The 60,948-nt window shown below is 39.1% G+C and overlaps 3 protein-coding genes across 5 annotated transcripts in view; 2 read left to right on the top strand and 1 right to left on the bottom strand.

Moving 5' to 3' along the window:
• Nucleotides 1-318: 318 nt before the first annotated feature.
• On the bottom strand, nt 319-6,353 carry slc5a3b (solute carrier family 5 member 3b). Its single transcript, XM_041807742.1, has 2 exons — nt 6,111-6,353; nt 319-3,847 (listed from the first exon to the last, which is right to left on the bottom strand). The coding sequence occupies exon 2, from the start codon at nt 3,580-3,582 to the stop codon at nt 1,459-1,461; it is 2,124 nt and encodes a 707-aa protein (XP_041663676.1). The 5' UTR covers nt 3,583-3,847; nt 6,111-6,353; the 3' UTR covers nt 319-1,458.
• A 1,813-nt stretch (nt 6,354-8,166) lies between these two features.
• On the top strand, nt 8,167-45,517 carry dop1b (DOP1 leucine zipper like protein B). 3 transcript variants are annotated; one of them, XM_041807740.1, is made up of 40 exons: nt 8,167-8,215; nt 8,620-8,714; nt 10,353-10,462; nt 20,819-20,999; nt 21,549-21,730; nt 21,853-22,023; nt 22,712-22,901; nt 24,112-24,210; nt 25,117-25,240; nt 25,329-25,438; nt 27,454-27,556; nt 27,640-27,760; nt 27,854-27,973; nt 28,214-28,322; nt 29,929-30,165; nt 30,252-30,562; nt 30,653-31,047; nt 31,610-31,881; nt 31,965-32,117; nt 32,257-32,357; nt 33,337-33,527; nt 33,602-35,198; nt 36,971-37,070; nt 37,179-37,370; nt 37,494-37,616; nt 37,705-37,839; nt 37,932-37,987; nt 38,078-38,182; nt 38,261-38,327; nt 38,419-38,566; nt 39,965-40,047; nt 40,140-40,249; nt 40,340-40,489; nt 40,633-40,694; nt 40,884-41,012; nt 41,119-41,255; nt 41,350-41,405; nt 41,510-41,653; nt 41,735-41,870; nt 44,352-45,517. In XM_041807740.1, the coding sequence occupies exons 4-40, from the start codon at nt 20,862-20,864 to the stop codon at nt 44,607-44,609; spliced, it is 6,915 nt and encodes a 2,304-aa protein (XP_041663674.1). In that variant the 5' UTR covers nt 8,167-8,215; nt 8,620-8,714; nt 10,353-10,462; nt 20,819-20,861; the 3' UTR covers nt 44,610-45,517. The 3 variants fall into 3 exon arrangements, with proteins under 3 accessions (XP_041663674.1, XP_041663675.1, XP_041663673.1); XM_041807741.1 differs by lacking the exons at nt 8,167-8,215; nt 8,620-8,714; nt 10,353-10,462 and adding an exon at nt 15,407-15,469; XM_041807739.1 differs by lacking the exons at nt 8,167-8,215; nt 8,620-8,714; nt 10,353-10,462 and adding an exon at nt 15,408-15,600.
• A 1,997-nt stretch (nt 45,518-47,514) lies between these two features.
• The window catches only part of morc3a (MORC family CW-type zinc finger 3a), a 17,725-nt gene continuing 4,291 nt past the window's right edge, over nt 47,515-60,948 (top strand). Inside the window, exons 1-15 of the mRNA XM_041807808.1 lie at nt 47,515-47,553; nt 50,146-50,218; nt 53,163-53,295; nt 53,468-53,694; nt 53,829-53,985; nt 54,480-54,624; nt 55,423-55,551; nt 55,686-55,808; nt 56,208-56,308; nt 57,225-57,332; nt 57,431-57,559; nt 59,565-59,639; nt 59,953-59,995; nt 60,098-60,193; nt 60,289-60,346. Of these exons, the coding sequence (XP_041663742.1) occupies nt 47,515-47,553; nt 50,146-50,218; nt 53,163-53,295; nt 53,468-53,694; nt 53,829-53,985; nt 54,480-54,624; nt 55,423-55,551; nt 55,686-55,808; nt 56,208-56,308; nt 57,225-57,332; nt 57,431-57,559; nt 59,565-59,639; nt 59,953-59,995; nt 60,098-60,193; nt 60,289-60,346 (1,636 nt within the window). The remainder of the gene's footprint in view (nt 47,554-50,145; nt 50,219-53,162; nt 53,296-53,467; nt 53,695-53,828; nt 53,986-54,479; nt 54,625-55,422; nt 55,552-55,685; nt 55,809-56,207; nt 56,309-57,224; nt 57,333-57,430; nt 57,560-59,564; nt 59,640-59,952; nt 59,996-60,097; nt 60,194-60,288; nt 60,347-60,948) is intronic.

Raw genomic sequence — 60,948 nt, 5'->3', positions numbered from 1 at the left:
CCACATTAAACCCCTTTTTAGCACTTTTTTTACCTAATTTAGCTGCCCATTTTTGCCACTTTCAACCTGCTTTTGCAACTTTTTAACCGCTTTTCACTGTTTTTGCCAGACATTTTAGTCACATTTTTCCTTTCATAACCTATATTTGTTGCTTTTTTCAATTTTTTGTAACTTTCAACCCACTTTTGCCACTTAAAATCAATATTTTATTCACTTTTTAACCGCTTTTCCCCTTTTTTGCCAGACATTTTTGTCACATTTTTCCTTTCTTAACCCATTATTGTTGCTTTATCAAATTTTTGCAACTTTCAACCCACTTTTGCCACTCAAAATCAATTTTTTTCACTTTTTAACTGCTTTTCACCATTTTTGCCAGACATTTTTGAAACATTTTTCTTTTCTTGACCTATATTTGCTGCTTTATCAAATATTTGCAACTTTCAACCCTATTTTTGCTACTAAGTACGAATTCTGGCAACCTTTTAACTGTTTTCCACCACTTATTTCCACCACTTTTAACCCATTTTTATTGGCATCCACATTGTGCTATTGAACAAAAAGGAAACTTATTTTCAAAAAAGGGTTTACATGTTGAAACTGCTATATTGTAATACAGCATAAATATTCTTGCTTTGATAACAGTGGTTATTATTCATGTTAATGTAAATTATGATTATTGCAGATTAACATTACAATGGACCATGATTTTGCTTACCTCCATAGGCCCCCAGTTGGCTAGGCTTTTTAGCTTGGTAAGATGAATTTTGAGGTTATACCTTCAGTGATAAGAATAATAGCAGTTTCTAATAGATCATGTTTACAACTGTCATAATGGGCACTAAAATACCTAGAGCACAATGAAAATAAATGTAATTACATATTTGAAATTTTAATGATACAATAATGTTGTAATATAAAGTTCAGCGACAGAAACTTGCACAAAACGGTCATGATCTATCAACTAAAACAGTGTTTGAGTCACTACAGACACATGTATGCTACACAAGCAACAAAGTCTACAGTCTATGATATGAGTGGAGGAAAATCACAGGAATTTTTTTTTTTTCACCATACAAATAGAAGACAAGTGCAAAACTTGAGAAATAAGGCAAATGTTGAAATTCACTTTGAGTACAACAATTCTAAAAAATCCCAGTAGATATTCTGAATGCAGGATTAACAACAAGCGCTGTACAAAATGGACACGCCTGTGCCAATTAAGCTTCATAATCGTAAAGGAGTACAATTTTTTTTAATGTAGAGAGGCTTTCATCATTTAAAAAATGATTAGAATAAGCTTAGATCCCTGTTAGAGAGCTAAAAAATACAACTGTAAATATTACAGACAGAGCTTTCCAAACCTCTGAAAATTCAACTGTAACCCCAAACCATAAGCATCATTTCCACCCTTATAAAAGCTGTCACACTAGTCCCCTGTTAGTTCAGTGCAGGGTTCCACTAAAGTGAGAAATAAATAAACATGAAGATGCCCACAGAGCAGACACAAAGCAGACCCAAGTTGAGGAGAACTTTAACTCTGGGGGGCTCGTACAGCAACTCGGCAATGACTCTTGTGTCCTCCTGCACGACTTTCTGAGGATCACTCTGTCCTCCGTCTTTAAATCTACAAAACCATTCCAGTAAATGCAAACATCTGCCTTTATCCTTGGTAGCGCCACGTCCTTCCTCAGGCCTTTTTGTCTCCATCCTCAAATTAGTGAAGCGCTCTGCAGGGGTTGTTTCTGTGCTTGGGGTTGCTGGGTCATGGTCAGTGGATGGCATCAGAAGCTTGATATCCGCCCCATCCAAACACCCCTCCTTTCTAACGTCTGGGGGAATTTCCTTGCGAATTTTTCCATCGCCGTTGGAAAGACTTTTCTCAGTCAGGCGGTACATTTCATCACGGTTCTTAGGGGGAACTTTTTCAATGCTGCGGAGCCCCCAGACTGTGGTGGTTTGAACCTGCTCTTTATCTGGCGGAGAGGTGAGGAGGCTGACCACTACAGCCACCAACCCTGAAAACCAGAAAAGCCCTGCAGCAAAATACATATAGTGAATCTTTACAATGAAGGCGGGTCTGTCATCTGGCTGGTCGCAGCGAGGCTGGCGGTAAATGAAAGCTAGGATCAGGCGTAGGGTGCCGAGTGTGAAGCCAGTCATGCCTCCCCAAAATGCACCTTTCTCATTGCAGCGTTTCCAGAACACACCCAGTAGGAAGAGGGCTGCAATCGGTGGTGTAAGATAGCCAGCAACTTCTTGGATGTAGAGATATGTCTGTCCACCTTGCATTTCAATGATAACAGGGACCCAGGCGATGCTGATTGCCACCATGAAAACAACAAACATGCGACCCACAATCAGCAGCTCCCGCTGGGATGCCTTCCTTCGAAAAGTTTGGTAGATGTCCAGTGTAAAGATGGTGCTTGCACTGTTGAATATTGAGTCAAGATCGCTCATCAGGGCGGCAATCATGACTGCCATCATCAGACCTCTGAGTCCCACTGGCATCACAGCCATGACCAGGCGTGGGTAGGCGATGTTTGAGCAGCCGGCTTGAGAACCACACACAGCCATGCAGTGCTCTGGTGAAATGCATGCAATCTCATCTGCAAACAAAATGCGAGAGATCATCCCCGGGATGACTATCACAAACATGGGCAGGATCTTTAGGAATCCAGCCATGAGGGTGGAGCCCTTTGCGTGGGCGATGTTCTTCGCTGCAAGGACTCTCTGGACGATAACCTGGTCAGCACACCAGTACCAAATAGATGCAGGGGTCTGACCGAAAATGAAGCCTGGCCATGGGATGTCTTCATCCAGAGGACCTCGAAGGATACGTAGTGAATTTGGTTTGGGCTCAATGCGGCAGGAATTAGTGTAGGTGTAGTTTCCAGTGGCAACTATTGCAGAAACATTAGGAACTGCCTGCATGTACTTAGTTCTGACACCTTCAAGTCCACCAACCTTGATTAGGCTAATGATGGTTAAGGTCAGGGCTCCAGAGATCATCAAAACTGCCTGAAGTGCATCCGTATAGAGTACTGCAACCAGTCCACCAGTGACAGTGAGCAAGGCAGTCATGCTGATGAGAAGGAAGATAGAAAGATAAAGGTTCCACCCCAGGGACTCCTGAATAAAGAGAGCTCCTGCGTACAAATCCACTGAGAGCTTGGTAAAAATGTAGAGTAACACTGACAAGAAAGCAAAGTAAACTTTTAGCCTGTGGCCGCCGTAGCGTTTGGACAGGTACTCAGGCATGGTGTACACTCCTGAGTGGATATACACTGGGATGAACACCCAGCCCAGAAGCTGCAGAAGAAGAAGTGCATTAAACTCCCAAGCTCCGACAGCAAAGCCGCTTGCTGCTCCCGACCCAGCCAGGCCTATGAAATGTTCACTGCCAATGTTGCTGACGAAGAGTGATGCGCCAATCACTATCCACGTCATTGAGCGTCCAGCCAGGAAGTAGCCACTCACAGTGTTGCGATTGGCTTTCCACATGGCAAGAAACCCGATGACCAGCACCAGGACAAAATAAAGCGCTACCACAGCTATGTCCGCTGCCTCCATTCCAGGACCCATTTTTAATCTGAAAAACTTTACAGCCTTATGAATCCTTGCAAAAAAAAACAGGAAATAGTCAGGGAAAAGTTTTTGATCAGATAATTAAAAAAGGAGCAATGGAAATGCTCTGCTTTGGTTTGCTGTCTAGATGGAAGCTGTAGTATCCACAGGTCAAATTCACTAGGTGTGCTTCGGAGGGGGTTATCCACCGGCACTGGATCGTTCTAGTTTTAGAGGAGGATGCAGTAGGCCTCTGGTCTAGATAAGCCTAGAGTTAACATTCCTGCAAGACAGCAAAGACAAAGAAAAACACCTCATTAGAGCCTTAGTCTGAGGGGAAAAAAACGAACGTTTACAGACTTTACATCAGCCTCTCTGAAGACAAGACAGACAGAGGAAGTGAGATTTATTATAATGTAATCAAACTGAAGACAACCTGAATCACGGGCATAAAAAACACTGATGGAAAAAAAATTAAAGATTTTACATAACACCCCAAACAGCACATCAAAATAATTTATTTTTCCTTAATCTTTTCTAAACAGCTATCTTTTTCCAGCTCCAGTCTTTTGGTGTCCTGGCGTCTGACCTTGCTCTGTAATCTTTTAACACAAAGAACTTAAGCCATTCCTCTGTAAAAACTTCAAAGACAGCTTAATTACATTATGTAAGAAATCAAGAAGAGTCAAGAAGGATAAAGAACATGTAGCCAAGAATAATGCTGTGGAAACATTTCCTAATACTCAACCATCTCAATATGATAATGTTCTGCTTCATGGTGTGGACCAAAAATAAATGCAGTAAAAAATAAATGAGAGCGATTGGAAATGATTGAATCAAACAAATTCAGGACCAATTAAAAATAATTTATTTTATGTTTGCACAAATCAGCATACTTTACATAATGAGTCTGAAACTGAAAAAAGTTGCCACTGTAAACTTAACAGCTGTTGAAGAAGAAGGGGACTCATTTTGTCTAGTCCTCTATCGTATACAAATATACAGGATTACATGTCTAAATTGATCACATTAATTCAAAATAATGTGTTTTTTCAGTTATATTGTTTTTTCTAATCTTACTAGGTAGAAATCAAATTAGAACTGTAACTAATTGGTTCTTGCAAAACTCGTTCACAGTTAAATGAAAAGTCAGATCAGTAGTTTTTAATATTGCTGACAGAAAAATAGCACTAAATGTTACCTCCCAGGCAGGGCTGACACAACTGTAATAAAATTGAATCCCTATGCAACATCTGTTTTGCGTCCCCCCTACACACAAACACACACTTATACTTGGATCTTTAGCCTCTCTTGGGGTTAAGCCTTCTATGAGTAGTAGAAAATCACCCCACGCATGTGTCTTCACAAACAAGCTTTACACATGAGCATCCATCTCAATAAAAGAAGCCTTTGTTTTCATTTTACCATCTCATCATCAAGGGCTTCATTCCATGTGCTCACCATAAACAGGCCAAAAGAAATACTGCAATGTCACTCAGTAGAATGTATTTGCAAAGTTACATAAACTCAGGATTCAAAGATAATCACTTGCATCCCAGGATGCCAAGACCTACTTACAGGGCTCAAACTCAAGCAACTACAGAATAATAAAAAATTATAGCTCTGCCAGATCCACAGGGGCACTAACTTTAGCCAAAGAAACTGGGTTAAACAAAAACAACGAGTGTAATTTTACTGTACTTCTCCTTTTTGCAACTGACAAAAGCAAGCCAAGCTTCATGTTTGATAGTAAACTACATCTCTGCAATGGGAAAATTTAAAAACAGATTCAAAGTCAGGTACATAAGCTGAAAACTGGGCTGATATATCAGTCTGGGCATGACTAATGTCCAAAAAGTTTAACAAATAAAGCCTAAGTTATAGAAAAGTCCATACAACTGAATATCAAGTGCAACAATATGAGCCAAACCTGCTTCTTTTTAACAAACAACACATTATAAATGAATGGAATAAAAATGAGACCCTTAATGGCTCACCTTTGCATTCAACATTAAATTCACACATTACCAGCCACATGCTACAGGTCAGTCCCGGTAAATCCTCAAAAACATACCGGAGAAAGATTTTTTTAAATATCGAATGACAGTGTCAGACTGAATACAAAGGAGCGTGGACACTCGTCCACAGAGGCGTGAAGCGTACGCGTTCACCTACCTAGGAGGCGGAAGGAAATTTCTAGAACACACACTCATTCATTTACTGCAAACGCTGCGCATCTTCGAAGAGCTCTTACTCCTCATTACTAGCTCTCTCAGGTGTGCTGTCTGACTCATACTCGTATATTTAGCACGTACGGAAAGTCTGGCGCACAATATTACAGCATTGCTAAAAGCATTTGTGCTTGATTGACGTCACAAAATACAGTAAGGGCCTTGTGTCTTAACGGCTGACCAAGATAATCAATGATAGGTTAACTGGCATTACGGAAACTCAGCTTTCTGTGCCTAACATTCACATAAAACCACGTAGTTTAAAAGAGAACGAAAAACATGGGGTACGCAGATAGTCGCTAAACATAGACTCACCGGTTCCTCTGTAAAATAAAACATATGGATACTGAAGAAGTCTCTTGTTAGTTAGAGTTAGCAGAATCGCTAAAGATGCTAAGACGACACTGAACGCCTCAGAAGACAGATGTGAATGGAGAAGATGAAGCCTCCCTCCCGAGGACAAGTCCCCCTCAGGTCTGCTGCTTCTCCGTTGACTTGTCAATAAGTTGACGTTTGAGCTCGGCTGTCACCCCGTTGTCCTCCCCGTGTTTCAATGGAGCCGAGATGCCCGTCAGACAATGCTGCCTCTCCTCCTTATAGGCGAAGTGTTCAGATAGACGCCCCACCCACACGTGGAGCTCACCCGTGACGCGTTTTTAGTGCACGAACACCAACTAGAAATTGCTCCACATAATTATTTGGGACACTAAAACTGACCTGTAAATTTTTATAACCTTAAGATCACAATGGCAAGTGGAATGTAGTTGCCATTTAAACGGGAAGGCAGTGGACACTAAACACACCCACCTTGCACAGCTTATGTTAGTAGAGTGTGCACATTTATTATCTTCATTACTTCTAATAAAATAACACTTGCAAATTGTTTCAAAGTAATGGAAATTTTAAAAGGATAGCTCTCTAAAATAGCACTATACTTAAATGTAAATAAACGTGACATTAATGTAAAATTTACACAATTAGATGATTGTGTATCTAAAGGGAGTTGCCTAACTGTCTAACAACATACAGCACATAGGGTCCTACTGTAGCACAGCTTTGAAGCCTGCATAAATATGAAACTCAAGGTTCTTCTCAAGCCTGCAACCAAAAACAGCTATCAATGTCCCCAGGTGACCTGGAAAAAACATAGTTGCAGTCACTGTAATCTGCTACAAATCATAGAAATTACTGGAAGCACCACTGCTGACTGATTGTCCAAGTGTAACTTCTAATCAGATTTAAGAGTGAGGCTTGTAATCTGGAACAGTCGAGAAGCTTCCAACCCCTGCCTATTTAATAACAGCTAGAGTTGTCAAATAACACTTATTTGGGATCAGATTTTCTGTGCTGTTATTAAATTTTCCAAAATATTAACTCCACCCTTAGTTTCAGTATCAGTATGAGGTGTAATGTTATACATTCCTTTTGCAAGAACCCGTGTCTTTTTGTCAAAAGGTTAGATTGCATTGGAAAGAACTATTCATTGTAAAACGCCAGGCTTGTGATCAAGAGGAAATTGTTGTCATATTAGAGCAATAGGAGGAAACTGACCACTACCACCTCCATGACCTATAATACCAAAGCTATTGTTCCAGGCTGCAGCAGAATGCAGTTTCTGACCTTTTTGTAATTTTTGGCTCACTGTATATCAGCGTTGATGATAACACTGGAATCTATATTTTGGGCAAAAACATGTAATTCAAACTGGGCTCTTGAGGTAGCTATAGGACTACCGTTTGATGAATGAATTAGTAAATGTGTGGGTTTTTGACCTGATATTTATTCCCATACCATATTTCATTTACTAAATTTTTACACTTTTTTAAATATGGTGCTCACACAATTTTATGTGTAATTTATTTCATGGATTCAGTTTTAACGTTTTGCATTACATCTTAATTTGCATATCTTTATGCCTAAGATAGGCAGCAAGTTTTCCTCATGACAGGTTTGTATAATGACACAGATATATGGGTTATCTTATCACTATATCTTTGTAGTTACAGTTTCAACTAATGTCACTATAATGTGACTAGAAATGCTACTTATAATGTAATAATATTGATTATGTTTTCAGGTGGTTAAATCACCAAACAATATCACAGTGGTCCTGCAGTATCCTAATAAACAGGTTTTCACATTTGTATGCTACTAATGCTGCTGTCTGCAGCCTCAGCTGTCAGATGAGGGAAAGGTTAATGTGGCTGACTTCCAACAAAACATCTCACACGACCGATAAGACACTGCATATAACAGCGAGAAGGAAACAGAGTAAATTTCCACTCACTACACACATATCTTGGAAATTTCCATTTGAAGACGAACTACATTTCCCAACAAGCTCCGCGCGTCAGGTTGCGTAGATGTTTGGCGACAGACCGTTGATGGGAAACGCAGCGGCGAAACAGCTACAGCTGGAAGTATGCGTTCAGTCATGTACTATTTCAATGTAGGCCTTTCTCATCTTCAAACAATGTAATTTATACGCCAGAAAAGTTGTGTGGTGTCGTCTGACGAACATTTCTGTTGGACAATTACGTTTTACTACACAAATTTCAAAATCCCTCTTAGCTTTATCCTGTTTACAGCGCTCCTCGTGAGTCTGTTTACTACATGTCAAGACTCAAAAGTAGTTCTGTCACCATAAAGTTTACTTTCTCATTTAAGAGTTGAAATGTAACAACACTGTACCCTGCATGTCGTCTTACTATGTTTGCAGCATTAAGCCCAGAATTAGTGGCTTTCCTGTGGTTATTGGCGGTTTTTGTGTCAACATTAATGTTTACAGTCTACTGTGTTCCCACATCATTTTCTTCCCATTCAGGTTTGCTAGGTGGAGCGTCACAAAGCCCCGGTTCTCCTTTCTGCTGCAAGCAAACAGTGGAAGACCAAGTGGAAGAGAAGCTGACTAAAGTGGTGGTCAGTTATTTTCAACTGTCTATTTATCTGTTAACTTGCCAATCTAGCGATGATCAGCTTTTGGTTAAATGTAACTTAAGGTCTGTAATTTTTAAGCTGCAATACTTATCAATACATTATTAATTTCAATTCAACTTTTTTTTTCAACTTTTATTCAACCTGGTTAGTCCCATGGAGATCAGATATCTCTTTCCAAGGGAGACCTGGGTAAAAATGGCAGCAATACATTGCTTCAAAATTCAAACACACTCAGACTCCCACGGTTCACATTATACAGTAATGATAAAACATTCGCTAAAACAGTGCCATATATGAAAGTTTTCACTACAGATTTAAAAACATTCAGTCACAAGGTTTTTGTGGTCTAAAATCAGTCTGCAGATTGTTCCAAGCAAAAAGTGCAGAAACCTAAAAGCCTTTTTCCTAACTCAATTCAGACTAAGAAAGGTAGTCTGGAATTTTGCCTAAGTACCAAGATGACGTGTACTTAAAGCTGTCCAGCTGACTTCAGAGTGTAAAGTACAAAGGTGAGTTAGAAACCCTCAATTAGTGATACATCTCTGAGCTCCATGATATACACCGTCCAACATGTGAAGACTCTGAGCAGAGGCGTTCATGTTCAAAACAGCAACATAATCAAGAAAAGGCAAAATGGTAGAATCAATTAGTCTCTTTTTGATCATAAAAGAGAAACAGGACCTGTTTCTGTAGTTAAAGAACAAGTAAAACCTTTAACTCTTTAGCAACATACTGAATATGCTCCTTAAAAGACAAGTTTTCAACAAGCAAAAAGGGTAAATATGTAAAAGAAGAACTCAATTTATTCACTATCATTTGGAACAAGTTTCCCAGACAGTGTTCATAAGTTTAGTTTGGTCTGCATTTAGTACAGATCTTTCACTGAATCAAAGGCATGCTGAAGATTTGTAAAAGCTTGTGCAGTCGTAAGTGTACAGCACTTACGACTGCAATTAACCATGTCATCAGCATAAAAATGAAATGAGAAACTGGGACTATTTCATCCAAGACAATTTATAAAGGTGATAAATAACAGAGGGCCCTGTACCACCCTGTATCCATTGTTGTTAACTACTGTATGTCCATGTATCAAATTAAATGTCCGTTATAACTTTGAAGCTATATTTTTATCAAAAGATTTAATGAAGCCATCTAGCTTATGGTCATGAGAGCTGGGATGATTCACACTAAAGAAAGGAAAAATGGCTGGGAAACACTGACTTAAATAATGAATTTACCTAGATGATGTGATGATGTGCACTAGCTTTAGTTCTGAAATCTTTTACATGGCACAGTGATTGTTGAGAGAAACTTTGCTTTCTTTGAAAAATGTTTTACAACATCCATGACACCTGTCTGACTATTTTGTGAAGATGTCATAAAAGCAAATATTTTTAAAAAAAATTATTACTAATGGTGATTCAGATTGCTCTCTAGAAAAGTTCATGATCACTGTGGTGTTGCTCTGCTCTCCATTGTTGCACAAATCTGAAACATCAAAGGCAAAAGTAACAACAGGAAAAGGGGAGGGAAACATTTTGGTAATATAATCATTGCATCTTATTGTCTGTGAGGTATCTCTGTATCTTCAAAACAATTTTGTATGACCTCTTTCGGCAGAGCTGTGACGCCGACTACTCTTCAGAGTGAATCCCTGCAGAGCCTTTCACAGACAACACTTCAGGAGGACAAGGGCTTAAGTTAGGAAAGCACCTGCTGTCCTGTGTGATGTAGGTCAACTCTCTTTGTTATTAATGCAAACACTTCACACAAGAAACGTGAGACATGAGAAGGTACAAATTTTCCTTCCAGTCATAAGTATCTTTCCACAAAATATTATGTAAATCTGATCAGTTGTGTGTAAGGTTTCTGTTAATCTAACAGGGAAAACAATCCCAATTGGAAGGCCAACAAGTAACCTATTTTCCCCAACAGTGGCAGATGAGTAATACAAATATACAGATATACAGTATTTTATGTACAGAATCTTCACATGACTGTAGCCCCCATTATGTCCCATTAACTACAGCCAGCGCAACTGCTTTTTAAGCGTCTGTGTGTGAATATGTGCATATTACAAATAGCAATAATGTAAGAAATCATGAGGTGAAAAAAGTGTAGTAAAATGCCTGCAATAGATCTGGAAAATATGTCAACAATTACATAACCTGCATTTGCATGCATATGATTTTTTTGAAAAAATACCAATAAAGCCAACTAATGAGTGTATATTAGAGCTTTTCAAGAGGATGATAGTCATGAGCTGAATCAGACACTTAACCACTGTTTGTTTCATAACTCTACTTGTTGCCAAAATTCTAATACATTTTAAGAAAACACATCTGAGCTTTCCAGATGTTTTCATAACTGTTTTTTTCACAGTTGCACTGTGGGTAATTATGTTAAAAAAGGGATACTGTTTTGTGCCAGTTGGCCATGTCTCAGAGAATTTGGCTGATTTTTTTAGTGAATAAGTATTTTGTTAACACTGTTAAAAGGCAGATGGCCTGTGTGCAAGATTATCCAAGGAATAAAGTTACCATTTATGTTTTTGCTTTATAAAAAGGAGGTTGTTAGCTTAACCTAAAGTGCTAAATAATTGCCACACACTGACAATGCCTATACCTAAGGATCTCCTCTGGCCAATTGCCAGGATGCCATACATTTGACTGCAATCTTTAAACTTCAGTTGGTATAGTAACATTTTTCATAAAGCAGTCAGACTACTAGTCATAACTAGAAAGTGTGTAAAAACAAACAATACAACTCTTATCACCAAAAAGCAAGTAATATGAAAATAAACATTACTGTGTTTGTTTCCAAAGGTTTGAGATGTGCTAGTGCAGAAAACATCGACTGTCACTGTTTCAGAAACTGTGCTTTCCTCCTCAGTCTATTAAAAGCTTGTCTATTATTAGCCATACTCTATTGGTAAATACTGTAGTATGTCACTGAGTCTATAAAAAGATTTCCTTTTAGAGAAGTCAGCTGACCTCTGATGCTGCCAAGCCAGCGAATATTAAAAGACTCCAAAAAAGAGTGGCCTAACTGCTGTCCTGTGTTTGACAGAAGCCATATTTGTTTTCCTGAGACGTCTTAGGTCTGCTAAGCTCAAAATTTTGGATGTATAGGATTTGCAGTAGATGTTACAAGTATTTCTAACTAGTCTGTAATAACCCCCCAAGCTCTATTAGCAGGCTTTTTCTTCACTCTTGTCATTTAACAGAAGCCTGTGCTTTCAGCGTTGAATGGCATGCAACCTTTTAAACAAAGTACAAAGAAATGCTCTGATGTAAATCCATGAAAGATCATGTCTCATACCAAGGTTCTTATGAGAATATCTAAAATGGCTTATTTTTGGATTGCAGGGGAAAAAAAGCACTCTTCTGTGTAACTTTAGATATCATCAGACAGGAACTACTCAAAATGTAGGGCAAGCGACACAGCTTACATCTGACATTTGGTTGACTGCAGATTTGAGTCTGAACATTTTCCATGATTTACCACATGAATAAAGTACAGCTTATTTTTCATATCTTCCTCTGTTGTGCTGATACTAAGAGGCTATAATGGCTTGACTTGTGCAGTCAGTGACTAACAAAGAGGCTTGAAGGTGCACTCACCTGGCTGACCTGATTCTTAATAAGTACTCAATGACATCTCTGCAAAGTTGATTTCAGTCAGTTCTAAGTATTACATTTAACTTTGACATTGGGTGAAAGTATGTGCACAGGACTTGACTTGTAAATGGCAGAATCCCAAACCACTGTTGTAAATGGAACCACATCCTATGTGTTAGTCTAGGAGCAGAAACAGATGTTCATTGAATACATGTGCACTATAAGACCATGATGACATTATCAGAATCAATATTCACACAGGATGCTTTTGTTTAAATTTAGCTGCTTTCTTTTAAAGCTCCCAGTGATTACGTTTTGTTTTAAATTAATTATTAACTCACCAGGGCAAGGTTTAACATACACATACTGTTAAATTTTACAGTATTATTTGGCATGTTTTTGTCTGTGACCTTTCACAGGATCGGAGCTTTGGTATTCTTAACTAAGGCACACTCAAATAGTTTTGAACAGCCCGAGAGCTCCATCTAGGGATGAGAACTTGTACTCACCAGTGCTTTGATGCAGTGGTTCTCAACTGGTCCGGCCATAGGACCCACCACCTACTGTAATGTTAGGTAGAGACCCAAATTTCAGATTTTTTAAAAAATTAATTCAACATAAAAATTCTAAAATCTGGAGCTTTGAAGAAGCACAAAAAAGGCTGAACAAATAGACTGGCTGAAACTTTAGGAGGACATGCATAAAAAAAGTATTTCACCATGTTTTACCATTAGATCACATTTGGGTTTAGATCACATTTTTTTTGAAAGGTGACAAGACATTCACAAATTATCATATGAAAACTAACTTTCTTGAAAAGATTTCCATCCAAGATAACAGGAAAAATAAGTGAAGATCTCAAGAAAATAACAATAACCCTAAGGATTCAAATAGGGTCCTCGCACCCTCAGTGCTTGGGCCCTAAAAATCAGAATTGACCCATTTTCCTGCAAAATAAAGTATATGGATAGATGTCTGCCTAGGGCTTCAATATCAGAGATATTTTGGCCTTTTTTACCCCTGAAACCAATTCACAACCCACTGAAAACAGCCCCGTGACCACTTTTAGGTTCTGACCCCCCAGTTGAGAACCTCTGTTTTAATACACATTGGAGGTGAAAAAATTATGTCTGTTTTCATGGTGCAGGTTAAAAAAATGTAATCTATTTTATGTAAAATATATATATATATATATAAAAGGGGAAAAGTTTCAGTATGATAACTTGATGATACAATTATAGGTACTGCTTTATTCAAGATTCAAGAGGCTTTATTGTCATTCTACAGCATGTGACACATGACAAGATGATATGGTGGGAGGCCTTGGACCTGCACCTGACAGTGGGCATGCTCTCCATCACACAACTGTAGATTGATTTGAGGACTGAGGTTTGCAGATCAGCGTGCCTCAGTCTCCTCTAGGAAGTAGAGGCATTGATGGGCCTTCCTGATTATGCTGGCTGTGTTGTTGCTCCACACCAGGGTGTCTGCAATGCGCACCCCAAGGTATTTGATGGTAAAGACCACCTCTACAGCTGCTCCTCTAATGTAGAGGGGTGGAGCGTGTATTCTGTGCTTCCTGAAATCCAAAACTACTTCCTTAAAACTACGTATGAAAGACTAACAAGAAATGGCTAACATTTTTAAATTAGGGTCAGAATCACAATAATTGACATTAATGCCTTTATAATCTACAGAGAAAGAAAAAAAACTCATAAATAGTAATCCATGAGTAATTTAAAATTGTGAAATTATGGAGGTCATTATGATCCACAATGAACAGTATACTTAAAATATTTTTAGACTTGCAAACTTGATATGATTGATGACCAAAATACAATGTCTGAAAAACAGGCACGCTTAAAAGTAGTAGTGTTATCAGTATGATACAGGTATCTGCAAATATGAGCTTAAAGTGAAGTATTGGTATCGGCAGATATGAACATCTCTGCAAATATTTTGCACTGATTTGTCTGTAAAAATCTGCCCATATCATCTTTTAATGTTAGCTGTACCAACAGATAAGTTGGTGGAGTTTTAGGCTGGACCAATAGACCTACTTAGGCTGAAGTTATGCATGACCATTCCTTACGCTTGAAAGTGTATTTTTTGTATGGACTGAAACTAACTAATTTGTTGACCCTCTAACTTTGAAATGTGTGTTTTAAGGACTAGAGTTTTAGGCTTGAGCTATATTTAGATATTGGTGTATACATCTTAATCAGCTATAGTTGTTCTCTAAATATTGGCATATTGGATATCAGCAAAAATCCAATATTGTGCATACCTACTTAAAAGTGGAGAAACTCTTTCCAAGTATGAAAAATGTAGAAATATGGAGAAAATACTTAATATGCCTCGATTATGTTGGCTAATTATTTAAAAAGCAATATCTTGCGACCATTAATATCTTCAACAGGGATTGTAAGCCCTGGTCAAAAATATATTGGCATATATTGGCAAAATATATTTGCCATGCTTAGAGTGCCTTGTTACTTTCCTCTTTGCATGCAAAATAATAAATCATTGGGACATTTTTTGGTTTAAATCACATATCTCTGCTATCAAGAGTTTAAAGTTTTGTTTTGAAAGTCTGCGACAAGCCTGTGTCTATCTATTGTATTCTTTGGGGGTGTTATTGTGTGCAAATATATCCGTGTTATATGCTGAAAGCAAGAACTCGTCCTGGCTCAGGTTGTGTTTTAAGTTGCTGTCACATACTGTGGTTGCAGCGCTGTCAAGTATCTGGCAGTGAGGTGAGAGGCTTGTAAACACTGCACATCCTGGACGATACCAACGCCGGAGGGCAGTGAGCCTCACTAATGTCTACATTTCCACGTTGAAGCTCCGCGAGGAAAAACTGGTTTCTTTTCGCTCTTGGCGGAAATTAAGATAAACATTTTACCATGTACTTACATTTCAACGACGGTTTGAAGACAAACAAAATATTTACTGTACAAAATCTCCCCGCCCCACCCCTCCTCTGTGAGGAAGTGAACCGTCCGCTTGTGTTCAGCTCTGAATCAGCTGAGTTTGAGGATCCCGCCCCGTCAGGGCTATCTCTGCTGGTGCTCTGGGATGTTTGGAGGGACACGCATCCTCAGGAGAAAATAACAGGTTCGCTGCCCTCCTTTTTCGTGAAACGTAAACTAGAGAGATGTACAATGAAGACCGGACTGCCGTTGTTTTGACTCGGACTGTGGTGAAAAGAGTGAGCTCGAGCGCATCTTGAGCTTGTTTGGCAGTTGGTGAGTCATGAATGCACCTGATAGCTAGCTAATTCTGTTAACGGAGGGTTTTCTGCTGTAACGGGATGTCCTGTCTTCTAAAAGGAACTTTTTACTTGCTGTAACATTTAAAGATACAGCATTCGCTTTTAAAATTATATTAAGGTTTTGTTAAGGCTAGCTAGCTTCCTTTTTCCGTGTTTATTCCTTTAGGAATGGCGTAAAAATACCTAAGCTAGCGGTATAAATATGCATATATATGAATTCCTTAAGTGTTCTCGTTTGTTTCCCAGTCTTTGCGACTGTATTTTAATCACCCCGTCTGTAGTCGTGCAGTTACATAATATAACGTTGCACAGCATTAGGCTCCAGAGATGATACAATTTATTCACAGGCCATAAGCTGCACTAGTCTGATGTATTGGACCACCGTTTATGTTGGGCTCTCATCCTCCATCTCCCAGTTAAACACCGTCATATCAAAGTGCTGCTGGTGTTGGTGGTGTCAGTCAGGTGACACGGTCCATTGCGGGGCTTGTTGTCCGCCATAGTGTCCACCATCACTGCACACTCATCTGCATGTAGAAATACAGTTTTATCACACTTGCTATTTTGCTGATACATGTAATGAGGAAGTGAGAATGTACATGAAGTCCATGCCTGACCTGGACTATTTGATTATCAAGCTGTCACCTGTGATTAAGCTGCCTTTTTAGGTTCCTCATTTGCTTGAAATTTGCTCACAGTTCAGCTGTGTTTTTGTTGGGAGAATGACAGTTCATCTAAAGTGAAAAATGTGAATATTGTTTGTGTAGAATAGCACATAATTATGGGGTAAATTGGTGTAATGCGACTTTCTTTTTGCATGGTCTCCAGATTCTTATTTTGATACCAAAGTTAGCACTTAACAACGCTCTAGATAGGATCTTAATCATAACTGTCTGATGTAATCTGTGCAGTTTGCATGGATACAGTGGGTCAGTACCATACTGTTTGGATCCTTTCTATGGAAAAACAAAAAAGGATGGTTTTTGAGCTTTTAAAGGTCTGATGTCTCAAATCTGCATGGTTTGGGTAAAGGTAGCCAAACTCCTTGCTACATTTCAGCTGTGCATTTATTTCCCAGGGTTCCAGCAGATCTATGATAAGACTTTTAAGGCCTTAAAATGCACATTTAAAATTTAACGCCTTAAAAAGTTGGAGTTTTACCAGTGAGAGGTCTTGAATTTTAGACGGCACTTTGACTAAGACATTTTGTTATCCAATCATTTTTTTCTAGCCAAGCTTTCATCATTTTAAACATCTTCCTCTGCAAATTGTTGCATGATTATTCTTCAGACAATTCTTCAGTGTATTTAATGTTCCAAATTTCTTAGAGAGAGGACCCACCGACCCCTCTCTAATTTTATGTGGCTCACTGTGTTTAAATGCACTCTGTACTGCTGTGCTCTTTAACATATGGGCAATCAAGTTGCCCACTTAAAAATCCATGCAGCCAACCCTTATTTTAACAGGTTTTTCCTAACGCTATTCTTCTTTAAATAAAAATTGCACAAAAATTAATTGATGAAATGTTTAGAATTAGCTGATAAATATCAGTACACAGTGTACTGATAAAATAGAGGACTCAAATGTGCCAGAAATCATCAAAGTTTGCCATATACCATTTAACGTTTTCAAAAGCAACTCATTAAACCAGAAAATTCAGCCCTGTTGTGGTGTACTGCAAAACCTCTCAGGCCTTTATTTTTTACCTTTTATTGTGCAAAAGCAGTATTGAATCTCTGCAGTTCAGGTTTTACAAAGGTCTTTAAAAGTCTTACATTTTATTTTTAAAAGTGTGTAGGAACTCTTGATTTCCATACATCTTTTCAAGTTTAGTAAAGTGGTAGTGTAGGTGTAGGGTTCTTGAAGCATTTATTAATCAACCAGCTATCAAGTGGTGATAGGTGCTGAATGAAGACTCTGTCTTTGACTCACACATGTCAAATGCATGGTAAAATGTAGGCATAAAGATGTCATTCTTTCACTTATACACAAACCACAGTTTCACAGCCTTTCACCCAAACATGAAATAGAAATGTGGTTTTAAAAAGGCATACAGTTGTTAAAACTGATTTGGATTTTGTTTTTTTTTTCTTCTATACATTAAAATTCAGGGCCTTGAGAAAATGTAAGAACATTAAAGTCAAGAGTCTTGTTGATACTCTCATCTAGGTCAATGTTAGCTGCTGATTTATGAGGCTAATTTTGGCCTGTCTGAGATGGGAAAGTTGCATTACAAAAGTAGAAGTGAAGAAAACATTTACACTGGAGTCTTTTTTGATGGAAAGTGGAATGTTAAGATTCAGACTTGACCCAATACAGGTCATTTTCTGATAATAAGTAATCAAGTTTGCGATAAGCCTGAAATATGTTATCATTTTTGCCTTTAATTTTATGAGTCAAAGAGCTCTACAAAAAAATCATTTTCTGGAACAGAAAAGATTCTGATCAGCATTCGAAAATCATTTTATATTCCGTCCCAAATTGTTAAATATATCTTCTTTATATTTTTAAATCAGTAGTACATGTTTTTTAGTTTTAGTCACATCTTAGTCATTTCTACTCTTTTTAGTTTTAGTCTAGTTTTAGTAGATGAAAACTTTTGAAAATTTTTGTTTAGTTCTGTCCAAGCGTTTATTCTCTTGCCTTAATCTGGTACCAAATCATGGTAGTGTGTTCTATGCATCGTGTCAAATCTGTGGTCCCTGCTTTTTACAGCTAAGAGGCAAAAGAAATACAGAGGCATTGTGTTTTGACAGATTTACACACAGAGGAGAAATATCGTGGGTTTTTCCAAAATGAAATTACATTTTAGTCTAGTTCTAGCTAGTCGTCTTGACGAAAACTAAACTTACTTTTGTCAGTTTTAGTCATCTAAGATGTATTTTTGGTCAGTCTTAGTCTCATTTTTGTAATGAAAAAAAGGCTGTTGACGAACATTTTTAGTCAACGACACTAACACTATTATAAATCTGTCTTTTATGACACATCTACAACAATAGGTGAGCATATAATCCAATTAGAAGAACAGTTTTGCAGGTAACATGACCTACATTATGGACGAATAATTAAAATAGGGAACAATAATGCTAAAAGCATTTTTAGTGTATTCTAAACACATTTAAATATACTTGATATTCTGACAAGATCTTGTTATTTTCTTCTACTAAATCTCTACTGACTTAAACTTTTATCCGTAACCAAGTCATTTTTCCAATTTGTTTTTTCCAAACATCTTTTCTACATGTTGCTATTGCTATAATTTCTTTTTTCCCCACATTGTAGTGTAAAATTCTTTGGCTTTTTAATATTATAGAACTAACAGCCAAATTATTAAGCCAGTTGTTGATGCTCTAAAAGAACACATGTACTCGAAATATGCATGACAGTTTTATTTCTGAGGAAACAGCTGTATCTGGCAGTCTACACAGTTAACATTCTGACCAAGTTTTTAATGTTTTTCCTTGATATGAAACCCAGTCAGCATCCTCACAAAGCATGAGTACACGTACCTCGTTTTGTTATACACTTCCAATATAGATTGCCTTTGATCAACCCCATGTTTATTTATCTGTTAAGGATTTCTTTATTGTATGACTTTGCCTTTTGCTTCTCGATTCCCAACCTTAGACAGATTTTCCCCTGTGTTTTATCATCCAGTACATATTCAGAATCTTTCTTCCATATTACCTCTAGGTTTTTACCATTATTGATATTTAAACATGGACATAGCTCTTAATACTTAGATGCTTAAATAAACATTAGTAGTTTTTTTTAGCATGTTTTCAAACTTAAAAGTATTTCTACTGTATTTGGCTGGGTAGGTCTACGTATTTAGAAAAGGCCCACCCACTGATCATATATTCAAGTGATGTTTTACTTTTTGAAATCGAACAACTGTGTACAACACTTAAGAATCAAAAAATGATCTAGATAGATAACCATTTAATCTTTTTTGTGGTTTATTTAAACTTAAAACAAACATGCTGGATGATTTTATTTGATAAATACTCCCAGGGATGATTTGATAATGCATTTGTAATTGATTCAACTTGATATTTGAGTATTTTTGTCAGTAGTCTTCTGCTTTTGTTCTTAATACAGAGTTGCTCTGAGCACGTGTTGTTGAGTCTGTCCACGATGGTAAAGCCCCAGATCAGACACACACAGTCCAGATGTCGGTGCTCCTCTAATCCTGCTTTCCACTCCCCCACCCATCTCTCTATTTAGTGCTATTCAAATACACTTTACGAACATCACACACAAGCACACACACACCACTGCTTGCGCCATGTGCTTGAAAGCGAGAAAGCTGCTCCCTCCAAGTAACTCTGTCTTTATCATTTGGGTTCTTTGTTTCTAACTTTATCGTGTTTCGCTTTTCTTTTATGCCCAAAATAAATTCTTCATATATCAGTTCCTCCTTGAGACAATTTTAATGCTGCACTTATCAACGCTGTTAGAAACTAAGTATCAAATGATGACATTTATTGTGAAAGAAACAGCTGTTTCAGTATTTCCTGTCAGCTTTCCTAAGAATCTCCACATCTTCCAGTAATTTTTATTGCCTCAGGCTGTTTGTTTTAGTCACAGCTGTTTTCAGAGAAGCATATACTAGTATGCTCAACCTTCCAGCAGCAGACTGACTAGGTGTATACAGGATACTGAAATGCTTAAAAGCTCAGCATTTCCCTCAGGCTTTTGTGGAGTCCAAAACAAATTAGAAGACTTATATCACTACACCAGAAACAGCTCTTAATGGACGCTGATGTTGCTCCATCTCTGCTACATCAAGGATACTGTTTGCTATTGAATATTGCAGTGGCGGCATATATAAGGTAATCATACCCAAAAACCCATAAATGCTGCCTTAATGTAAAATTCTGAATGGACATTATACCTCTGTGTTTGCACCCACTCCATAAGTTGTTTTTCTCTGCGTGCTTGTAGGGCTGCACTGTCTGTCTTGGATTGACCCCTCTCTTTAGACAGAAATACAGGTCAATGAGACAAGCAAGTCATGAATGACAACAATTGTCTCCACATCTTCAGAGCTTGTGTTTATCAGCTAATAGGCTAATTTCATTCTGAGCCTCAGAGATAGATTAGCAGGCAGTAGACAGACTGATCCTGAGAGTTTGATAAACAGTGTCTCTCTTCTTTAAAAAGTCTTGTTTCTCTTGTTTTTTTTCCAGAAATATTTTTGCTGAAATGCTGCAATCAGATTGATGTACGATCATGGATCCTGAGGAATTAGAACTGCAGAACGACTACCGTTACCGCAACTATGCAGCGGTCATTGAGAAAGCGCTGCGAAACTTTGAGTCTTCCAGCGAGTGGGCTGACCTCATCTCCTCCCTTGGAAAGCTTAACAAGGTAGAGTCTGATGCACAGAATGGACTTAATGCTATAGTAGAAACTGATTTCCAAACCTGTGTGTGCTGCTTTTGCACATATGTCAATACAATGACAACATATCTTATATTGCCATTATATTGACATATGTGCTTTTGCACATATGTCAATATAATGGCAATATAAGATATGTTGTATAAGCAGGGTTTTTTTGCTATCAGAACATTGCCTGCCTTTTTCACAGCTGCATTGTGTGCGTGTTTCACTTCTCTATACTCATGAGGAAGTCAAGTTTCTTATTGAGACTTTATTACACTGTTGTACATTTTTATTGCCAGACTTTCTGCTTATATAGGGTAATAAATGTGCTTCCTTTGACTTAATTGCAGAGCAGTTATTTACTTTGTTGTGTCATTATGTGTGTGTTGATGAAAATTGGGCTTTTAGGTACACAGACTTTGTGAATTCATCTCTTTCACATGAAACAGCATACAGGGAATCTACTCCCTGGTGTCTGTTTGGATTTTTTTGTTGTTTATGGATGACACTTTTTTTCCGGTTTCTTGTCAGGCCCTGCAGAGTAACCTTCGCTACTCCCTCCTGCCCAAAAGGCTGATCATAGGGAAGCGTCTCGCCCAGTGTCTGCACCCAGCTCTCCCAAGCGGTGTCCACCTCAAAGCTCTGGAGACATATGAAGTCATTTTCAAAATCATTGGAACAAAATGGCTGGCGAAGGATTTGTTCATTTACAGGTGAAGAAATTGGCCTGGATTTTCAAGAGAGCTGACCTTTTAATTTGTGCAGCCTTTGATTGTTTTTTGTGTGTGTGTGTGTGTGTGTTTGTGCTTTTTTATGACGTGCTTCTGTATTTCAGCTCTGGTTTGTTCCCGCTGTTGGGCCATGCAGCCATGGCAGTGAAGCCTGTTCTGCTGACACTGTATGAGCGGTACTATCTCCCACTGCAGAGAGCTTTGCTGCCCAGTCTCCAGGCCTTCATTACAGGACTGCTGCCAGGCCTGGAAGAGGGACTGGAGGTGTACGACAGGTACAAAGTAAAATGCTTTTTTGTCAACAGGAAGATAAAGCTTCCCTGTCTGTGTTTATGTTTGTAACTTAAGGTAAAGGTTTTAAGGACAGATTTGTTGTCTTTGCATAGTCAGATTTGTTAACATTTGAGTTTCTCCACCATAAACAACCCCTTTTCGATATTTACCATCAGGATTTAGGTGGTAGTGTATGCAGATAGTATGATCACTCAAGCACTTCTTGCTCACATCATTGTTTGAGTTGTGTTCCACTACTTGTGTACTTTTCCATGAGTTGTTTCAGGCTGATGCACAAGGACAGGTATCAGGTACCATTTCATCCAGAACTAGGATTTGAAGGCTGCCATCTTACTTGTTGTGCTGATTGGCAACACATGTGGAAAATAAACCCCCTTAAAAATAACTAGATCTGAGAAAAGTGGCCAAAGCTTAGTATGAAAGACAATCTTAACTTTCTACCAAGGTATCAAAACTATATTTATAGTAGGTGCTTTTTTGGAGAGAGTTGACCTTGTTCCTTCACAGTGCTCCAGAGCAGGCCATTAGATAAAGAATTGATTGGTATGACAACACCACCACAAGGCCAGCATCCACTTTGGAAATATAGATTTAAAGTTGATTTTCTGTTGAACACATGGCACTGATTTCCTCCTGTTGTTTTCTCTATCTCTCTCTCTCCCCGTCCAGAACTGATGCGTTGATGGTGAAGTTGTCGTTGCTGGTGGGTCAGCAGGTCTTTTATGGTGCCCTGTGGGGCAGCGTGCTGGTCAGCCCAATGGTGCGTCTGCCCGCCACTATCTTTCTGGTCTCACATTTTGACCGCATGGAGTCTCTGCACCAGCAAACCCACATGCTGGGCTATGACCACAGGCTGGTGGTGAGTGTCTGCTCTTTTTAAACAAAGTGTGTTTGTTTAAAAACTTTATCCTCTCTTGAATCTCTGGTCCTGCTTATACTTTGCATTAATGTCCATCCAGTAGGATCCAGTGAATAATAACAGTATTGAAAAGTTGTCTGTGGCTTATATTCCTGGGAGACTTGTATACCAGACATGTAATGTCGTTACCACAAATTCATGCAGCTGCCACCATCACACACAGTACGAGACCTTACGTTAGTGAAAATTCATTCCTATTCCTTTTGTGTTGCAAGCAGCAGTTGGTACCGGCAGGCCTTGGCAGATAATTCAGCCTTTTTGGGATTGATTTACTTTTCTGTGTCCGTGGTGTCGTTGTAGGTCTGTGACCCTCTGCCCTCCCGATGACCTTTTGCTCATGCTTCAAAATGAGATGTAATGTTGATATAGTGATGATTTATGATCAGGAGTTTGTGCATTGTGTTGAATTTTGAAGTTGACCATGTTTTTCTGGCTGTTTGAATCAGTCTACTCTATGTAGATTGACGCAGTTTGGCAGTGGCCAGCGTATCTCAAATGAAGCAGACGGATTGGTGTGGGCAGTGCTCTGATTGACCAGAGACGGAGTGATTTGCTCCAGAGTGCAATTTGCCAGCAGATCATGGCACAGCCACTGTGTGTGAGAATTGGAGGTGAAGTGACACAGCTGCAGAGAAATTGCAAGTTTTGGAGTTTAACAAACTAAATGTAAATCCCCACCCAAAAGGATGGTTTAAACCTTTTACCCCTTAATCTATAATCCAGGTCTTTTGGTTAGTACAGGTATGCACACTTTAAATTGACAATGGATATCCATTGAGTACTTAAGATCACGATCCCCTTTTCTACCTCATGTAAAAATAAGCACCTGCCATCTTGAGAAGACTTAAATCATCATCTCTGAAACCCCACAGGAGACGGCTTTGTTCTGCCACTTGAGTGAATGAACTTTAAGGATCAGAGAACATTTCCACTACCAAACCAGTGTGGAATAAGGCATCACAGACCACCTCTTTATGTGGTCCAGGATATCAGACCTCAATCCATCCTCAGGGTGCGTTTACACAGAGAAATAAGGCCTCCCACTTGTTATCTGATTGCCCAGGATGGATGTTAACACAAGGTATAAACAGGGTCTTTGAGTGTTTCGCTGTTCATCTTTTTTGTTTATTTTGTTCTGTTTTTGTGTCAGATCAAGTCGGTGTGCCTTTCTCTCCAAGATTCAAATGTTCTGGTGCAGAGGAACATGCTTGAAATTGTGCTCTACTTCTTCCCATTGGCTACATGCCTGGTAAGTACACCAAACACTGACTACCTGTTTTATAATCCCTTAGGTTCTAAGACAGCCTTCACACTGCAAGTAGAGGTAAAAAAAAATTTTTCTCATATTAAATCAGATTTTTAAAATGAAAGTTTGAACTGCTCAAGTCACATGGAACCTGATAGTTTCAGTTCAGACTTGGGTCATATGATTTGGATCATATTTGGCCCTTGATTATATACAGATCAGATTTTGCAAAGAGATGGCTCATAATGCAGCCACGTTGATGTTACTTTCGAGTGATTCATGTCGCAGTTCTGCGCTGGTAGGACAGGCAGGAGCAGGAGTCACTTACATGTAATGAAAACAAACATGGAAGACAGCTGCAATGGAGGTGTTCAGTGGAGTGGAAGTGATAGATTTACAAAACTGCATACTGCAGTGACTGTCATGTTCACACCTGTAAACACCTTGCTGCATGAGTGCATGGGAGGTTGTTCTTTTCCTTATGAGGATCAGTTTAAGACTGAGACCAGTTTGCAAGGGATTCTAATACAACACAGACAACATTAGAAGAAGTATCTTGAATAGCCAAACAAAAAATGTGATCTTAGCAGTAAATCTAATTTGAGTATAAAGGTTCGTAGTGTTCTCCATTTCTGTCCCACAAATCCTTCGTCAAAAAACATAAATAAGTCTGTTGTTTTTAAAGTCATGGCTCTCTCTCTGTTACTGTCATCTAACAGACTTTCTTTGTTTGAAGTATTTGCTAAGTCTGTTGCTGCTGCCTGAGAATGTGCCTTAGGTTTTATAACTATTTCTCATCCTACCTCTCTGCCTATTTTACATTGAGTATGGGCTCCTGCTCTGTCACTTTACTCCCATTCTTTCCTCTTGTTTCTCTGTTACCTCTTACCTTGTGTTTTGTTGTTCTAGGAACCTACAGAGGCCAGTATCGCTGTGAGTCCTGAGGACATGATCACAATGTTGTCTGCTGCCTCTCTTACGCTGCTCCGCAGAGACATGTCCCTCAACAGACGCCTCTACGGCTGGCTCCTCGGTACTGGTTATTAAAATACTGTTCAGTGATGTGTTACTTAATCAGTGACCCATTTAACTCAGTATTGTTTGTTTAATGTTTGTTTAAGGGACGGACATAAAAGGCGGAATGGTGACACCCCACCCCACCTTTTCCACCACGGCAGAGGAACACACTACCTTCTACTTCAACTCTTACTCTAGAGATTTTCTTGTGCAGGTAACTAAAATGAACAAGTTAGTTTTTAACTATAATTTGAATTTGACTAACTTTTAACTAACTTTTTTTTCCACAAAAGCACTCCAAAAAAGAAGGAATCGCATGGATAATTTTTGAGACCTGATACTACTTTCAGTTTCACTTTCAGTTACTACTGCTGAAAGACATAACTGAGTGTTTACATGGATTTGAGTTTCCCAGCTATAAGCCTTATCCAGGTTTTGATCACATCCAGGATGTGCTGTTTACATGTGCACAGAGAAACCAGCTTATTTGTATCTCTATATACAAGATAAATAGAATCCAAGTTTCTGATTACTGCGTCTTATTAGCACAGGTGCCTGAGGCGTTTGCTTTTTGAACCCATTTAAACTGGATTCAAGTTTGTGTGCATACACTTTAAGACCAGATGCGAGACTGGTGTGCTTCTACCTTTAAGACCTGACAAGATGTTTGCAAGATTTAGATGATTTTAGTGTCCTTAAGACATGTGCTGTAACCAAAGAAAAACAATGTGATTGGTCAAAATACACGCTATAAGGTAAAATTTTGGTTTCAGCCTTTCTTGCCTGCATGATTAAGCCTCCAATTTGATGGATGACATTTTTTAAAGTTGAGCAGTGATACAAGGGATGGCTGACAACTTGATTAAAGGGAGCAACATAGAGGCCAACTACAGTAATATTTATTAGATGAAGAACACGTTTGAAGAAAAGGATGTTGATGCTTTTGATTGGAATGGTTAAAGATTTAAAAACATTGAAACAGACTTTAGGACACGGTGAGGGGCTGAAGCTTTCATAGGCTTCTCATTTCATGCCTCTATCTGCTAACGAGACTGAGAAATAAAGATGTTATTAAACGTTTAAATTCTGTGCAGTTTTTTATCAATACAGCCTAGTAAAAATAGTAATATTACTCAGTCTTATTTTTTTGACAGAAAGGAAGGCAAAGGATGAGAGGGTGATACATAAAACCCAGTGTTATACATTATAATTATTCTAATAACTTCTGTGAGGCTTTAATTGCTATTAATTATGAACGTTTAGCAGGGACCTTTTAAGAGCTTAGCAAACTTACAAGTAACTTAATTCTCTCAATAACTTTCCTGAAAAAAAATCAAACTTATACTTTGAAAATACTGCCAGAAAAGCTTTTGTATCTGTATTTTGTGCCTTGGAAGTTCAACAGATGTAGCAAGATGCTTACCGAGTGATGTTAATCCAACTTTGGCACACAGAGCTCCAAACTCCTGGTAACTTGGACAGTGAGCTGTCATTCTCTCTCTTACTACACCAATGTTCCATGCATAAATCCAAATGAAGTACCTCAGTTAACTATTCACCTAAATATAAGTGCTTTTAGATATGGCACTTTCATTAGCTCACACAGACAGCTCCACTGCAAACACAGCAGCCTGATTGTCACTTCCTTGCTCTGAGCAGAAGCAGACCAGTTGCATCTCCAACACAAATCCAAAATATTTGAAAGTATATGAAGTGAGATTGACAGTAAAATCAAAGTCGTGCATGCACAGGTAGTCTGCAGCTGCCCAAATGGGATAAGGAGTGCACATGCCACAGTAGCCCCTTTTTCTTTTGTAGTTTTCCAAAACCGGGATGAAGGCATATCCTAGTCTCTGAAAAGGTATACATGCACAAACAGAAACTAGGATACTTGAAATCCCAATAGAAACTGGGATACTCAAGTTTAAGTAAACAGTCTTTGTAAAACAGAAAGTTTTGGTTGTACTAAGGTTTATTTTTGAGACTTCTGACTTGAAATGTTTTGATAGCTAAGTGCAACGTAAACAGAAAATCTCCTGCACTAAACAAAAGTGAATTATCCCTAGTCTCACAAGAATGGTTCTTTAAAAATTTCAAGTAGAAAGAAAATTCCAGTAAATGAGAAGGGAGTCTTATTTACATCTTACATCTCAGTCAGGTGTTTGGTTTGAACTGTGTTTTTCACCAGTATCTCCAAGTTTCATGTGTTTGTTTTTTTTACATCCTCAGGCTCTGATTAGCATCCTCAAACAGAAAAGCGACCCTGAAAATGTGACAGGATGCCTCAGGCCCTTTCGCATCATCATGAGTCTGCTGGATAAACCGGAGATAGGTACGAAGCAAGGAGCAGAGCGTGACACTAAAAACTCAAAGTGCTGATATTTCCCAGGAGATACTGATACTGTTTCTTCACAGGTCCAGTGGTCTTAAGCAGCGTGTTGTTGGAAGTTGTTCGAGCTTTTTACATTTACTGTCGGGAGATGGTGGGGGAGGAAACCATCACTAGCTCAGGGCTTTCAGGCAACCAGTTAGCCAGGTGAGAGCTGAGGATGTTTACTGACACACATTTGATGAAACTTTTACTGTTGTATGAAACAGAAACAGATTGAGTTTCTCTGATGTTTTACAGCAAAATAAAAGAGAACAAGAATGCTTCAGAGGTTATTAAAACAATGAACATGCTTGTGAGCTCCATGAACAGTGAATACCTGTGGGAGTACATGACCCGGCGCTTCTGCACTGCTCTCAGGTATGGATGAAATGATGGTGACATTGAATCTGTTATCATAAAAGAGTATTCTGTGTATTTACTTTCCAAACTTGAATCGCTAAGATATGGACTGCACACTTAGTTTAGGGAAGTGTTTACATTGAAACTACACATTATTGCAGTGGTGTTAAAAAAAAATAACACATATTGCGGATATTGTGGACTGTTCTTGTTTACCCTCAGCTGAATATGACTCTTTTCTTCCTGTTTTTACTGTAGTTACAAAGACGACCCCCCAATGCCTCCTCAGCAGGATCGCAGTCACCCTGCTCCGACTGTTGCAGAGATGTCGAATCTCATCATTTTCCTGCTCGACGTTCTTCCTCTGGTAAACAACATTGGAACACCAGTTTGTTTCCTTTCTTGCAAAAAGCAGGGATGGAAAGAGTACAGAATAAAGTAAAAGTATAGTTGCTTCAATTAAGATTTGGTTCAGATCTTATCTTCATAAGAGATGCTTTGTTTTGTCCATGGCCAGGACTGTTTCCTCAAAAACAAAGCTACCCCATGGGGCCCCCCAGGGTTCAGTCTTAGCACTGACCTTATTTTCTATTTACATGATCCCTCTTATCATTATTATTCATAAATATGACATCCACTTGAATTTCCCTCAGGATTAATTAACTATCTTATCTATTTATCCATTTTCACTGCCAATGATACACAACTTTACATCCCCATCACAGCTGGTGACCGGTCAAACAAAGATAAATTAAGCAATTGTTTATCTAATCCTTGGTGTCAGACAACTTTCTATGAAATAGACTGTCAAATAAAATAAAATCACCTTGTTGCTAGGTAACTTAAGTCCTTTGTTAAGACCTCTCCGGAAATCATGGAGTAATTTTTAAGATAAGATAAATCTTTTTGTCCAAGAGGGGCAATTTGGTTTGCAACAGAAGTTCACACATTCCATACACAACTTCAAAATACATAAATACTAGGGCTGGGCAAGTAATCGAATTTTAGATTAAATCGCAATATTACACACTGCAATTTTCAAATCGCAGAAGTTGCAATATTTCTTTGACCTGAAATGTATGTAAAAATACCATTTGAATAAATGTTTTGCAGCAGAGATGCTACAGTAGTTAAGCATGCCTTCTGAGTTCCCTTCCTCCATCCTAAATAAATAGTGTAAATAAATAGTTATTCCTGTCAACGATGACTCAAAATGATCACAATTAAATTGTTTAGTCTTTCTATATTCTACCAAACATTGTGTTATTGTAAAACAAAATGATTTATTTCTTGTATGTTTACAAATGCACAAGACGAGGAACTTAAAAAATAATCGTGCTTTAAATCGCAATATTGGGGAAAAATATCGCAAATATAATATTTTCCCAAATTGTTCAGCCATGATAAATACATGCAAGTTATACATAACTCCCGTGGATTTCATCATTATAGATAGGCAGTGAGATCAACACAATGCAAACAGTCCAACAATCAAAAGTTACACAATTCCATGTGAACATGTAGTGGCAAAACCCGACAGTTGATGGAATAAATGACTTCAAGTATCTGTTAGATTTGACCCTCCTGGCTTAAGTAAATCTCCTCCCTGATGGCAGAAGTCTAAACTCTGCATGCAGAGGGTGATGAGGGTCTCCCAGGATGGCCTTCGCCTTCTGAGTGGCCCTTACATAAAAACACAACCAAGATCAATCAAGTCGGCGTGAAAAAACTTTCTGAGATTACCAAACCAATAGATCATTGCAAAGGTTAAAACGGACTTGATAAAAGATGAGTCAAATATTTTTAGAAGCAATCTGTCAACTTTAAATCCTCTCAGCTTTCAGGAAACAAAAAATGTGCTCAAATTACCCCAATATTAGCTTCTCTCCACCGCCTGCCATGGAGAGAATGGGCTGGCTTCTCTCTATATTTCTGAGGTTTTATCCCCTCGTGTCCCGTTTTTTCTCCCACAGGAGCTCCACACAGACATCCAGTCCCAGTTCCTCCCTGAGATGCTGGGCACCATGCTGCGGACCCTGTCAAGCCACATACACTCTGTTAGTCTGGAGGATGTCACACAGGGTCTGCGAGCCTGCTTTAAGGTCCTGAGTAAGATCCAGATGCCTATGGCTTACATGGACATAGAGGCGGGAGCACACATAGACGACATGGAGACGCAGCTACCTGAGGAGGAAAGCACCAAGACTGAGGTGAGGCATTCTGCTCTCTGTGCTTGTGCAATTTCTTTTTTAAATGATTTCTTTGACTCTGGATTTTCCTGTCCTTTCTTCTTTAGGTCACGGAGAATGAAGCTATGATAGATGGTGCTGTTGGTCAGGTGAATGGTCACTATGGGGATGAAGAGCTGAACAGAGATGGAGAAGATGAGGGAGCTCCTGCAGGTGGCATTTATCCCACTCTGAGGTCTGAAGACAGTGGATTGGGTATCAGTGCTTCTCCCTCGGAGCAGCAACTCCCACCAGGTTTGGGACAAGCAGCCGGGGAAAATGGAATGTGTAAGGAAGGTGAAGGAGTCTGGAGGAGGGGAGGAAGTGTAGACTCCATGACCCAGTGTCTTCAAGACATCCTGGCCTTCATTACAACCCGGTAAGATGCTAAGATGTCATCAGACTCACTGTACAGCTCACTGAACTTCTCTTTACATCTTCTAAATAGCTTACTTCTCCTGTGTTTCAGGTATTTGTTGGTCCAGGTGGAAGATGTCAGAGGACCGGAGGAAGTACCTCAACCTGACGTTGCTGCTGCCCTCATGGATCAGAAGACTTCACTCCCAGCCATAGAGGGACGGGAAATAAAAGACAAGCTCACAGAACTGTTCACTCCATCCAAACTGAAACCCTGCTCTTCATCTGACAACCAGCCTTCAGTAGCACCCATTGAGAAGAAGAAGGAGAAAGGGTGTCTCAACTGGGCAGCTGGCTACATGCCCAGAGGCAAGGCAGAGATCTCCGAGAGCTGTCGTCAGGCTTTCACCGCCACTTGCCACCTGCTACTGGAGTGCACCACCTTCCCCGTCTACCTGAGTGAAGAGGAGACTCTGGCTCTGCACACAGACATGTTTGGGAACACAGGTCAGCACACATTTGAAGTCCAGTTAAGTTTTTTTAAAGATGTTTCCACCTTCTCGGCTGGAGGATTGTTGATCTTCTGATCTCCTTTAACCTCCTAAGAGTCTGCATGTAAATATAAGAACAATACATTTTCATTTACCTACAACATAGTAATATTTTATGAAATAATAGTCCAAAATGTTCATTGAAATTCCCATTTCCACATAAATTTTGGGGATATGTTTGTGTATTTTACAAGTTTCATGGGAGTTTTGCGGGGAAATTTGATTTGAAATTAAATTTGGTACATTAGTTTTAAATTTTGGGGGATTTCGTTTGGTGGTTTGCATTGGAATTTTTTTGAATTTTCATTGACATTTCAGAGAATTGGGTTGGGTGTTTTGAGGATTTTTTGTCATTATGGTGGAATTCTGGGTAATATATTTGTAAATTTGGCAGAATTTAAAAAAATATATATTTTTTTTTTCTACAAATTCACCAAGTTGAAATCTACTTAAGTATAAACTGGTGTAGTGCTACTTTAACTTATACATATGTACTTAAATTGTATTTGTCTCCCCAGGCTCTGATGTAGACAGCCTTCCCGTGTGGTTGAGGTCCTTGATGACCCTCTGCTGCCTCTCCAGGGACTACAACATCCAGCACACAGCAGTGGCCTCTCTGCTAGAACTCATCAACCACTCCCAGTCCTTAGCACTAGTGATTGAGGACAAACACAGACGCTACCAGACATCAGACTCCAACCCTCTGAGTGGGTGTCTCCAAATGGTCACTGTGCCCCCCATCTACCCAGCTGTGCTTCGCGCCATAGAAGAGGGCACGGATTTCTTTCAGGTCCGCTAATAAAACTGAAAATACTGTTGTTAATTGTGAGCTATAGTTAAAATGTTTTGCCTTTTTTTTTTCCTGTGATTCAGAGGGTGTCCCGGGTTTTGTGGAGTCAGTTGGACACAGAGCGCAGAGAGCAGCACATTTCCTGTGTGGAACTCTTTTACAGACTTCACTGTTTGGCTCCGTCAGCATCCATCTGTGAAGACATCATTTGCCAGGCGCTGTTGCACAAGGACAAGGTGAATATCGCTGCATAGATGATGAAGCACAATGTGTTAGCACATTTAGGTTCTCTGGGAATCCTTTACTAGTGTCACAATATTTAGGATGGAGAAAGGGAACTCAGAAGGCATGCTTTGTTGTGTTTGTCTCCCCTAGTCTGTCAGGTTGGAAGCACTACATCGCTTCACAGTACTGTGGCACCTTACTAGAGAGATCCAGAACAACAGGACCATGTCTCTCAATCGTTCCTTTGACAGGTTGGTACATCTGTTTTTAAGAAAATATACTTCTAGTCCTCACCAGTCGGATACAGCAACAAATCATTTGGAAACAGTGCCCTTCATAACAGCCAAAAAAAATGTGTTTTTCCACCCATTCACATTCATATAGAGTCATACTCATGCTGTATAGTATACAGGTGAGATGTGTAGTATTTTCATGAGCTACTTAAATGCTCAAAATCAGTTATTCTCAATCAGAATATGACACCCTGAAACAGATGAGTTTATACAGAGAACCACAGCCTCATGGATTAAACCAGGGGTGTCCAAACTATGGCCCAGGGGCCAAATGTAGCCTGTCGCTCATTTTTGATTGGCCCCCCAAAAATTCCTTAAATTTCATTAAATATGTCCCTCAATAAGAGCATGAAGCTTGTGCTACACTGTATTATTATTAATATTCTTAGTTTCAGCACAAGGCAGTGCTACCACGCTTATACTGTAAACAAACATTTTGACAAGGATTTCTAACTGTTTTTTAAGACTAAATTGAGACAACAGTATAAATAGTAAAAATAATGGCAACCAATATAATAAGATATTTTGATTTATAATGCCCTAATGGATCACAGCAGCAAATAGCCGCACCATTGCTGTTCCAGGGCAGGGCCAGTGGTAGCCAGAACTGAATAGGGCCCCCTGAAATCTAGTTGGCCTCCCCAAAATCCTTAAAGTGATTGGCCATTTGCATTGTCAGCCATCAACTAGCCATTTAAGCATACCCAATCACTGATTATCTTGACCAACACTAGATTGGTTTTACAAACTTTAATATCGAGGTTAAATATATAAAAGTGCCCTCCTATCCTTATATATTTCTGTATGTGGCCCTCAATGGAAAAAGTTTGGACACCCCAGGATTAAACAAAAGATAAAAGAAAACTCCAAAGAGTAAGTAACCCCTCTTTTTAGCAAATTTCTTTCAGTGTTTTCTAAATCTGTGTGCCTCTCTCAGGTCTCTCTGCGTTGTCGTGGACAGTCTTAGCTGTACAGATGGCTCAATAAGCGCAGCTGCTCAGTGCTGGCTGGTCAGGGCTCTTTCTCTTAATGACGTGATTCGAATCCTTGAGCCGATTCTTCTGCTGCTGCTTCACCCGTCCACTCAGCGCTGCTCCATTCAGAGCGTCAAACAAAGCCTCTCTGCTGGTAAGACTGTCTGTCAGCATGTGTTACATATAATTTGTCATTGAATACAATAACAGTTGTTTTTTTTCTTTAAGGTGACCTGAAAGTTCAAGGTAACAGAAGCCGAAGCTCCACCAAAACGTCTGGAACATGTGCAGATTCTATGGCAACAGAAGTCACCACCTTAAATCTCATGAACATTGTGGACCGAGAGGCTCTGTGGGCAGAGCTGGATAGTGGCGCTGAGGCATCTCAAACACCGGACACTTTAGCCATTTCTAGGAGTGAGAGTGAAGAGACTGAAGAGGAGAATAAACAAGAGGAGGAGGAGGAGGAGGAAGCTGAGAGTGAGCACACTGAGTCAGCTGATACCAGTGGAGCCCAGGTATCCAATGAAAACTCCAGCTCAGGCTCCACCCCCTACCGAAGCACAGAGGAAGGAAGTGTGGTCAACGGCCTGCGGAGGGCTGAGTCAGAGCGCACACAAGCTTCTGATTCACTGTCAAGTGAGGATGAGGAGGATTTAGAGCTGGAGGCCATTGCTAGGTCTCGTCTGCTGAAACAAGAGCGTGAGAGGAGGGAGGCGATCGATTCGCTGTTCCGCCACATGCTACTGTATCCTGCGGCGGGCGGCTGGCGCCACCTTTTACAGGGATTAGCACTTCTTGACAGTCTTCTGAGGAGCAGCGCTGAGTGCCCCCTGGTAGACGCTCTCTCCTCCACCTCTCTAGACACCAGCTCTGCAGCACATTTGAACCTGGTCTCAAACCTCCTGCAGCGCCACCAACAGGCTCAAGATGGTAAAGGCTTCTACGGCGCCCTTCTCTCTCCTTCCTCCTCGCCATCTTTTCCCCCATCCCTGCTCATCGAACTGCTGGTGTCCTTGTGTCTGCGATTCCTGCGCTCTCAATACCCTTCTTATCTGAGTCTTGGTCCTCTGGACCTGCAGGGGAACAGGGAGGTTCAGGTGAAGAGTGTGGAGGTTCTGACCCACATTGTGAACCAGCTCTGCTGCATGGTGCGTGGACATCAGGGCAACGGGGCCAATCTGGACCCCATCCGCAGGCTCCTCTCAGGATGTAAAGTGCAGCAGTATGCTCTGCTCACGCTCTCTGCCTCCATGTACATCAGCCAAAAGGGAACAGACAAGGGGCCCCCTAAAGGTGTGGAGGTGCTGGATGAGCAGGGCGGCCTGTCAGAGGAGAGTCTGGTAAATGTGGGATCAGGAGGAGGGCAGGAACAGTTCACTTTACAGATGGAATTACTCAAACTTCTCCAGGCTCTTATAGTCTTAGAGTATCACATTTGGCCAGGGGGAGCCATCTCAGCAGCAGGGTCAGGTGGAGCTTCAGGCCAGTCTGGAGAGCCTCGCGAAACCCCAACAGCCAGCACCCCACTTGCTCGAGAGTGGCAAACCGCAGTCCTTTTTCAGCAGTCCATCAAGGCAGCACAGTACGTCCAAAGTCATCCCATCACAGCCCAGGGGATGTTTGTTTCTGCTGCAGCCAGAGCTCTGCAGCCACAGTACGGCTATGCCATGCATCCCCACTGGGTGTCACTGCTGGTTTCCTCCCTGCCATACTTGGGTCGCTCGTTGGGCATTATTGTGGCGCCCCTCATCAGTCAGATCTGCAGGAATCTGGACGAGCTGGTCAAGCTTTACGAACATGATGGAGGAAAGACAAATCAGAGGTACATCAGCCGCTACTGAAAACAGAATTCAATGAGGATATGACAAGTTTAATTTTTCCTACCATTCCCAATACCTCTTTTTTTGTCTTTTTAGGCACAGTTTCTCTGAATACAAGCCCTGTCCTTTTAATACTTTATATCTTTTTTTTGCATTTCACTTGTATTTTATGTTGTTTTGTACTTGGATGTTGGAGCAACCCAGGATGTCTGCAGGGTCTGAAAAAATTTAAAGTTGTATATCAATTTAGTGAAAATTAAAGCTTTTGAAAAGTAATATAATGCAAGAATATAAAGTCTTGGCTGTTCTACTTTTAACTGCAGTGCAAAACTGGTAAATTAGTACTTCTTGATCAGTGGTTCCCAACCTTTTTTTCTTTGGCCCATCCTCTTATCTAAGAAAAGCTAAGGCTCACTAGGATCCAGTTGGAAAATTAAACAGAAATTTTGATTGTTTTAACTGAAAAATCCCAACATAATAGGCCTACATACACTTGTTATTGCCAAAAGATCTGTCAGTAAACTATTAATTATTATGACAACTATAAGAAATATAAAAATAAAAATAAAAGTTTAAAAAATGGCTTTTTTGTCTTAAAAGATGTAAATTTACATTTACCAAAATTCGTATTTTAGAGATTATAAAGATGAAAATAGCTGATTGCTTGGCACCATAGAAAAGGTATTAATTTAGCATCAGTATCGGAAAAGACCCCAAACAATATGCAACCCTACCTCCATTGCCTGCTGCTTTGTGGTCTCAATCCAATGTCTTTTTTTCCCTCTTAATCTAATCTCAAAACACTCTAAGAAAACTTAATTGGCATACTACATTGAGAAATACTAGCAAAATTATCTTTTCTATATTGTTACATGTTTGTCTTACAATCAGCACAATACTAAATGTAATGGCTGGGGCCTACTGGTGGGAAGCAGAGGTACTATAGGTGGGCTGCAAGCAGTCAATTTACAATGACTAAGGCTGGCCACACACTAGATGATTTTTAAATCTGGAATGATTTAAAACGTGGGAGACCACAGACATCAGGAAAATTACAAACAATTTTTCATCATTAATCCTCTGAACGCATCTGCCGACCTGCCTATGACCTCACGTGAGCTTGTGACTTTAGAAAAAAAAAAAAAAACATAAACAAGGATGTGTGTGGACAACCTATTGCTGTCCCTTCACGACAGGCAGCCCTGGCATGTGCTACAGGTGCAGCAAAAATCGTAAAACAGGGAAAAGAGTAAGGATGAGATCCTGGTATGACAGCTTCTGATGCTGCTTGGTCTGTTTGCTTTCATTGGTTGTTATGGATACTCCGTCGGAGGCACTACGACCTAGAAAACCTAGGAACAGCAGAATAATCATGGTGACACCACACACGTGAGGATTATTCAGTCAAATAATTGCTTCAAAGGCTCCACTTGGGATACGCCCCCACAATCATCAGGAGAGGAAAATCTTGCCTAAAATAAGGCTTAAAATCCTGTACTGTGTGGCTGGCCTAAGTATCCTAGAAATCCTACATATTAAAATCATATAGATATGATGCTGGGCGTTTAATTGAATAATAATATAAATTAATAATCTTGCATGCACAATAATGGAACAAAAACAAAAAATATTTAATTTCTTGATTGAAGAGAAAAATCTGTGTTAATAGTTAGGCTCATACTTTTATCTTTATGATTAAGGCCAAATTTCATAGCCAAAAATCCTCATTGAGAATTTAAATGAATTTGTTGATATATGTTTCTTTTTTGAACAGTTTGAGTGGTAGGAGAGAAAACATTGCCCCTGACTATCCTCTGACTCTGCTAGAAGGCTTGACTTCCATCACACACCACTGTCTGCTCGACAACAAGAGGGTAAGAAACGTGCATTTACATACAGAGACACAACATTATGCATCATATTACTGTGATGATGCAGATGTCCATGTTTTTCTTCCCCCTCCCTCTTTCTCTCTCTATCAGTCCTTGGTTGCTTGTGATCCCGTGGATGTCCGTAATGCACGCAACGCTGTTGTTGAAGAACTGCCACACATGCTCAGTAGTATGGCGTTGTTATGGGGTGTGGTCATGAGGGAGGAGCTTCAGAGGCGTGCGTCTGACTCTGCTCAGAGCAGCAGACACTCCTCTACCTCCGTCTACTTTAAAAGCACAAAGGTGTCTTACATAAATACTGTTTTGCTTCTTTATGCCACCTTAAACATTAGTAATGACAGGTTTATGTTATTTATGTTTTAGGGCACAACTCTTAGAAGGCTTATAATTTTTGTGCACATTTAGATCCTACGGCAGCGGATTCTGGAGTTCCTGGTTCCTCTAACTCTTCAGTATGGGGTCCAGCTTATGGCTTCACTTGGAGCGGTGTGGAGCAAAAGAAAGAGTAAAAGGAGGCATAAAAACAAAGTAAGAATGCACTATGTACAAGAAGTCAAATCAGTCTCATTGAGACTTTTGAGCACTTCTCGCCATTATAACAATTAATTTTCTACAGGTCTTACCAGTTGCTAGTGAATCTCGACTTACCATTGTGGATTTGGTGAAATCGCTGCACACATTGCACACAGACACCATCCTGCAGCTGGTCAAGGAGGTGGTGAAAAAACCTCATCAGATCAAAGGAGAACAGGTACACAGACATGAATACATGCTATAAAACTGAAAGTTTCTTAAGTAAGGTCTCCTTCATTTATGTAACGTTTTAACCCTTCTCTCCTTAAGAAAGCAACTCTGGTAGATATTCCCATGCTGCAGTTCAGCTTTGCTTATATCCAGAGGTATTTACAAAAAACAAGATCACACTTTAGTATTAATAAGACTTTACTACACATGCTCACCTGTTCAACAATTTCTGTTTCTGTGTGCAGTGTTTCAGCTCAAGCTCTGCAGGAAAATGTTGCTCCTCTCCTCAGCCTTTTACGGGAGTCTGTTCAGCTCAACTTAGCCCCACCTGGACACTTCTTACTGCTGGGGTCAGTGTGTTTTTAACACAGCTCCTTACATGTGTCTTTGTTAGAATCATTAATTTATTGATGGCTTCTTTATTTCAGAATCCTCAATGACTTTGTCAATCGGCTCCCAAACCTGGACAATAAGAAGGACTCAAAAGATCTGCAGGTATGATGTGTGCAGCTCTAATTGTGACTGAAAAAGCAGCCAGTGGTTTTTAGACTCAGCAGAGATATTGAAGTGGGATGTTATCATGCAGGAGGTGACTCAGCGGATCCTCGAGGCAGTGGGTGGGATCGCGGGGTCCTCTCTGGAACAGACCAGCTGGCTCAGCCGCAGCCTTGAAGTCAAAGTTCAGCCACAGGTGTGTGCAGAAGCAGAGGATGGAGACGATGCAGACATTGAAGGTAAGAGTTGTGGATAACTATGTGTGCATTTATTTTTGTTACGGCTTGAAACATTTGGGAAACAATTTTAGTGATGTTTCCATTCATGCTGCCCCTGAGATCTACCTGAGCTACTTATTCAAGTTCCTCACAGCAGGAAGTTTTTCCTGTCAGGAGTGGGGATGAGATCCAAAGAGGCATGACATGACATAAAAAGGACAGGCAGAAATTTTTACTAGCAAGCTAACAAGAAAAAGTCTAGATAAAAGAGGGTCAAAACTAGCTGTATTTATGTCTATGGGAGAGGATTAGACTTGAATCCTTGATCACTGTGATGTTCATATGAATGGAAAGCCTTTGTGCTTTGGCTCTGTCCTGCTCCTCTGATAATGTCAGTAAAAGCGTGAAATTAATTCGTTCTAATACATGTCTGGTACAGAGAGGCAAAAGGCTACTTAGGGCACACTCACACTAGGCCATCCATACCAAGAGACCAAGACCACAATTTCACTTCTTGATGACATGAAATAGAGTCATAGGTAAATTAATTCAGTGGTTAATAGTTTGGCATTGTAATTTTATAATAATGAGAGTTTAAATCACCCCTTGAGATTAACCCAGGCACACACTTGCCCGCTTGAAATACAATGAAACAAAATATATACCTCACTCTCCATCTCTCTAGAGAAAAATCTTGCCATCTCTCTCTTTGTCTGGTGAGCGCTTGCTCTGAAGCACCTTCTGATGTTACTTCATGTTACATCACATCCTAGCACTTGGGTGGTGGTGCTTCATTTGCATTCGCACATCGTCCTTCAGTGCTGAGGCCATGAAGTGTGCCGCACCCAAGCACGGAACAAATGCACTCACACTGGTCAAACGTACCGGACTTTAGGCTCAAACATGCCCAGGCACGGTACGGATAGCCTAATGGAAGTGCGCAATTAAATCCTGAGCTGGGGGAAGACAGGAAAGCTGGGAAATAGACGAGGGTCATATATTGAGGGGGTTGTGGTGTGATTCTTCAGCGGCTTTAATAGAGGAATCAACTATTCAATGTGTGATAGTTTTTCTCAGCACAGAGCTTCATATCTAACAGGACATAAACCACAGTCACATTTGGCAGGTTTGAGCATAATCAGACATTACTTTCCTACATTTATACCATCCTGATGGACCTTTGATTCTGTCTGGGGCCATTTCATGAACTACCTTAGATGCATTTGACTCATGATGCTGGTTTTTTAAATGCTCTAATCACAATAAAGTTATAGTCAGGGGAAACTTGAGCATCAACATTCTTATCCCTATTGCCATCCATTCCATGTGTGAAGGTACTTGCACCCAGTGACAGTTAGTGGAAAGTCATAACAGTAAAAAATGATCTCATTCTAATTTCTCTTTGTATGTTCTCGTCAGAGTCAATGGCTCAGGCTAATGCCATGGTTTCCTCATCGGCTCCCTCAGTTTACAGCGTGCAAGCACTAGTCCTCCTGGCTGAGGTAGGTTTTTAAGATTTTATACTTTGTTAGGTAATGGATGAGTGGATATATGCATGTTTGCTTGCTTTTTAACACATTTGATTATTGCGTAGGTGTTGGCACCACTTCTGGACATGGTTTACCGCAGTGATGAGAAGGAGAAAGCTGTTCCTCTGATTTCTCGGCTCATGTACTACGTTTTCCCCTACCTGAAGAACCACAGGTAATTACTGATTCAAAGCTATGTGTAGAAATAAGTCGTGCAGGTTTGGTCTACATGGACTGTCTTTAACGTGGGCTTTCCTTTTTCTAGTGCCTACAACATGCCCAGCTTTGAGGCAGGTTCTCAGCTGCTGAGCAGCTTGAGTGGGTATGCTTACACCAAAAGGGCCTGGAAGAAAGAAGTGTTCGAGCTCTTCATGGACCCCCTCTTCTTCACCATGGAAACTTCCTGTGCCCCCAGGTGGGCTTTATTTTTTGGAAGAAAAACATTCAGACATGTCAGCTTCATGTTCTGTGCTCAAACTGTTAATCTTTATCATCCTAATAAATCAGTGATCACATAAGTTGAATGTCCTCTGCTTGACTTCTGTTTGTTCTCTATAGTTGGAAGTCCATCGTTGACCATCTGCTGACTCATGAGAAGACGATGTTCAAAGACCTCATGAGTGAGTACAGCCTCTAAAGGTTTATGCTGGTGTAAAGACACAATTGTTATCTAAAGAGGAGATGGTAACTATGCAGAAGAAGAATGTGTGATTTACACAGCTAGATTAAACACATTTAGTTGCAAATGAGTGCAGTAGAAAAGATTTTGGTGATTTGCAGTCACAGACCTGTGTTTATTTGTGCTGCAGGTATGCAGAGCAGCTCCCTGAAGCTTTTTGCTAATGTAGACCAGAAACCCATGCTGCTGAAGCGCCAGGCGTTTGCCATGTTTAGCGGAGAACAGGATCAGTATCATCTGTATCTGCCCCTCATCCAAGGTATTCTTTTTGATCATTCTTTTTTTATGTAAATATTCAGCTTAGATGGAAACCAGAAGTTTTAACTGACCCCGTTCATATTAAATCTCGCCATTCCTTCTTTCAGAGCGACTCACTGAGACTTTGCGTCTGAACCCGAGCCCTGCTGTTTCAGCCCAGATGTTCCTGATGTTTCGGGTTCTCTTGTTGAGGATCTCATCGCAACATCTCACATCTCTTTGGCCGATCATGGTCACTGAACTGGTGAGAACCCATCTTATGATAGTCTGGTTTCAAACACAACACCAGTACTGTTCAACTGTTTTTTTAACTCATTTTAATGTTATGGGTTTTACAGATTCGGACATTCACACGTCTAGAGAAAACTCTACAGACAGAAAAAGACGTCTCAAAGTGAGATGGTTACTTCACTCATAAAATCATGTTTCATGCATATTTTAATGCACTTTTTACTTGGACTATAACTTGTCTTTCCTGTGATCTTTTGTACTATTTAGGCTGGCTAAAGTGGTGCGCAGTGCACTAGACAGAAATGGACCAGTAAATTTCACTCAGGCTGAGCTGGACATGTACCTGTCTGCCTGCAAGTTTCTGGACACCTCACTGGCTTTTCCTCCAGAGAAGATTCCACTCTTTCAGATGTAAGATTAACTAACAGGCTGAGTGTCTGCTTGTAATTTGTGGTGTAGCATTAAAAAAGTATCTATCCTTTCCTTTTTCAGGTATCGTTGGGCCTTTGTCCCTGAGGTGGATGTGGATCGGTACAGTGGCCCTGTAGAGACAGCACTGATAGAAGGCGAGCAGGAGTGCATCCCTCATGTTGTCAAGATACTGGAAGGAATACAGCAGCGATTTGGGGTGAGCTCAGGTTTGATTACAAACCTGTATAATCAGTGCACAAAACTCCTAATTTTTTTTTCGCAAAAGGCAGCATTTTTGACCCAAACACATCATAAATACATTAAACTGTCCTTACTTTTGTAGACTTTTATATTGATGGCTTTATAAGGAGAGTGATTGTCCACTACAGCAGATATATGTTAATATCAGTGAAATGTAGTTCTGGCTGGGACTCTATTTTAGATTAGATTAGATTAGAAAGTCTTTATCATCCCTAAGGGGAAATTTTATTTACAAGAGAAGTCCACGTTGGCTATACACATCATAAAAAACACATAAATACATGCAGTTAATAGTAGAACTCCCATGGATTTTATCATGATAAATAGGCAATGAGCTATAAAAAGTAAGTGTAACAGTCCATAATATTTATTAGGTGTGGTCACAGCAGTGCCACACCTTATTAAAAAAGCCAAGAGCTGATGGAACAAAGGGCCTCAGATACGTGCGTGATTTCTTCTTCTTCCTTTTCTGATTTTTGCTGAAAGAAACACAGTTTGAATTAAAATCACCCTTTTTGTGCAGTTATTGTAAGCATGTAATTTTTAGGAGGTGGAGAATAAAGAGCCTGCTGCTGCAGCGTGATGCAGCTGTCAGTCTTGTTTCTGCAGGAAGCTGATAAAAAAGTGCCCAAAATAACAACAAATTACCTTAATCTACATATCCCATAAAAGGAGTTAATATAAGTTTAAATGTTTATAAAACTGTTGATGTTTTTGGTAGTTCCTGCTGCAGCATGGATGGTTACTGACAATAAACTTCAGTTTGTTTCTTATCACTGATGTGGAAAAGGCGACACTTACTTAAGACATTTATTATAAACACATTACACAGCACCATCCTCGTGACGGTAATTGAAGCAATATTGTGTCTATTTTCCAAATACCCCCGGGACAAGGCTCCCCATAAGGGGGGATAAAGAGGAGAGCTTTCAGAATTATCTTTTTTGGAGGGAGTGATGTTAATGAACTTTTCTTAAAGATTAGAAAAGTAATGTCGGACTTCATAGCTTCTCCAATATGTGTACAAATGTCAGGATGCCAGAAAATAAAGTAGAGAAAACTGAGACAATTTTAATGGAAATGATTTGAACAATTGTGATAAGAATTAGGATCAGATTTTATTGCCAAGTACATTTTCACATACAAGGAATTTGACTTGGTGTTTGGTGCAAAACAAGTAACGTGGAGGAAGAATAAAAGTATTATTAAGCTGATTAAAAAGAAGAAAAAATATAAAATATTAAAAGATTAGACTTTAATGGATGTTTACCGGAGAAAAGAATATATTATATATACTGTGTATATATATATATATATATATATATATATATATATATATATATATATAAATCGTAGTAAAATGAAAATACAAAGTACAATATAAACATCACAAAGAATATGTACAAAGATGCAAAAAGTCTGGGGTGAGAGGGGTCGGCCGCAATTTACCTGCATGCCTTAGAGTCCTGGAGGCGTGCAGGTCCTGGAAATTTGAGTGGCCCAGTGCAACGAGGGGAACGGCGTGATATGCGCTGCCACAACTGTAGTGATTCAAAACACTTCCCTCTCTGGTTCGACATTTAATAAACTGTTTATACTTTGGAAGTGGCAAAAAGGGGGTGAAAGTGGAAAAGGGATTAAAAATAGCAAGAAACTGGCAAAAAGAGCAAAAAAAATAGCAAAAATAGGTGAAAAGTAGCAAAAAGTGACCAAGGGGGTGAAAAGTGGCAAAAACAAGTTAACAAGAGGAAAAGTGGCAGAAACGTGTGAAAAATAACTTAAATGAGTTCAAAGCAGCTAAAAGAAGTTGTGAAAAATGGCTTAAATTAACGAAAAATGTATCAAATTTGGCAAAAAAATGGTGAAAAGGGGCAGAATTGGGTTAAAAGCAGCAAAATATGATGAGAAAAAAAATGGGTGAAAAGGGCCAATAATGGGATAAAGTAGCAAAAATTGGTAAAACGGTGAAAAGTTGTGAAAATGGGTCAAAAGTGCAAAAAAAAAGCCAAAAAAAACCCAAATCATAGTTGGCAAAAAATTGTGAAAAGTGACAAAATTTGGTTAAGAGTAGCAAAATATAGAGAAAAAAATGACATAAAAGTTGTAAAATTGGTAGGAAAAAGTGGAGTAAACAGGTTTGAAAGTAGCATGAATAAATAATTCCAACATCAGAAACCCAATAATAGTTTGACACACTTTTCAGCTGCAAAATGAACTATTAGCCAGGACACTAGCACCAGTGTTACTAATCCAAAATACATATATTGTTATCATCAATAAATCACAGCTGTGGAGGGCCTTTTCACTGTGTTTTTCAGGGGCCTGTTTGGCTGTTTAAGTAAGTAAGAGACAGTGAATTAGTGAGGTTTTAATCACCAGCAACATCTCAAAGTTACACACTTGTCCATCTTTCTCTCTCTGATCTCCCATGGCCCAGACTCTGAACGGGCTGAGTGAGGAATCTTCCACCGAGTATCTGGAGTTCCCCCTCCTCACACAGTGCTCTCTGTCCTCCATCACCCAGCTGTTGCCTTTCCTTCGCATCCTCTGCTGCTCCTTCCAGGGCCCTCCACCCTACAGCGACTCCATGCACCACTTCCCAGTAGCAGACTACCCAGCATCCAGTTCAGAAGTTGTCCTGAAGAGGCTGGAAAAAATCACTGAAGAAGAGTTCCTGGACTCTTTGGAGAGTTAAGCATGATGCTTTCATGAACTAAATCCTCATTTAAAGCTCTTTGACCTGCAGTGACATCAATGGCACAAGTGGTGATAATGTCATCGACTAAAACAAAAGGAAATGTTTTGTTCTGTTTTTATGTAACATTTTAACTTGTCTTACCTCCATAAAATATCCACCTCTGAGGTGCTCTCTCACTGAATCTGTTTTGGAAATTGAAGGGAAGCTTTGCGGAAAATATAAGATGCAAGTATTCATTTCAGTTTAATTCTCCTTCTATCTCAAGTATGAGCATTGCCAAATATTAACACATAGTTTTTGTATTATTTTTCCTTTGTCACTTCGATGGTTCTGGGCTAAAATCTGGTACAGCTGAAACAGTTATTATCTCAACTAAATTCAACTTAATACTGAAAATTATGATTAGGTATGCACTTTGTAATAACAGGAGTTGTAGTAAGTGTATTTTAGTTTGATACCAAGTTACAGATCTACTGTGAAGAACCTCATTAAGCTGTCAATGTTCGGGTTAACCTCGGCCTCTTCCACCTGCATCTTTCTGACCGAGAATGTAAAGACTGTCCGTTTTAGAGATACTCTTAGAATATTGTTGGATACATCGGTTTGGGACTTGATGAGGCTTTAAGTAAGCTGTATAGAAGTTTCATGAGTTGGTTGCTAATGTTGTTTGTGTTTGCCCCTCTGTAATATTGTCAGGGACCTCGCTTAAATTGATGCTTGCCATTTTTGGTGTTCAAGGGAAACTGCCTTTCTTTGTCATTGTTCACTGACGGTTTTTATGACTGCCCATGTGTTGTTCTTTTTCCACAGAGCTGAATGTTTGAGTAATTTATTTTGGATGTTTAAAGGACCATGTCATGTTTTAATTAAAAGAAGGATGACTCATATTAAACGTAAAGCTTAAATACTCTGGTTTGATGCTTGTTTTTCTACATGTTTGTTGGAAATAAATTGCTAAGGGACCTCAAACTTACAAATTGTGCACCATCACCATCAGAGGAAGCCAATATGGTGAGATATGTTTTTTCTTTTGGAACTTACTTTTTATTTATTTTTCAATCAACAACAGTACAATATAGACATGTCCTTCTCTTCCAGCTGTATAGTATTAGTACCCATCACATTAATCAATTCCTTATGGAGTAAACAAAGAAAAAGAGAAAAGATTTAAAGAAATGGTCAAACATAAACATATGTATATATGCAGCCATACACACCTACTCAAGAGCATATACTTATAACCACAAATACACACCTGTGCACTTAAGCATGTAAGTAAAATTAAACAATAAAGAAGAGTAGAGTCCCTTTTAGTCAAAAAGACAAAACAAAAACAAAAGGAAACCCCTCATCACATATCACGATCTAGAAAGTCCAGGTGTAAGGTGCAGTATTAAATTTAAGATAATATGGCACAATGATTGTAAAGCAAAGTAGCACACGACACATACAATGGATCAGTACAAAGAGACTGCATCTTAACTGTAAAAGTAAAGCCATAACAGGTTTCCAACGTGAGGTAAAAATGTCTTTTTGGAGTCTTAATAGGTAAGTGATTTGTTCCATTTGATAGATATCCCAGACTTGTGAGATATGTTTTTAAAAATATTGTTCATTTCAGTCATTGTACTATGAATGTTGCAGCCCTTGATTGAAACCCCATCAGGAGGAGAAGGAGGATGTAGCTGCAAGAAGGAAGTTTGGAGTAAAGTGCTGAATCAACTGAGAACAACCACAGAAAATGGTCTCATAAAGTAGAAAGTAATCAATATTTATGTGGTTTTATGTTGGATATCATTTGGGTATAATCTGTACATCTGCGCATTTCCAGGACCATAAGATTTAAATACTAAATACCTACAGTAAATCATAAGTGATGCTTAAGAGACTTCTTTAACTCCATATAAGGTGCTTTTATGGAGTTGTATGATGAAACCATCAAACAACTTTTGTTTACAAATTTAAGGGCACTGCCACTGTCCTCACCTGCCCAATACCATCCCAGCAGTGACGCATGGTGGTGGCAGCATCATGCCATCGGGGTGCTTTTCAGCTTGTAGACTGGAGACTGGTCAGGGTTGGAGCAAAGTTTAGAGATTACCTTAATGAAAACCTGGCCCACAGTGCTCAAGACCTCAGACAGGTCTGAGGGTTCACCTTCCAACGTGAGAATGACCCTAAGCACACAGCCAAGACATTACAGGAGTGGCTTAGGGACAACTCTGTGAATGTCCTAGAGTGGCCTAGCCAGAGCCCTGACTTGAACTCTATTAAGCATCTTTGGAGAGACTTGAAAATGGCTGTCCACCAATGTTCCCCATCCAACCTGACTGAGCTTTAGAGGATTTGCAAAGGAATATGGCAGAAAATCCCCCAATTCAGGAGTGCAAACTTGTTGCATCAAATTCAAAAAGACTGGAGGCTGTAATTTCTTCCAAATGTGCTTCAATAAGTATTGATTAACAGTCCTGAAAACTTAAATCAATGTAATATTTTAGTTTTGTCTTGTTGGTAAATTTACAAAAATACAGTTCTGTACAGTTCTGTCCTCACTTAGGCCCAAATATGCCTTAAAGTCAAAATCTAGACTGGATTTACTGTCAGAAATAGAGCAAACTAAAGCTTGTAAAATTGAAAAGAAGGAAGTAAAATTACACTTGAACACAACAGATATTCTGGGGGACAACACTCTGCAAATGAGTGCTAGAAGACTTTGTTTCAGTATATCAGATAAACTAATTAGTAGGGGTTTTTTTGTTTGTTTGTTTTTTCAAATAATATTCCATTATGTTGTAACCCACGCCCCATACCAATAGGTGGCGGAAATGCCAGATACGTTTAATCCAACTACCGGTAAACGTCATTAAAGAAGAAGAAGAACCATCTGCTTATTTACGGAAAAATGGCGGCGCAGGCAGACCGCGGAGTACCGCTGAGTACGGTGAGAAGACTTAAGTTATAACATTTAGGGGGGATTTCAGCATTTTTTTTAATTTCAGATGTTATATAGACTTAAAACACAACACATATTGTTACTTATATTGTCGGGTTGAATTCACTGTACGCTAGTTTATATTAAATTTATTGCTCGAGGTTCTCTTGAGCTATGTGGTTGCATTTCCGTTTTCGTCCGTTTTTATTCAGTCAAGAATTGCCACTAATTTGTAAAATTAGTTTAAAATACAGCTAAAAATCAACCGTTGCTCACTGCTGCTCTTTCCTCTAGTAAAAAGGTGAAAGTAGTGTATTTTATTTAGGTTAATGTCAACTTACGCATAATCAGTCAACTAGTATTGTTATTGTTTCCGTTTGACTTTCTAGTGAGTTAGTTTGTATGTACACATAAAACTGTTGACTGTCATACTGATTCACTGCCGCACCTTTTTCTGCCTGTATACAACCAGTCATGGTGTTTACAAGTGTTAAATTGTCACCGCTATTCGCACCGAGTCTTAATACAAATTAGCAATAATTTGTACTTAAAATGATATCGTAACTAAGGCGAAACTGCTCTGAAAAAACCGTCAGACAATTTTCTAAGATACCAATTTAAATGTAAACTCGAATAAACCATGTGAGTGGGGATGTTGACTGACTGGGGACTGCCCTTCTCTTTCAACCTACTTGTCAGCCACGCTGAAAAAAAAAAAAAAAGGCAAATGAATTGACAAAATAATAGCTATCATTACATTACATAACATTTTTTTTTCCAAGTATGACCTCAGATAAGGTATTTTTACAGTAACAGTAAACATTTAAACAGCTGGATTATATTAAAAAACGAAAGAATATGTACATTTTGAACTGAAAAGTCTATATTAGTTAAAAAAAAATACTAAACCTATCTTATGTATATATTTTAGCCAAGCTTTTTTATTATATTAAATATTTCCAGCATTTTCAAGGCCAGAGAAGTCCTTTATTTTCATTGCAGTAAAAGGACCATGACAAGATACATCCCATACTAATACAGTCCAAACTCATGAGACCCCTGCCCAGTGATGGCATGTGGACTCAACCTGTTTTTTTGTTTGTTTGTTTTTGGCCATAGATTGTATCACAAGTTAGTTAGGATGTCGATATTTACATAATCATTTTTTCAGGTACCAGTGTTGATATTTAAATGTATCTAAACATTAATCTAAAATGCTTTAAATATTCAGTTGAACGTTTTTAGATATGAACAAATTAACAACTTAAGTCCTTGACAATCAGCTTAACAGTCATAGAGTCATTCTGATGACAACCCAACAGTCGCAGAGTCACTCTAATGACAACCAGCAGTTAGTTACTCTGTTACTGTATCAGTAAGTTGAAAATGGGTAAGAAAATGATGGCTTAAACTAGCATTTAAACCCAAACAAGTCTCTTAATTAACTATAGATAAAGATAAATCATGAATTTGAAAGTAGAGCCAAACTTTTACATTCTCTGATTCATATATATCTTATAATTAATGGATTCACACTCCCATGTATTTTTTCAACTATTTGGCCTTTGTTTGAGCACGGTTGAGTAACACTTCCTTATACTGTATGTATCCATTTTAGACTGTGTAAGCACAAATGTTCCAAAACCTGTTAGATTCCCACTGACAATGATGCTGGACAATGATATTTAACTTTTAACAAGAGGTTTTTCTTATTGTGCCTCTTCCGTTTATATTGTTTTGAACAGGCATATCATGTATTTCCAAACATTTATTGCTTTAAAGGTGCAGTGTGTAATATTTAGCCTAGCAGCATTTAGCAAAACAAGCTTGGTTAAAGTGAAAGGTAACATTTATAAGTAGATTGATCTAAATTAGTGTTGACATCTGATAACATATTTTTTAAATTTATGTTTTAAATTAACTTAGAATAAGCCTTTTATTCATACTTAGGGAGGGTCCCCTCCAAGGACGCTGCCATCTTGGATTTTTGCATTTTGCCTGTTTCTATGGCATCATAGAAGGAACCAAATAACAGTTAAGCATGCATTGATTTTTAAACTTCATTGGTTCCCACAGTTATCACCAGAGAAATGATCATCACACTCCAGAATTGACTGCTAGATATTGATAGTCCCAGTTTTACACACTGCACCTTTAAACTTAAATTTTGGAACAGCCTCCCTGTAAAGTTGATTGGTCAGCAGGCCCAAGGAAATTTGAATATTAAGGAGGCGAGCAGTGTGTACTATTACTGCTATTACATGTTTAATGATATTTACCTGATGATTCAAAACCAGTTAAACTGGACCTGGATGAGTGAGAACCTGCACAAGCATGCTGGTATACTCATACTGCATGGCTGACTGTCTGATGTGAAAATTTGAATGGGTAAACAAATGTGATTTTCCTGCAGTCTGAACAAAGCTTTGGTGTGCACACTTCTCTTGTGGTCTTTTAGATGCGTTTATACTGCCTATGCTGAAGCAGCCATTAAGCCAGATAAAGTGGTGCTCAGCCAACAAAGCATTAATCTTTAAAGTAAAAGCCATCTGAGAAGCCCAAAGTAATAAGTGTGTACTTCTTCTTTTGCTCTACTTTCAGCTTTGCCCTAAGTTTCTTCACACCAATTCCACCAGCCACACCTGGCCCTTCAGTGCCATAGCTGAGCTCATAGGTGAGTCATCATTACATAACTGTCAACGGCTCATTTTAGTTAAGTTACTTTTTACCAAGTACTGTTGGTGAGAATGATTGAGAATCTTGGGTGACTCATTCTGATCCCTACTAACTGTATTTACCATGAATTTAACCAAGCTTTGAATGAGCATTGAATGAGTTTTTCATGTTGGGTTCTAGTCATGAATATCATCCCTGCTGTCTGTTGCCCTACAGCCTTCTGCTGAAATGAAACACAGCTGTGTTAGAACCCAGTACAGTAACCCTGCCCTCAGGTGCATTTTTGCTTTAATGCAGCTGTTCTATTAATAGACAGTAGTATGCCATAATTAATTTAATTTCTTTTTTCTAATTACCATGGGAGTTGACCGAGACTTGACTATTGCAAGGAAACACACATATTTTCCAACACTCACAGCAGTCATTTACATTTATCTACATATGTGCCAAGGCTGCCCGTAATGGTCATAATAAAAAGTATAAAAGTTTACTTTTAGGGTTTAGTATAAAAGCTCATAATATTTTGAGTTATTGGGTGTGCAGTAGTTCTGGTAACAGTCTCATTAATCAAGACAAAAACAGTCAAACAATTACACTTTAGTTATACAGTTGACAGTCACAGTGCTGCTGCGCTCTACATCAGCAGTTACTGAAAGTGTCATCCAGTGAAATTACATGGTTGCAGCTAAAGGTTGTGTAATCTTAAGAACAGCAAAATTGTATGTATTTATATATATATATATGAGTGTATATGAAATGGCTTGAAAGCAGTTTAACATCAAGGGACATAAGGACATGGCAGTGTACAGTGTAATTCAGCATGCATGATGATAACTTTGTGGTCCACACACTTTTTGATGTGGTTTCATTTTTAGTCAGTCTCACCACCCTTTTATCATCACCCTTAATCATCGCTGTCAGTGGTTAACGAGGCATGACTTACAGGCAAAACTTCCTATTTGGTGTGGCATTGACATTTGCAGCAGACATGCTGTGATTTTGTTTATATTATGTTATATTCTGTAGTGTTGCCCTTTCATCTGTTGAGTCTCAGTTTAGCAGAAGACTGTGAGTTATACAGAGGCTTAAAGCCGGACTGTAAAACTTGCCTACCTCTACCTCAGTGACTTTACTTCCTCTGCTGTTTCATTATCACCGCTTTTTACTGTTTATAATTAGTGCTTTAAGAAAGTTTGTAACAGATTATTTTTGCTTTTTTTGTTGTGGTTTTTTTTTTAAAGATGACTTTTTGGGCATTTTTGCTTTTATCTAATGGGGACATATTGGGAGAGAGAAAAGAGGAAGGCATCAAACATAGAGATGCATGATAGTGGATTTTCGCCAATATCAAATATGTTGATATTTACAGATTCATTTCAGCCAGTATCCAAAATTGATACCAATATTTGAATATGCTCCAAGAAAAGAAAGAAATCTCAGTCCTTTTGGACACACTTTAAGGTTTTAGGATGACAAAGGAATCGAACTTTTGTCCTCAAAAAACACTTTAAAGTTTAAAGAATGAGGCTAGATAAAGAAAAAGACCTCAACTAACATAGGTCTGTTGGTTCAGCCTAAAACTTCACTAATTTATCAGTATATACGGACAAAATTTACAGTCGATATATGCTAAAATACACAGACAAAATATTGGATGTGAATATTGGCAAAAATGTGGATATCTGCTGATACCGATACCAGACTGATAATATTGTAAGCCTTTCAAAAAAAAACTCAGAGTGTGATTGGATGAACGTTCTGTCTGTCGCATCTTTATGGGCCAATCAGTGTTGTAGAACACGTGTTGTAGCCCTTACCGAAGGAGTAAACTCCATAGAGAACTGCATAACGCAAACCATGGCGACTGTAGACATGTCACTACACGACTTTTGTCATTTTTGAAAAGAAAACAACTCACTGCTGTTCTTTGTTCTTCTTTTAACGAAGAAATATCATCAAGTTCTGATTAGCATGGATGCTGCTAAAGCATCCATGCTAATCTCTTCCACCTTAATTGCACCGGCCTCTTGTTTCTGCTTGCTTACGTCACGACTCCGCCACTCCCAAAAGTACTGCCCCTCGTCGCTGATTGGTCCTGTCACTATCTAACCGCAAGATGGATTTGCCTGTGAGAAACACAGACATAGGCTTATTCATCTGCTTTACAAGGTTAATAATACCGTGCATCCCGGCTTTATTCTACACTGCTGGACCAGAGTACAACTTTTGGCCTTTTCATGTGTCAACATGAGCAGATTGACAATGATATAAACCTTTAACCTTGAACAGCGGCCTCACTCTGACTCACTGTGTAGTATGAGCCCAAATACATTTGTGAAATATTCAGCATTATGAAACCATCCATCCATTCATTTTCTGTACCGCTTAAGCCTGCTTGGGGTCGTGGGAGGCTGAAGCTTAGGCCCGGGAACCTTGCATCCAAACTGTGATACCAATTTGGAAAATTTCATGCCTGTTTCTAGAAGAGTGGAAAAAATATTTTAATGTGTGCTCACATCAGTGAACTCTGGTGCATTTCAGGTAGGCAGGAAGTCTAAATATTAATTGGTTTAAAAACAAGCATCTTCCAGAAGTGTGGCTTGAGTTTAAATCTCCAATAGAGATCAGACTGTCAGCCACACTTACATTCGATGTCTGTTTTATTGAAATCAAACAGATGTGAGACAAATGTGAAACCCTTAGTTTAACACACAATAAACTTTTCAAGTCTCCAACAGTTCTCAACACACCCAGCATAAAAACTGCCATTGATGGCATGCAAAATCACTCCAGCAGATTTGGAAGCATTAGTGTGCCTGAAATCTGAGTAAATCATATCCTTTCTAAACTTTTCCATCACGATAGTGTAAGAACTGTACACACTGAGGGTTGAGGCATCCATGTATGTTTGAGTTGACTCTAAATGTTGTTTCCTTTGACAGACAATGCCTATGATCCTGATGTCAGTGCCAAACATTTCTGGATCGATAAGACTGTGGTCCAAGGACAAGAATGCCTCAGCTTTATGGATAGTGGAAACGGTCTGAACCTTGAAACCATTCATAAGATGCTCAGGTACAGATGGCGCTGCTCCTAGTCTGCACAAGTCTTCTCCAGTAACATTATCCTAAATGTTTAGCATTTTTTCCTTAACCCTGTCAATTGATGGTTACTCAGTCCTGCCAGTGTTATCATACATATAAACAAATGTGATTCCTGCATATCTAATGATCATTTTCATCTTCAGCTTTGGCTACAGTGACAAGACGGCTCTTAAGGGTGTGAAGCCAATCGGTATGTATGGTAACGGGTTCAAGTCTGGCGCCATGCGTCTTGGAAAAGACGCCATCGTCTTCTCCAAATCAAAGACAACTTCCTGCGTCGGGATGCTCTCCCAGACCTACCTGAAAGAAATCGACGCCAAGCAAATCATTGTTCCTATTGTCTGCTTTCAACAGAGTCAGACAAAATCATATATCCTTTATCTGCTGCATGATCAGGAACAATAGCATTTAAACAGATGTTTTAGTGAGGCATGTTTTCCTGCAGCCATAAACCAGACATGTAGTTATTTTTTATTTTGAAGTCATCCTTAACTTGAGCTTCACTTAGAGTTGCAGAGGAGCAGCATGCCAGTCTGACGGACATTTTAAAGTATTCCCCATTTAAGACACAGGAAGAGCTGCTAAAAGAGATCGAAACCATCAGTTCCTCTTTCTCTGAAAGTAAAACTGGCACAAGGATCATCATCTGGAACCTCCGCGGGTCTGTGTGTAACACGCACGCACACAAAATAACATCTAATTTTACACAAAACTTTATGCTTGAAACTTGATTCAGCATATTTAAACACAAGTTTTTAACTGTTTTTTCAAGTTTAAAATGGTTTATTTCAAACAAAATGTTCTGTTTAATTTTGAAGTTGCACTACATGCATGGATTCTTTTAAAAATAATGCACTTCAAATTTAAGAAAGCCACTTTTAGGGCAAGCTTACACCAGGCTCAGTTGCTCATACCATGTCCTTTCCAGTTCCCTTCTTACCTGCATTCAGATTACTGCCCAAGTATTGCCCAAGTGTTATGACAAAATGTATCATAACATAAAGCTCCTCAAACTTTCACGTTTTTGATTTTATTGCATTTCTTTCTGCGTACGGTGTTATGAATTGTAAATTTTAGTCTTAAGGATGCCACAGAACTGAGTGGTTTTCTTGCAGTAAAGACCAGGTCACCTAAACTTTTCCACTATTTTTACAGGACATCTACTGAAACAACAGAGTTTGACTTTGAGACGGACCGTTATGATATCCGAATTCCTACTGATTTCTACGAGGAGATGAATGAAACTGCTCAACCTGGCAGGATCGCTTCACACATCCCTGAGAGCTTTTACTCTCTTCGGGTAAGAAACAGTACCCTGGATGTCTTCAAGTAACTCTTATTGGTTCCAGCTTGTTTCAGGCATCATTTTCAGAGCCAGAATTACTCTATGACTTATGACACAATATTACTTCCTCTTTGTGTTGTGCAGTAGGATTTAGAAAAACTGTTTATTGCTACATGGCTGTTTTTTATTTGGTCTTTAAGTTGCAGAAGATTGTCGAGAAAATCTTCTGCCTCTCCCTCTTTGAATCACTTTTTAAATGCAAACTCAAGACCTAACTTTTTAGTTTGGCCTTTAACTAAATTTTTTACATTATCATCTTAATATTTTTTTAAGTGTTTTAGATTTTGTCTCACTCTATTTTAATTTCAGGATTGAATTTTGGTAGTTTATCCTCTTATCATAATTTACCAAGTTCTCTTTATATGTTTTAGACTTATTTTAGAAAACTTTATTGAGCTATCTTTTAGTTTTTGCGTTTCCACAGCACAAAGATTCTTGTTCTTACAGAATCCATTACTCATGATATAAAATGGACTTCAGATGTATAGTGCTTTTTTTTTTTTAGTGGTCTGACTACTCAAACTGCTTAATGATATACTTGCCAATGTTGTTGTGGATTATGGGGTGGGGAAGAGGGGACAGGGATAAGATGGGACGGGCAGAGCAGGGTAGGGTGAAGTCGTGTATTTTTGTTTTTTGGGGGGGGGGGTTGTGTGTAAAGCACTTTGTGCTACGTTGTTTTGATGAAAAGTGCTAAACAAATAAAGACTAACTGATATAGATTTGAATAGGTTAACTTTTGTGTTTTTATAGGCATACTGCAGAATTCTCTACCTGAAACCACGGATGCAGATCATCATACGTGGTGTAAAGGTGAAATCTCAGCTAATTGAAAAGAGCCTTGCCTTCGTAAGAAAGGATCTCTACAAGCCGACTTTCCTGGTATCCTTTCATTAAAGAAGCTTCTCCTGAACTGTGCTTTTTTATGTTTGATTTAAAATTCTGTGCTGAGAAAATTAATTTGTTTTATTTGGGACATTTATATGCTTCAGATATTTCCTTAATTTTTATATAAGAACTCCAAACCCATCCGTATTACTTTTGGTTACAACACTAAAAGTAAAGACCAGTACGGCGTCATGATGTATCACAAGAATCGGCTCATCAAAGCATATGAGCGTGTTGGCTGCCAGCTAAAGGTGAGTTTCTCTTGTTTTGATAAATTTGTTTCGGACAAGCAGCAGTGTCCAATGGTGATAAGTGAAGCTGAAGAGGAAGTGCAAAGAAGCTGCAGTCTCTACATCATTTCATTAAAAAATTAATCTGTACAGGTGGTGATTTTATAACAGTAGATGGGCTGGGTTCTGAGTTGGGCTTTCCTTAGCTCCTTTTCTCCATCTGATTGTATGTTAAGTAGAGACAACATTTCAAACATGGAGTCTGCAATCTATAGTCTTCAAATTGCCTCTGTTAACTTATGAGTTGCGTCATCTAGACTGCATCCATGTTTTATGCAGTTAATGATTTCACACACTTCCACAGACCTCTAAGTTTGTTTCCTTTGTCGGTAATTTCTCTTAAATATTTTCCTTCAACAGGCCAACAACAAAGGTGTCGGGGTGATTGGAGTCATAGAGTGCGGCCTCTTTCTGGAACCAACCCACAACAAACAGAGCTTCAATGAGACGGATAAGTACAGGTAGAACCACTACCACTCATCCAGCTTTTATCACATGTCTGATTTGCATCTAGACATTTTTTGGTCATATTCTCCTACAGATACTTTTGGTTTGCAAAGAAGAAAGCTCGAAGGTCCTCATACTCTAATCTCCTGTTTATGTGGACCTCACGCTTAATGTGATCCAATTTGTTATTTTGTCCCTTGTTTAAATGTAGATTATTTTCCCTTTTAATTTGTTGTTCACATGGATTTTCAAGTTTAAAGGGAAAAAATGAGGCCTGCATGCTACGAGAGAATTAAGCAATAACACTGATCCATTAAGAAATAACAATGAGAAGAGAGATGAATAAACAAAATCACATGATATGTTGTAGCTATGACACACATTTGCCTCCGAATTGTAATAAATTAACTTAAATGTACTTTTAGCTCTATATAAATGCATCGAAATGTTGGGAGAGCATGACCATTTCTCCCCCAGCCTTCATGCAGTTGGTAAAATATCAGCTACTGACTAGAAAAACATTGCATATTTATATATGAAGTATTTTTCCTCATTCATTGTATTCAATTTAGACCCTGGTGACATTTATTGGGATTACTCACTTTGCAAAAATGATTAATTTGTGTTGAATTGTGCAGCTCTTGCACAAATGGTACCATGGTATATTTGTGTGTAGAAAATGTCACATCTGACGTCAGTGTTTTAATGATGGCCACATGAATTTACCTCATGAACCAGCCGCTTAGCCCAGCAGCTCACTACCACGCCAAACACTTTAAATAGTTAAAATGTAAAAAGATATTTTGGTCTGCGTCACTCTGAACTCTGATTGGAAAACAGAAAACAACCCAATTGGTCCTGGGCTCTTTTATTGATGATAGAAGTTCAACAGAAATATAGAATATTCAAGATCTTAATTTCTTGCAACAGGAAAACTATGACCAATTTGGGAATCAAACTTGAAGAGTATTGGCAGGAAATCCGTCACAGGAGACAAACTGAGGATCCAAATAACAACATACCTGTAGAGGACACAACGTAAGTATATTCAGCAGTGATTGTACTCAAACATATTGTTCCTCTTACCATAATTACTTCCTTCATGCTCTCATACTCGTCTCTGTTAATGTTCTCAGTAAGAAACCGGATCAAAACTGGGTTCAGTGTGATGACTGTATGAAGTGGCGCAAACTTCCTGATGGGATTGACCCCAGCAAACTACCAGATAAATGGTCCTGCCATTTGAACCCAGATCCTCAGTACAGGTAAGACAGGTTGTTCTGAAAAAAAAAAAAAAAGAGAAGTTATCGACAAATATGCTGCTCAGTCTCTTTAGATCTTCACATAATTATAATGTTACTTGTTATTTAGTCATCACCATCTTAAAACCGTAGGCCATTGGGTCCCAACCTGGTATAACCTCTAGGGGGCGCCAAGGATCTTAAGGGCGTCACAAGGCTTTGTCTGCTCTGAAGTTGTCAAAATTAGTTTTGCAGATAAAAATTAAAATGAGGATAAATCGCATTTTAAGTAGCTCATACAAAGATTTTTAAAAACATGGGAAAAAACTGAGATCTTGGGGTTTTTATCAGTAAAACAACTAATAGAGATTGTTGATTTTGACAGCATAAAAATGCCTTACTTTTCCAAATTAAAAGGTTATAAACCGCTGATGATTCAGCCACCCCTCATCTACTTTTGCTTGATTTCATTTTAAACCATATGTTTTAATTGATCTCAAATTTTACTCTAGTTTGCAATTTCTCCACATTTTGCCATCTTAAAGAATTTTAATGGTTGATGTGAATGAATTTAAATGAATTATACCAATACGTTTTCATGGAATATGTGAGACTTATGGTAAAGTTTTTGGGTGTTAAGACTGAGTGGATTTCGGCACATGGTACTCTTCTGGGGAGTTTACTGGGCAGTTTGCCGTGGTGCCACGATGGGAGGGGGAGGCAAAGCAAGACCAGCTGACGACTTAAGCACTGCAGAAGAGAAACAGTTTATAAATGTCACCTCAGATTCAGCAATGTAGTTGCTTTTCAAGTCTTAGTTGGTGAGAACCAAATATACAGTAATGCTGGGCTAATAAGCAGGTCATGGTATTCCCTGGAAACTGCCTGTAACACTAGTGGGGCTTTTCCATTACATGGTGTGGCGCGGCACGACTTGGTTTAACTCGCCACAGCAGCCCAGCGCAGCAGGGGATTTGCTTTTCCACCACAACTGAGCTACCTGTAGAACCGATGACGTCTTGTTTTGAGCCCTCCTCAGTCTCTCTACACTGTGTGATCTGATTGTCTTTACATCATTTTAAAGGAAAAATCAAACTGTAGGCTGACAGCGCTGCACGCTGCTCTTTTCACATTCTCCCCCTCTTTCTCTCTCTCTCTCTCTCCGCGACCAATAAACAAAACAATTCACACTCATCATCAAAAGGAGAGAATTTTTCAGCATGTACGTTAAAGAACAGCCTTCTGATGATTGATTTGTGGGTCTCTAGGGAGCAGAAAATGAACACAATCATATTTTTGGATTGGGCGGTGAGAACTGCATGCTTTACTAGCGCCAGTTAATAAATTAAAGACTGACTCTGTCATGGGCTAAATGTCTGGAACATCTCCAGCACTTTATTTTCTTAAAAGTCTAGAATTTGTCTATCAGAAGGGGAAAGGGCTAAACGTTTGTTAATAGTAGGTGCAGAAAAAGTTGTGATCCTGGATCTGCATCTGGTCCTTCCTAAATTTCACTTGACAGTGTGAGATGCTGTGCACAACTATCGGACCATAGTATGAGCACATAAATCCCGAGTTTTGGTCTTATGTCATAAATGTTTCAGTCGTACAGTGAATGCTGACATTAGACCACCAGTGTAACAGAGTTACAGACAGCTGGAGCGGAGGCAGGGTTAAAGCATTTCTCCCCGTGGGCTGAAAATTTATCATGGAGGGGAAATATCAGTAGCAGAAGGGGTAAATCCCTCCCAGGATATCGCACCCTATGGACCGCTTGGACGTCAGCACGGCGCACTTGGAGATGGGTTTGGCCCTGCTCTAGAGCATTTGAGCGCAGCTTGGCATGCCTTGGCTCGGCCAAACTGGTGATGGAAAAGAATAATGGCACGGCTTGGTTTGGCTAGTGTAGCTGTTGTCTCTAAAGTGAGGAAAACAAAGTCATAAAACGTGAACTGTACATGTTACTGTCAACAAGATCTCTGATTAAAAAAATAAAAATGCTCATGTTCAACTCTGATTTTCCTTTTAGGAGCTGCAAAATGCAGGAGGAAGCCGAGGACTCTGATGATGATATGCCTGCATACCGAAAGACTTACAAACAACAGTAAGTAGCACCGCTGTTTCCACAATGAATATTTCGATGCATAAAACCCTAGAAGATCCTAGTTTCCTAGTTGGTATCCTAGTATGTTATATTCCTATTCAACCACACAGATTTGTAATGACCTTAAAATCTAAAAGTAGACTTTAGCTGTTGCTTTTGTTTAATTGCTGTGATGGAGATGACGGGCACTTTGAACCAGGCATAGGGGTTGCATTACAATCCATGTACTCATTGGTGGCATAGTGATAGATCTGTATCCTTCATAAAAGGAAAACTCAAATATCTTTACCCCTGTTATTTTTTTTTTTTACAGAGAGAGGGTTCTTAAAAAGAATCAAGAGATGAGAAGAAAAAGGGTGAGACTACATAGTTTGATTTATTCAATCTGCACCAATAACCCCAAAGCAACATTAAGAATATACATTAAGAATTAACCCTTTTTTTTTTTTTTTTACTAGGAGGAAGAGCTGCGTTTGGCTGAACTCGCCAAGCAAAACCAGGCCCTTCAACGGCAAAAAGAAGATCTGCAATGGGAGCTTCAGCTGCGAGATATAGTATGTATTCCTTTTTATAGGGATATGAGAGGATAACTAGAGTGTGTTCTGCTTTTTCTTGAGATAATGATTGTGTTACATGTGTTTGCTTTTAGACCTCAAATTCCCCGTCCACCAGCACTAACATGAGGAGACAAGGGGGCGCTGCAGGAGGTAAATCCTTTTTTCCAAGGTCTTCAACCTTACTTTTAAAAACTAGATACATCTCTAGCCTCCGGACATGACACTTTTCCATTTAATCACTCTATGGACTCATCCCTCAGGTCTGGAAATGTGCACATGCACATGACTCAAAGGTGGTCAGACAGTTTCAAAACCATCCTGTTCCTTTAAAATCCTGGAGTTATTAGTCAATATTCATTTCAGTCTAGTTGAAGAGCTACATATAGAACTGTGTCTGCTATTAAGTAAATTGTTTTGCAATACTCTATCCACTTTTTGTCAATGTAAATACAGTGCGCTCTGTTTCTGGATTTAAAGGTACAGTGTGTAAAACTGAGTCGCATTTAGTGTAACAAGCATAGTAGAAATGGAACTGAATTCCTGTTAGGGGCTACCTATGATCTCCTATCATCACCCCTTAACCTAAAACACTGGGTGGACGGGGACCCATCATGTCCTTTGTGCTCTGGGATAACAGCTTGGAGGCACATTTTGGCAGGCTGTAGTATCAGTTTGTCACAAGGTAGATATACATGGCAGCATAGCAGGGTTTGAAAAGTCAACAGATGAATGCAGGATGTACTCAGGGAGAG

Source organism: Cheilinus undulatus, linkage group 15 (genome assembly GCF_018320785.1).
Source record: "Cheilinus undulatus linkage group 15, ASM1832078v1, whole genome shotgun sequence".
NCBI lineage: Eukaryota > Metazoa > Chordata > Actinopteri > Labriformes > Labridae > Cheilinus > Cheilinus undulatus.
This window is presented reverse-complemented; position numbering and strand designations above follow the sequence as displayed.

Excerpts from the sequence above, each read along its gene's own strand:
- slc5a3b (XM_041807742.1), bottom strand. The coding sequence starts at position 3,582 with ATGGGTCCTGGAATGGAGGCAGCGGACATAGCTGTGGTAGCGCTTTAT.
- dop1b (XM_041807740.1), top strand. The coding sequence starts at position 20,862 with ATGGATCCTGAGGAATTAGAACTGCAGAACGACTACCGTTACCGCAAC. Across the intron at positions 22,024-22,711 it reads GGACTGGAGGTGTACGACAG|AACTGATGCGTTGATGGTGA; the intron begins GTACAAAGTAAA and ends CTCCCCGTCCAG. Across the intron at positions 28,323-29,928 it reads TGCTCGACGTTCTTCCTCTG|GAGCTCCACACAGACATCCA; the intron begins GTAAACAACATT and ends TTTCTCCCACAG.